General features: G+C 42.5%; 4 protein-coding genes across 4 annotated transcripts; 1 reads left to right on the top strand and 3 right to left on the bottom strand.

Moving 5' to 3' along the window:
* Positions 1-2,000: 2,000 nt before the first annotated feature.
* LOC133425048 (trace amine-associated receptor 13c-like) lies at positions 2,001-2,987 on the bottom strand. The gene has a single exon (XM_061715698.1). The coding sequence runs from the start codon at positions 2,985-2,987 to the stop codon at positions 2,001-2,003; it is 987 nt and encodes a 328-aa protein (XP_061571682.1).
* Positions 2,988-8,589: 5,602 nt separating this feature from the next.
* On the top strand, positions 8,590-20,378 carry n6amt1 (N-6 adenine-specific DNA methyltransferase 1). Its single transcript, XM_061715505.1, has 8 exons — positions 8,590-8,876; positions 8,978-9,064; positions 15,510-15,600; positions 15,672-15,755; positions 15,834-15,975; positions 16,680-16,795; positions 17,097-17,726; positions 19,567-20,378. Exons 1-6 carry the CDS (start codon positions 8,701-8,703, stop codon positions 16,781-16,783), a joined length of 684 nt encoding a protein of 227 aa, XP_061571489.1. The 5' UTR covers positions 8,590-8,700; the 3' UTR covers positions 16,784-16,795; positions 17,097-17,726; positions 19,567-20,378.
* On the bottom strand, positions 16,818-33,854 carry gart (phosphoribosylglycinamide formyltransferase). The gene is made up of 23 exons (XM_061715504.1): positions 33,796-33,854; positions 33,563-33,635; positions 31,744-31,893; positions 28,947-29,042; positions 28,693-28,867; positions 28,465-28,576; positions 27,554-27,622; positions 27,356-27,481; positions 24,475-24,562; positions 24,309-24,394; positions 24,063-24,231; positions 22,419-22,650; positions 22,120-22,214; positions 21,891-22,000; positions 21,613-21,811; positions 21,284-21,535; positions 19,854-20,006; positions 19,564-19,767; positions 17,814-17,972; positions 17,604-17,734; positions 17,399-17,540; positions 17,213-17,328; positions 16,818-17,144 (listed from the first exon to the last, which is right to left on the bottom strand). Exons 3-23 carry the CDS (start codon positions 31,886-31,888, stop codon positions 16,959-16,961), a joined length of 3,045 nt encoding a protein of 1,014 aa, XP_061571488.1. The 5' UTR covers positions 31,889-31,893; positions 33,563-33,635; positions 33,796-33,854; the 3' UTR covers positions 16,818-16,958.
* Positions 33,855-35,336: 1,482 nt separating this feature from the next.
* LOC133424957 (uncharacterized) lies at positions 35,337-42,899 on the bottom strand. The gene is made up of 4 exons (XM_061715559.1): positions 42,573-42,899; positions 37,228-37,494; positions 36,991-37,143; positions 35,337-35,960 (listed from the first exon to the last, which is right to left on the bottom strand). Exons 1-4 carry the CDS (start codon positions 42,829-42,831, stop codon positions 35,794-35,796), a joined length of 846 nt encoding a protein of 281 aa, XP_061571543.1. The 5' UTR covers positions 42,832-42,899; the 3' UTR covers positions 35,337-35,793.
* Between the last annotated feature and the right edge of the window lie 16,940 nt (positions 42,900-59,839).

The following is a 59,839-nucleotide window of genomic DNA, read 5'->3' as shown; positions in this document are numbered from 1 at the left end:
AGTGTCGATGCAAAACCTCATTTTAACTGTCCCCCCGCTGTGGAAACAGCCACCGCTTCGGAACAATGGCGGACGCTCTGGCTGGCGGAGTTAGTTGTGGGCGTGGTTTCAGCAGCGGAGGAGACCAAGGCGTAGTTTGCATTTTGCTTACGTAACGAAAATGCACAGATCTGAACGGCTCGTAAAAGTCACATGACACTGGAAGGATCCTACGGGCGGGGTGAACAGACCCTGCAGAATTTGGCTGCTATCCTCCTTCTCTGAGTTGGCAGGCTCAGGGGAGACCACTTTATATATGTTAAAGCAAGAGAAAACGTGTTTTTCATAATAAGTCCCCTTTAATTCCTAGATTATTCAATATAACAAAAAAACAGGGCAATACCAAGTAGCCCCTCACTGTCTGCATAGGATTTAAAAGTGTACGTTACAGCCAGGTGATGCTATTTATCAGCCCTTTATAAATTGATCATCAGGAGACACTATAAAACCGGATGTTTAAGCATCTGCTGCTCTGGAGCATTCACATTTGTGTTAATGCCAAGAGGGAAAGATATAAGTAGTGGTTTCAGAGAAGCAGCTATTGCTCCACATCAGCCTGAAAAAAAGTAACAATTTCCAATTTCAGTCCCAGGAGTGGACGTCCCAGTTAATATCCTGGCTCTACAAACCGACACTTGCCTTCCATGCAAGCGCTTCCTCCACGAGCTACTTCACATCCTGGTCAGACATAATCTTACACTGAACAATTACACTGAGTTTCTGGCCCTGAGACGTTTCCAGCCCCACCCTGGGGATCTGTGACACCTCTAGCATCGGTTATGGAGCCCTGCTGTCCCAGCTTCAGAGCAGCCTAACCCCCTTCAAATTATGACGGCTTATGTTGGATCTACACGCTACTGAATCAAAGGGCTACTTAGTACTGCCCACATAAGTTTTTATGTCATTGCTCCATTTTTCCAAAATAATGGCATGGTAAAAAAACAAAAAAAAGGCCAATTCTGATCAAAAGCTTTTTAAAATGTTTTTACTCTAATGAAAACCTAAACCTCTTAGGGCTATAATATAAATATAAGCATTTATTCATATTTTGTACTTTATTCTTTTTATTGGCAGTACTGGATCTTAACTGACCATGCACACACTGCTTCTTCATTTAAATATTTTTTTCAATTTTACTTTTAATTCCTCAATGCCAGTTAGGACCCTGAAAGGGTCCCAGATTATATCCATTCAAACTGCAGGTTGCTACTCATGAAAAAGGAAGAAGGCCACTGTTTTCCTTTGCAGCTCTTTCTTTTTTTTACCTTTAGGTGACCCTTTTAAAATTATCTCAAGGTATTTTCTGAGTTGTATTCTCTGGTAATACTATTTATTGAATATACTTTATATTTTGATATTTTTTACCTTTTACCTTGTTTTAACAAGGACACTGGATTTTACTGGAATATAAAGTATTTTGTAATATAAAGAGCAGGAAAACATAATTTATAGTCAGATTTAGTGTGTGTGTGGGCTTTATCGGTCAGTACAGCTTGTGTGATGTAACTTTTTATTTTTCTTGTACAGTTTCTTAAGTTATTATTTAAACAGCAGCTTTATGAACTATGATGGGGACGAAAGAGCAAAATGACAACATTCCACTTTCAAAAGACAGACCTTTGGTGTCTATAGTTGTTCTAGTTCATATAACAACATCCATGATTATAATTATTCATATATATATATATATATATATATATATATATATATATATATATATATATATATATATATATATATATATATATATGATGATTTGTAAATGATGTGCTGAAATGAATCAAAGTACAGAAAAAAAACTTTTTATGAAGTTCAAACTTTTTGATATAGACAAGAATGAAACAGACTTTTGCAGTTTAATTTTTTTTATGTTAATATTCTGCTGCCAGAGCAAAAAAAAGTTGAGCAAAGAAGCATTAATTAGAAACAGGAGTTAAAAAAAAGAATGATATCAAGCATGTCTACAGGATCTTCATCTCCTGGGAGTGAAGCTGCAGTATTCTGAGCGTGAAGATGAATCTGATAGCTTTTCTGAACCAGGGGTAAAACAGAGCATAAATGAGAGGGTTCACACAGGAGTTTGTCAGCATGATCCAAGATAACAAGGCGTAATAAGACAAACTAGTGGAGGTGTCCTCACCTGTGAGAGAGGGATAGTAATACGGGCAGAAGCACAGGAGAAACATGGCAATCACAACCCCGAGCGTCCTGGCTGCTTTAAACTCTAATCTTTTAGCAGTCTGAGCTGCAGTGACAGATGAGGATCTGATCTGCAGCCGGGCGACACGCACCTGAGACACGGCAACGGCAAAAACCTTGGTGTAAAGAACAACCATGACAGAACAGGGCCCGACAAACGAGAAGAAGAGGTCGACAGTTCCCGACATGTGACTGATGACCACCACGCACTCCCCGTGACAGGTCCTGTACCGGTTCGGCTGAGACAGGTGGTGCATCAGAATCAGCCCGTTGTAGAGAAAAGAGCAAGCCCAGCAAAAACAGATTAAAACGATAACTCTCTGCAGGTTGACCCTGCAGGAGTAAAGCATGGGGTCACAGATCGCCACGTAGCGGTCTATAGATATGAGCACCATGTGGCCCAAAGATGCAGAGAGAAGACAGTAGGAAATATAAGGAGTCAGAGCACACATGAGCCTCCCCAGCAGCCAGCACGTCTCCAGGTAGCGCAGCCCTTCGATGGGCATCACCAGCAGCCCCACCACCAGGTCGGACACAGCCAGGGACAGCAGCAGGGCGTTGGTCGGGGTGTGCAGCTGCCTGAAATGAGAGATGGAGATGATGACGAGCAGGTTGAGAGTCACAGTGAGCAGAGAGATGGAGGCTAGGAGGGTGTAGAAGAGAGCAGTCTGGGAGCGGGGCTGCAGCATCAGCCGCCTGCAGGAGGAGTTGAGGTTTGGGAAGCAGAGTGAGGAGCCCCAACTGTCCATCAGGGCGGGCGTGCTGTCATGAGAGGTGGTTGAACACCGCCAGCCGGGCCATTTATCCTCTTAGAAACCATTCACAACAGTGATGTAACTCCCCTGCTGCATCATCATCTTCCTCATCACCCCCCATGTCCTCCCCTTTTTCCCTTCTCAAGTAAATGTATATGGTTATCTGAAGTTACTAAAAATGTTTACTTTATTTTAGGCCGATTCGCTCTGAAAATGTGAATTCACTGAGAAAATGCTCATCAATTGTACTATTCCTTTACTAACTTTAGAAAGAAGTGACTTTATTATAGTTTACATGAAGCTGAAGATGATGGGTTCCCATTTATAACAGAATGCAGTGCTACACAGGAAAACAACAAGACAAAAACAATCTTCATTGTTCATCTTCAATCATCATCAGGTGTTGGTGGTAGCCTCGATTAAAAAAAGGAAAACAAAAACATTTTGATGTTTTATTAGCACGGGCCAGTTCAAAGCATCAGTCATCACCCATCGTCCAAGCTTTAGATAACAGTAATGTACATATTTGAGCAGGATACGTATTTTTCAGTTTACTGCTGTAAGCTCTCAGGTGCTGTACTCTGGTCGTAGAATAATAACCTGCTTCAGAGGTGATTTGAGTGTAATTTGAGTGCAGAATAGTTTAGCATGGTGTGATGAAGCTGTTCACTCAGCTCAGATGAAGCTCATCTTATAGAGTGTATAAAAAGAACTGGACAACATCCCTCGTGACATCTTGAGAGTGCTTTTGAAGCATGTTTTTGGTCTTTCTGCATGGTGCCGTATTGGCAGGAACAGATGCTGCCCCACCCCGGTTAATCCAAGGTCCAGTCCTGGAACCGACTGAAAACATCCATTTTAGCTCAGGCTAACATGTGATGGGTGAAGATACCTACTTAAGTCTGCTTTCTAAGCTTCACCCCCATAACCCTTCCAGGCCGATGCTAAACCAACCGCCGGGGTCTCTTACATCAGTTGACAGCACAATACGTGATGTAATACGTCGTAGACCTAAAAACATTATATTTGCTCCTTTCAAGCCCTGCAGTATCTTCACTTGTCCCGGGTCTTGAAGTCCTTGCCCCTCCCTGTAACCAGGTAGTCAAAAATCTGGGTGTGGCTTTAAGAGTTTAAAATTTGATAAACAGATACATTCTGTTGTCAGCTTGAGCTTCTGGCAGCTACGACTCCTGAGCCGTGGGGACCGTCCATGCTTTCAGTAGTTCCCAGCTCTGTTATTGTAATGCTGCATATTTTGGTATCAGTCAAATTTTACTGAGTCAATTGCAACTTGTTCAGAATGCTGCTGCTCCTTGCCTGCCGACCGGCCCTGTAATCTTTACGTTGTTCCCTCAGTTCAAGTTGAATCCTTTTAAAGCTTGAGTTATGGGTCTGCGTCAAAACAATGCTGAGCTTACGGCGTGTGGTACACGCCGACGCGTACCACACACCGTCACTGACGCCGTCACTGATGCCGTCACTGACGTGCACCTCCCGAAAATTGTAACTACGCCTCGAGGCGACGCAGACCAAACGCAGACCGAGAGGTCTGTGATTGGTTTCGCTTGGTAGCAACGCATTTCCGGTTTGACGCAGTAGTGAACGTTCAGCGCTCTTTTTTTCGTGTATGTGTGATTTTTTTTTTTTTGTTTTGGTTTTTTGCACAATAGTTGTCCTTATCTCTTTGATTCACTGTGACCGGAAAAAGTCGGATAAACCATTGAGGTACTCAAGCTGAAGTCTGAAGGGTTCACAACGGCGTCACGGCGACGGCGTGTGCACGGCGTCGTTTTGATACAGAACCATAATTCAGGCTTTAAGCTGTTGTTGTTTGTCTGCAGAGCTTTTATAAGGCTCTGCTCCCTCATGTGTGTGATGTTTTAAATGTCCAACAACCCAGCTGACGTTTACGTTCAGCAGGCCAAAGCTTGTTAGACGCTAACCCCATGAGTTAGGAACCCTCGCTGACCCGTCTCGGTTCAAACCCAAACTAAAGACCCACCCGTTCAGAACGGCATTTACACATAATAGCACTTTATACTCTTTTGTTTTTGGGGGAATATTTTTATTTGTGTATTCCGCAATTTGGCCCTGTTTTTCGGGATAATTTCTTTCGCCCTGTTTTAGGTATGATTTATTTGTTTTTCGAGGTAATTTTTTCTGCCCATATGCTGCTGAAGGCGATTCCGTCTCAGCTGCACACGTGCAGATCCAATATTTTCAGCAGTCTCCTTATCCTATCTTGGGCCACCACAAAGCCAAGCTGAATGCATTTCATATGCATTCAGATTGGCCTTGTATCCATGGATCATGCCATGTCTGTTCAACGGCTCCTGGAGAAACATTGGAAAAAACTGAAAATAATTACACCGAAAAACAGGGCGGAGAAAATTATCACAAAAAATAGAAAAAAATGTAATTTTTTCCAAGTGAATGCAATATGCTTTTGTACTGGTCAACCCTGGTTGTTTAAAAATGCAATTCAAATAAAGATTGATTGATAATATTTAAAATAAGAATGATTATCCTCTTATCCTCTTTAGTCACACCTCAAATTCACTAAAGTTGCTAAATAGATAAAGTTACAGTTAACTGTTTGACACCATAGGTAGACCATAGGCTCTTTAGGGGGTTTATAAATTTGTCATGTACCATAAATTAAAATCAAATTGAAATTACTTTTATAAATCTATATACTATAGTATATAACTGACTCCAGCCTACACTCGTCAGTCCGTGAATTATGTAATATTCAAGTCTCTGCACTAAAGTTTGCTTTGTTTCTTTAGTTTTGGAAAAAGACAGGCAGGTGATAACATTTAAAACCTTTATGTTTAAGCTGATGGAGATCCTTAGAAATGCCAACTTAAATGTTATCTTTTCCCAATATGAAGAGAAAAGAAAGAACGCTTTGATGGAAAAAGTACTAAGACCATGAAATCTTTTGAAAGTACACAAAAGCCTCCTCTGTGGCGTGTTTACCTGCTGTGTCACAGCCACGCTGCATCCTTGGGGTTTATTTTCTTAACACCTCTGATTGACCAGCCCCTCAGTGGTAGGGGGGGTTTGTTTTACAGAGCCGTGATGCAACAACTAACTTATTGTCTCCTTTAATGAGACACATCTGAAGATTTGAACCCTGATGGGTGCCCTGTTTGGCTGTTGGGTGAGAAGCTGTAATTTGATCTCAGAGGTATTGCTGTTTGTATTTATGTTGCATAGTTTTGTGTGTATGAAAGCACGGTAGATGTTACATCACCCAACATCCATATGGGACAATTACAAGTTTGACAAATATTACTAATCATGTTCATGAAAAACTGTTCAATGTTAGCTAGGATTTTCTGATGAAATCCTCTTTGATCCTCTTTTGAAAATGCAAATAGTCAAAGCTACATATTTGAAAATTTGTATTAACTGTTCCAAAATCATGTACGCTTTACCTCTTCAACTTTTAACGATGCACCAGAGGAAAAATAGTTAAACTTTCAAAAAGTAGTAGTGAAGCTGTCACAACTTAGTTTATGCTAAAAGCTATAGTTCTTTAGATTTTTGGGGGTTTTGTTTGTAATTTGGCTGAATGGTACTTTGGTACTAATGACGTCCTGGGATGGGGATACCCCCAACTGTTGCCCCAAAGAGACCTGGGATAAAGCACCAGCAGACCCGTGTGAGCGTGCTTAGAAAGAATCAGGATGATGGATGGATAGGTGGCCTTCCATCTATCCATCCATCCAAGACATCATTTGAGTGTGGTTGTCATGGTTACTGCATCTGGTAACAAAATGGGCCATAGAAGGAAACATGTAGCTGTTTTTAAATCAATGTTCATTTAAGATTGTCCTTTACTGTTGATTTTATGTCATCGTATATGTATGTTTAATTTAAAAGTCTTATATATGAAACGTATGTGTGCTGTCTTGACCAGGACTCCCTGGAAGAAGAGATCTTGTATCTCAATGGGACATTTCCTGGATAAATAAAGTCTAAATAAAAATAAAAATAGAAAAAGGTAGCTCCACATTGTTTTCCATAGTATAACACAACACAGTATTAACCCACTTGCAATTTATTGGTTTAATGTAGAGTTCAGAAGCCCGAAAACCAAACCAAGAGTTCACATTGATAGATAGATAGATAGATAGATGGATGGATGGATGGATGGATGGATGGATGGATGGATAGATAGATAGATAGATGACAACTAAAGAGGAAAAAAAAAAAAAAAAAATTAAACACGCCAGGAAGTTTACTTTTTTTGTATGAAACTTTATTTCAATTTCAGAAAATACAATAACATGAAAATAAATGGCAGACATTCAATAATATAAAACACAAACATACATAGGCATCATCATAGTCCAAAAAATATAAAATTGTTCTCTTCACAAAAAAACTACAATAAAGTGCAAGTAGTTTGTGACCTTAACAATTACACTAAATAATAATAGGAAGTAAGTATCAGTAAACATTTCTTTTATGACGTTGACAGTGGTATTACATTTCTTGTTATTAATCAATTGTATCGTCTCAAAATACATTTTGAAATCAACTTTAAAGGGAACTAAGGATGGACAGGATTTGGAGAATTTTGCCTTATGAATGTGAAACTTATAGCAACAAGAATCATTAAGTTGACCAATTGTTGAATTTTGTAATTTTGGTTTTCGTAATATAGTAAGATATCTTTAGCTTCTAATTTAATTACATTATTAGTTTGTATGTCAAAAAATTCTTCAAATTTTTTCCAGAAACTTAAAATACAAATCTTCTATCAATGTCTACAAATCTGGATATAAGTTGGTTGGTGGGGTAAATATGATGTAAAATTTTATATTGGACTTCTTTTAATTTGTTTGAGATTGCAAATTTATAGGGAAGGAGCCACGCTGTTTTCCATTGAATGTCCGAAAAATGGGAGTTCCAAACAAATTTCCCTCTTGGGGTTATTTTCCTTTTACTGTATAAGTAGTTTCTTATGTGTTTTTATTAATGCACTTATTATTTCTAATATCTATACCGTCAACCAGAAGGGAGAGATCCTTCTCTTGTACTTCTGGCTTCTCAAGTGACACTTCATCAATTGAAGAATTCCATTAGGAATAGCGTTTATTACCGATTGATATTCTTTATTTGTGATAGGAAAGGTTTTAGATTTAAGGAATTCCTCGTAATTTAGAATTTTACCTTCATCATTTTGTAGGTCTGCAAGGAAAATTATATTCCTGTCAATCCAGTTTTGTAAATATAATGATTTATTTTTCCTAGTTATGTATTCATTGTTCCAAATTATGCTTTTGTGAGGGGAGAAGTTATGGACAAAGCTTAATTTTGCTGCCGTGAGAGACTGTTGATGAAATTTTGATAATTTTTGCATTAATTGGATGGATCGTAATTACATTGTAGTAGAAATTGTATTCCTCCCATTTTCGTAAAGACATTCTGCGGTATAAAATACCAAAAGGACTGGAGCTTTCAGAAATTATTTTAACCATTTCAGTTTAAAAGTGTAATTCACATCTATAAAGTCTGTCAGGAAGTTTACTTTGAAAGGAACGGAAGTAGCTGAATGACGTCATCAAGGGTCGTGAGCGTCGTGAGCCTGCGAGTTTTCTTGTAGCGGCGCTTTTGATTGAACGAATTAAAACGTAACTTATTGATACTATATTAAAGTTCGCCTCCTTTATCGATACCAAGGACTGTCTGCATGGTAAGGAGTCGTGCGGACAGTGCCGGTGACCTGAACATGTGCAGCAGTTATCCCACGCCGCTCTACTCTCATGCGGGACGCGGGGACTTCCGGGACGTGTACGAGCCCGCGGAGGACTCGTTCCTGCTGCTGGACGCACTGGAGAAAGATGCAGAGACGCTGCAGCGCCTTGGGTCTGACACAACACCAATTTATCTGCTATTTCAATCATATTTCACATTTTTATAATGTAAAAAATAACCCTCCTAATTGAGCGGTCCCCCTCCCTTTACAGTCCGTGTGTGTGCTTGGAGGTGGGCAGTGGTTCCGGGGTCGTGTCTGCGTTTCTGGCATCAGTGGTCGGGCCGTCGGCTGTCTATTTGTGAGTGGAGATTCTTTTATTTATTTTGACGATACATCTCTGAAACGGCCTTGTTCAAATGGTACAAGACTGTGTTTCATGTCAGCTTTACAACAGACATTTAGACCCATAATGTCTAAATATAAATGCCCTTTCTTATGGCTGCAATTTTAATTTTATTTTCTGGATTTCTGTTTATTATTGTTATTTGATGTTTGTGATGTTTTTCTGAACACAACACAGTCACAAGCTTATTCGGGCTTCAACTTTATTTAATTGGCTCCACTATTACACTGTTGTGCGCATGCGCAAATCACCAAAACAACTTTGACATCCACTTTACTTTTAAAGTTTCGTGGACTTTTTTTTTTTTTTAACACATAGCTGAACATAATCACTGAATGAAAACGGTATGAACATTTTCTTGACTAAAGAGGAGTGGTACCGACCTCTTGGGAGAGGAGGCAGGGAATATTCTGCCTTGTGTGCCATGCATCTCCTAACTAACATAGTGACTTTTTGGCTTCAGCACTCTTCCACTTCTGGTCACAGCAGGACCTCCGGGATGAGCCGTGGAGTGGTTACTCACTGCCTGCTGAATGTTCGGTTCTGAGTCCATCATCTCCAAGTCTCCTGGCTCGGAAGGAGGTGTTGATGGTTCCGCCTGATGTTCCTTGTTTATCATCTTAATATTTCTGCAACTCCTTCTTGGTGTGTTGCCCTGAGGGGTCTGGACACTGAATGACCTTGGTGTTGCTTCCTCCTGCCGCACCACAGCTCGGGATCGCCCGATAATGCCCCTATCGGTTTTGATTGGAGTTCTCAAAATAATAGTTCAAAGCAGGCGTATCCGATGACGTTTACAATAAACCGCCGCCTGCGCGTGCGTTCACACGCGTCAGACCGAGGGGTCCTAAGGAGGCGTGGCAGTCTCTACAAAACATCAAGACTGAATATGGCCTCGCCGGTATGGGAGTTTTACAATGTTCGAATAGGACATCAAATTTGCAGTTTGCAAGCTGTGTGCTAAGGAGATACCCCGAAGAGGAATGTTACAAAATAATTTCAACACAACGAACCTGATAAGACATTTTAAAGTTACTCACACGAGGAGTATACGAGTTCTCAAAGTTGGCTGCCGCTAAGGCAGAGAAAGAAAAGGAATGCGCAGCAACGCCGCTAACTCAGCTGAACGTAACAGAGACCTATAAACGAGAGCAACAACAGCAAGAAAAATAAGAACTACATCATAAGGTAATGGATTCATAAGTCTTGATCATCAGCTGCTTTCTGTTGTAGAAGACATTGGGTTTAACGCGTCGTAAGCTTCTTGGATCCGCGGTACGTGCTGCCGAGTAGTAAATATTTCACTGATGAATGCCCGCCGGAGCTATACCAGACTATATACATTCACATCCAAGTCTTAACATTTAATTCCTTTTTCCACAGGAAAACTAAGATTTATAGTTTACTTTTATCAATTCTAAGAAAGTCTATTGTCTATTATTTGCTTTAAACCTCCATTTAATCTGTTTGCATAAACATGTGCCAATGATTTATAATCGTTACACAATAAAGTTATTGGTCTCCGGTTATCTAATAACAGTATATACTTGTTGGGTTTCAGAATAGAGAGTTAAGGTTTCATTGTGGGAGAAAGATTGTTCAGAATCAGGTTTATTTGGCCAAGTCAGGTCAAACAAGACATGGAGTTTGACTCTGGTTGATTTCGCTCACTGTACAGTAGATAGACAAATGACAGCTCTTATTAACATATATACAATTTTTTTTTAAGTGAAAGGTGCAGCAGTATGAGGTACACATGGTTATTGAATGGTGCATTGTTACAGCATATGAATATTGGTTATCATTATTGCACAGTGGTTGATTACTCTGAGACTGAGTGAGGAGAGTTCATCAGAGCAACAGCTTGGGGGAAGAAACTGTCTCTGAGTCTGGAGGTTTTATAGTACAGTTCTCTGTAAATCCGTCCAGAGGGAGGAGTTCAAACAGACTGTGTCCTGGGTGTGAGGATTGTTGGTTGTAATGCAATATTTCTAAAACATCTTTACCAAAAAATGTATAAAACTCTACGGTCAGACCATCTAATAGGGCTGATTTCCCATTTGACATCTGCTGCTTTATCTAGCTCTTCTATTTCACGTTTATACTCCATATCATTTTTGAAATCTCTGTTTTTCCAAATTAAAGACATAATATGACCTTTTCTCCCCCTCAATCCAGCGAGCTCTTGACCGAATGAATACTCCCTTTGACTTTTCCAAATACCTATCTAATTGAGATTGAAGACTGTTAAATTTAACATGTTGGTTTGTTGTTAAATCAGTTTTACAACACAATTTTAATGATTTCATTTGTAATATTTTGCTGTCTCTGACTTTTAATTTTTGAGGACACTTTACCCATCTCAATTGCCACCTGCCTAGTTCTATATTTAAACCTCCCATTTACTGACGTTTCTTGTACAAGAATTTCTCCAATAAGCTGTTTAATCTTACAACAAAAATAACGTCACAGAATTTCCAAATGTTGTGAATATAAACATTTTTCGACAAAGAGAGACGCATCAAGATAACACAATGATCCGTTAAAGGTAATGCTGAGATTTCACACTTGGAGACATGAACTACGGTAAATTATTTTCAAATTACTGGTCGTTATTAGCTGTGTCAAACCAAGTATACTGAGTGTTAATATTGTTTTTATTCTCAAGTGCAAACATGCAGGACTGCGGCTCTCGAGGACCAGGGTTCCCTACCCCTGCCTTAGCATGTGACTCTGTTGCACAAGATGTTATGGAGGTGCATGGTGTAAAGAAGACTTACGGTTCAATTCCTTCTAGAGTTCATCATCCTGTTGTCTTTAAGCAGCAACAAACCTGTCAATTTTAAAGTTCAACACTCAAAATGAAAAGTTAAATGTGCTATGACACGTGACTGAAGAGGTTGTTTGGTGGAGGGGAGGGATTGCTCATGGCTGTAAGTTGCCAATGAAAGAGTGGTGCTCTCTTCAACATGATCTTTTACAAGTTGAACATTTTGAAAGCTTGAAACAAAGGACAACAAATAAAAAGTTTTCAGTGCAGCCGAACTTGTGTCCTGGTGTAGCTCATCTTAGAACAAAGAGGCTTTCAGATGCACAGGTTATTGGACCAAAGCTCGTACCTGAACCACTTTTAAAATGATGTATTTCTACTGAGGACTGAAAACTGGCCAGGTATGTGGTGCATCATGGTAAAGTGCTGCACATTGTTAAAAAGACTGTGAGTTCAATTCCCGTCAGAGTTCTTCATCCCCTTGTCTTTAAGTAGCAAAAAATCCACTTTTAGATTCAACACTCAAAATGAAAAGTTAAATGTACTATCAGAGATATCTCCCCCCCAAGGTACTGGTGGTGTGGAGGGTTTGCTCACGGCTTTTAGGCGCCAATGAAAGGGTGGAGCATGCTGGTTCAAACCCTCAGTATCTGGAGGTAGAGGCATCAGACCTTAAACCTGGACCACTTTTAAAATGTTGTCCTTCTACTGAGGACTGAAAACTGTCCAGGAAGCCTGGGAAAGGAGGCAAGAATGTGGCGCATCATGGTAAAGTGCTGCACATTGTTAAAGAGACTGTGAGTTCAATTCCCACCAGAGTTATTCATCCCGTTGACTTTAAGTAGCAAAAAATACACTTTTCGAGTTCAACACTCAAAATGAAAAGTTAAATGTACTATCAGAGATGTCTTCCCCCAAGGATACTGGTGGTGTGGAGGGTTTGCTCACGGCTTTAAGGCTCCAATGAAAGGGTGGAGCATGCTGGTTCAAACCCTCCACATCCTCAGTATCTGGAGGAGTAGAGGCGTCAGGGAGGGCTAGGGTGATGAGGTAGGATGAGAAGGGATTGTGGGGTTAGGTACGAGGGCAGAAGGGCTACAGGAGATTGCTAGGAAGATCAGGAAGGATGAGGGCTAGGGGGGGAAGGTAGGATGATAAGTTGAGGGGGCAGGAGGGCTAGAGGGGGTCAGGTAGGAGGGCGGGGTGAGAGGGCAGGAGCGCTCGGCGGATCAGCTAAGAGGAAATGGCAGGAGCGCTCCGGGGATCAGGAGGAGAGGAGCCCTCTGGGGATCAGGTAAGATGAGAGATAGAGGGTGCCCCCCCTGCTAGGTAAGAGCACCTATTCCTTGATTTGTAAAACCATCAGTAGGGTGGCATTCCCTTCTCTGACCTCCTTTTACCTTATCTCTCCTGCCCTCTCATCCTACCTGATCCCCGGAGCGCTCCTGCCATTTCCTCTTAGCTGATCCACCGAGCGCTCCTGCCCTCTCACCCTGACCCCCTCTAGCCCTCCTGCCCCCTGAGCCCCCTAACCCTCCTGTGATCCCTTTAACCTTCCTCTTACCACCTAGGCCCGCTAACCTTCTCATCCTACCTGACCCCCCATAGCCTCCTCCCCTCTCCCCTGAACCCCCTAGTCCTCTTCTTCTCTCCCCTCATCCCCCTAGTCCTCCTCCCCTCTAACCCTCCCTGATGCCTCTACTCCTCCAGATACTGATGATGTGGAGGGTTTGAACCAGCATGCTCCACCCTTTCATTGGCACCTTAAAGCCGTGAGCAAACCCTCCACACCACCAGTATCCTTGGGGGGAGAGCCATCTCTCATAGTGCATTTAACTTTTCATTTTGAGTGTTAAACTTGAAAAGTGTATTTTTTGCTTCTTAAAGACAACGGGATGAAGAACTCTGGTGGGAATTGAACTCACAGTCTCTTTACCATGTGCAGCACTTTACCATGATGCGCCACATTCTTGCCTCCCTCCCAGGCTTCCTGGACAGTTTTCAGTCCTCAGTAGAAGGACATTATTTTAAAAGTGGTCCAGGTTTAAGGTCTGATGCCTCTACCCCTCCAGATACTGAGGGTTTGAACCAGCATGCTCCACACTTTCATTGGCACCTTAAAGCCGTGAGCAAACCCTCCACACCACCAGTACCTTGGAGGGACGACATCTCTCATAGTGCATTTAACTTTTCATTTTGAGTGTTGAATCTAAAAGTGGATTATGTCCTACTTTCAGCAGCTGCCGACAACAACCTCCCACCGCCTCAACATAAAAGTGACTGCTGGTTTTGCCAATACTAACTTTATTGTAAGCGCTTTTTTAAGAGAAATGTCAACAAAGTATTTCCTGACATTTTAAGTTGAACTATTTCTTGAAAAAAACACAAATCTCAATGAAAATAGACAGTATTTTCCTTCACTTAACATAAATATTTTTTGATATAGTCTAAAATAAAGAAAGTCTTCTCTGACCTGACATATTTACCTGTTGACACTGTAAAGGCAAAAATTACCATTTACAATCTATTATGTAATGATGTTGTAATGGCATGTTATGAGTAAACCAGTGGTTGTACCTCCACAGGAGTATTTGATGGGGTTGGAGTATTACACTTAAAGAAAATGTCCTTTTGTGATGAAAACTGATGCAGAATCTGAAGGTCATAGGCTGACCTCAGGTAGTCCCTTTTCTGCAGAGTAGGTGTCTCCTCTGGCTCTGCCTCAAAAGTGAAAAGGTCCATCTCACCTGGGCTGCCAGATGTGGTGGGCACGCCGGCAGGGCTCTGAGCTGCAGGAGCATTTGTGCAGCGCTCTGCTGTCAGAAGCTCTTTTAATCGCTCCCTCCTACCTGCATCTCTCAGCCATCGGAGTTTGAATTTTGGACAACTGGCAGCTACAAGAACGGCGTCTTTGTCGTCCAGCACACCGGCAAAACGAGTCTGGGTAGCCCAAAATATATAATCATATTTATGCCTTCAAGGCCTACTATTTATTATGTCATTGAATTACTTGCAAACCAGGCCTCATGTGTGATCAGTATTATTGATAAAATTTAGTTTGAGGTTATTTGCCAGCATTTGTATTTGTTTTAATCTTTTGCATTGGTAATGAATAGTCTGTTCCATGTTCATGAATATTGTGATGCAAGAAATGTTAAACAGCTTAATGATAGAACTTAAGCCAGACATACACTGTGCGATTGTCGGCTCGTTTTGAACCGATTTTCCAGTCGTGCAACTATTTTTTGTTAAAGTAGCATGAGGCTCCTTTTAAGAAATGAGACTCTCTAGCGCCACCCTTCACCACGACGGCCGTTGGGGGTACTGCAGCCAACAGCGAAGCCGGCACGGGAGAACGGGGAGAACGCTCATGCAGCATCATGTGACGTCACATCCGCAGGACAGCGCGGGAAATTCGGGACCGAATTGCAGCACATTTTGCAGCACACAGCCTGTTCAAGGCAACGGACAGATACACTAGAGGGCTCATTCTTTTGGGTTTGGAACGCTTCATCTGACATTATTACTAGAAAACTTAAAACGTATATGGATTTTTTTCATAAATCTTGCCACAGTAGCAGTAAAGGGTTATGGGCAACACGTTTAACAAGGTAATGTCTTGTGTTTCAGCTGCACTGACGTGAATCCTGCAGCAGCTCTCTGCACAGCAAAGACGGCGTCATGTAACAGCGTGGCGCTGCAGCCCGTCCTCACAGACCTGGTAAGAACCCAGTTACCCCTCTACTCATGATTTTAGACCAAGGCTGTTTACTCAGTGGCTCTTCTTTCAAGGTGGAGGGTCTTGTGCCTGGGCTGTGCGGGAAGGTGGATGTCCTCCTCTTCAACCCCCCCTATGTGGTCACACCGTCGGAAGAGGTAGCTCAGTCGTGTTCTGTGAAGTCCAGAGGTGTGAAATGCTGCACATGTTCTCAGTGGGTGGTTTTGCTCGTCCAGGTCTGCAGCAGAGGGATAGAAGCCGCCTGGGCCGGAGGGGAGCGAGGCAGAGAGGTGACGGACCGCTTTCTTCCCATGGTTCCACAGCTGCTGTCCAGTGAAGGCCTGTTTTACCTGATAACCATCGCTGAGAATGATCCAGGTGTGTAACCTCAGCTGTAATTTCCTAATTCCAGCTAGGGCTGGGCATATATCGAGATTTTAATATATATCGATATATTTTCAAACGCGATATGGTACGAGACAATATCGTTTATATCGATATAGCTTTTTTTTTTTATGATTTTGATATAGCTTATTTTGTGACAAATTGACTTGAATGTTTTATTTGAGATTTGCACAAATGTTTTGTTATTTGCACAACTGTCAACCTCAGTGGAAAAGTCTGCCTGTTACTGTCTACATTGTATTAATTGCACAGTGTATTTTAATTTAATTGTTATGCAGGAACATTTGTTTTATTTTATTCAAGAAGCATTTTTATTCTATATATGCAGGCAGTTTATTTTTATTTCATTTGTTTTATACATTTTGATATTGTGCAGACCTCTGTTAATAAAGGAACCTGTGTGACATTTGGCACGAGGCTTTGTATTAAAACTGACTGTTTTTTTAAGGGTTTGCCTCAGAAAAAAATGAAGCTAACAGAGATGCTAACAGAGATGCTATGCTATAATGCTTTGGGGGAAACCCCAATTATGTCACAGAAAAAATATCGATATATATCGAGTATCGCCATTCAGCTAGAAAATATTGAGATATGACTTTTGGCCCAGCCCTAATTCCAGCTGTAATTTCCACGAATGAGGAAGAAACCTTGCACGACTAACACTTCTTTTTCACCAGAGGAGATCATCCGGTTCCTGGGCCAGAGAGGACTGAAGGGCGAGTCCTTCGTGTCTACAAGAGCTGCAAATGAAAGGTTGTCAGTCCTGCGCTTCCACCGGTGAACCAGGATGGAGGTGAGTAAAACATCTTCAAGTATTTTGGTAGACAGGTTTATTGTTTAGATGCTAAATACATTATTAGATACTAGAAACACGTACAACTGGAATGTAGGAAGTTTAGTTCAGGGAAAACAGGTATTGGTACTCAAGTAACAGATGAGAGCAGCTCTCTGCAGCGCTAGGACTTCCAGGTGATGCGTCCAGCGTCCCCCAGGCTCACGGCTCCACTGGCCACCAGCTCCAGAGCAGCGGGGAAGGCTCGGTGTTCGGCCTCCCGGATTCTGTCTGACAGACTCTCCTCTGTGTCTCCGCCCAGCACAGGCACGGCCTCTTGGACAACGATGGCTCCTGCATCCACCTCCTCCTGATGGGACACACCAGTTAAATCAAGACTCCCCCACCACCACCCACACACCCTCAGCTCTGACTTACGGCTACGAAGTGGACGGTGCAGCCCGTGACCCTCACGCCCGCCTGCAGCGCCTGCTTCTGGGCGTTGACCCCCTTGAACGACGGCAGCAGTGACGGGTGGATGTTCAGTAGTTTACCTAGACAGACACGAAGATCAATTAAAATGGGACTCCTGCCGGTCTAATATGCAGTTAAACAGTTTCCTACCATTCCATTTCTTGACAAACGATCCCGTGAGGATCCTCATGAATCCAGCCAGGCAGACCAGGTCCACTCCAAACTCCTCCAGCACGTGGTCAATGGTGGAGTCGAACTCTGCACGGCTGCCGTACAGCTTGTGGTCCACCACCTGGTAGGAGACATGGATGAGGATTCCTCTCTACAGTTGGACCGTCTTCATTCCAGGACTTACCCGAGTCTGGATTCCTGCCAGCGACGCTCTCTTGAGGCCGAGAACCCCGGGTCTGTTGGAGATGACCACCACGATCTCTGCGGCGCTGGAGGGACGCTTGGCCTGCTCCATGAGGGCCTGCAGGTTGGTGCCTGTAGCGCACGGACAAATCACATTTATGTTCAGACTGCCACCTTAACAAAACAAACACTTTATTCAGTTGCAACGCACCTGTGCCAGAAATGAGGACTCCTACTCTTGTCCTCTTGGTTGGTGCCGTGTTGTTGCCTTGGCAACTGCCATTCTGCTCAACCCCGGACTCGTCGGTGGAGGACGGTCCCGTGTTGGTCAGGCTGTGGTTTAGATTGCGCACCAACACAGGTTCTGCTCCTGCAAGAACAGTTGGAGAGGCCTGTTAACTCGTACAGATACATCCTCCAGGTCATGGACATGTTTGGTCCCTAAACAGTTTGGAATAAGAATGGACTTAGTGTTGGTACTCCTGATAAATCTTTTCTTGTCAAAATAAACTGCTATTTTAAGCCTCCAACAAGACTCCAGTTAGTGATGGTGTGAATGAGGTGCCTACATGGGTGATGTCAAAGCTAAAAAAAACTGTACAGACATCTTTCAGTAACGTAAAAGGACTCCAACACAACTTGGCCATTAACTCTTTTTGCATCTGTAGTTAAAGTTAAAATATTTGAATGGAGTCAGTTGCACCACGTGTTAACAGAAGGTCTGGGGCCTCATTTATAAAGCTTGCGTGTGCACAAAACAGGGCTTGAAAGATGCGCACACCACCTTCTACGCAAAGGTTGGGATTTAAAAAGAAAAAACTAACGGGAAAATGTGCGCATCTTTACGCAAACTTTGATCCTAGTGCACATTTGGAAGGGAACTGGCGACACAGACGGTGAGGTGGTGAAATGAAGCCAGATTCATGTCATACTTTTAATGTCATCACATATCAGATTTATAATATGATGGTGTCCCTCTGTTTGAAGCACAGCGTCAGTCAGGACCCAGCCACTTCCAGCTGCGCCATGTGCTTGGATCGCTCTGGTGCTGCTGCCGCTGCAGCCGGTGTTGTGCCAAAAAGTGTTTGCCTGACAGAATCTGATTTCTCCCCTGAGAATGGGTCTTTTTACCTGCCAAAAATTGATTGAAGGCCAAATACAGTTAGTGAAATGTTGTTTCTGCCTTAATATGACTTGATCTCATTCTTGAGCTTCATAATCTGAAAATCTGACGTTTTATCGCTGTCGCTCAACGGGCTGCTGTGCGCACTCCAGCGGTCAGAAATCAGATTCTGGCAGGCAACTCACTTGCTTTATTTTTGTTATTTTGTGGTCACTACTGTGACCACCAAATGTCATTTTCCTGGCCTCCACCTCATCTCGATCTCAGTCTCCGTGAAATTTAGTGGCACGGTGGCTCGACACGTCTCATTCATCCTGACGCGCAGCAGAAACAGACTGCAGGAAGCCGCTGCGCATGCTCAGCAGGCTCATTCATATGCAAATACAGTCATGAACTACTTTGCATTGGCCATTTATGGTATGAAGTGGGCGTGTAGAGGGCGGGATATGAGGCGAATTCACCTGCACAACCTTCCAGCTGGACTGTGATTTATAGAGAGAACATTGCGTGCAGGTGTGCATGCACGTGGTTTTATAAAACCAGATTTTTTTGTGCGCACGTCATTTTCGGCTTTTGAGCACATGTACACTTTTAGTATGAATCCTACACACTCTTATAAATGAGGCCCCTGGTCTGTTAGAGGGTAAGGAGGAGGATTCAGACTTGTAGAAAAGTAACCAACTTCCATCTCAGAGGTCCGACATCAACAAAAGCTGCTGGATGTTTTCTCTCTAAACCTGAGGTATTTTCCTGTGAAGATCCCAGTAGAGCAGCAGTGTCTGCCTCCACCATGACACTATGTGAAGTACCGCTGAGTGCAAGTGTTTCCCTGTCTCACCAGGCTGCTTGTGCACCAGGGAACCCACGATCCAGGCCTCTTCCTGGGCCTGCAGCTGTCTCAGGACCCTCTGAGCGTCCGGGGGGGCCACCACCAGCACTGCTCCCAGGCCACAGTTGAAGGTGCGGGCCATCTCCTCCTCACTCAGACCCCCCTCCCTGTGGAGCCAGGAGAACACGGCAGGGATGCTCCAGCGGGAAGCATCTGAGGATAAACGACAACGTTTGTGAGAAACGCTGCGGACTGAAAACAACCCCAAGAAACTGAACATGTGTGTAGTTCCATCTCACCTAAATCCACGGCCAGCTGCGGCGGCAGCACCCGGGGGATGTTCTCCAGGAGCCCCCCACCCGTGATGTGAGCGTAGGCCTTGACAGCACCGCTGCGCAGGATCGGCAGCAGGAGACGACTGTAGATCTTTGTAGGAGTCAGCAACACCTCCCCTGCAGGAGAAGTTAGTGTTCAGATCGCTGATTTTATTTGTGTAGAATTAAAAAAACAAAAAACAAAACAGTTATCTGCCATGTCAGATTGGCATTATTCAACACTACCAGAGAAAGTTTGCATCATTTTACTAGTACAGGCCTGCAAAAAAGATCTTTCCAATCTTAAAACGGATCTTTCAAAGAAAATCATCCCTCATGGGGAAACAATCAAAACGGTGAGCAAGTGTTGACGGGTTAATCGGCTGCAAGAACAAAAAATAAATCTGGAATGGCAATTCAAAAGTTTAGTTGCTTAATTGTTCTTTGCAGTGACTTTTTTTTTTATTAAATCAAAAGAGCTTATCAACTAAGATGAGAGGAGATCTTGAAAGCAGGGATTTGAAGTATTAAACGATAGAAAAATGTAAAATCCACACGCCTCTTTCTTCCTTGTTTCATGATTACTTCCTTCAGCATACATACACATGTGCGCACAAATACTTACGTGTACATACTGAACCCTGATTTGACCCAACAAGCCGATTCTGTTTGTTTGAGCTTAAAGAACAGTCGGTGGTACTTTGTGGTGTGAGATGCTTTTGATGGCGATGTGATTTTAAGACTGGTGCTAACAAATGATCTGTGGTGTGAAAACACACACACAATGAAAAGATTGTTTGACATTGACAACATCATTGCGATCCTTTTTGATCTGAGACGACACGCGATACAGCAGATAAACTTCTGCCAGCGACGACAACTGCTGCTATTCTCACCACACAGATCAGACCCAATAACTCGGATGTTTCAGACAGCCGTAGTTGAAAAAAGCAAACTACAGATGTTGATAAACAGCTCTGCCCGGGTGGAGAAGTTCAGCTCCCCTGAACAGATTTTATATTGTGCCAAGATTGAAGGGAATAAGCTTCCACTACATTTAACCATGATAAACAATAAAGCTAGATTAAAAAATAAATTAAGAAAAAAACAGTACTTAGCAAGGAAGTCAGTTTTAGTTAGTTGGTTTATTCTGAAATTCTTGTTTAGATTTAGTTATGTTTTTGTTGTTTTATGTGTGCAATGTTGGACACCAGGAAGAATAGTCTTCACTGCAGTGAGGACTATTGGGGATCAGTAATAAAAAAAGAAAAAAGGGATGTGTTAAATATCCATAATAATCCAAATAAGTCTACATGTTGGATCAACACTGTACACTGATTCAGTTACCCCCAGAAATCACCAGGACGGCTCTGAAAATGACTTGTGGTGGTTTTTCCGACACTAATGAAGCTCACCGAGCGTCTGTCCCGGTTCTCCGCAGGGCGCCGGGGAGCCGTAGCCGAGGCCGGAGCGCTCCAGCACCTTCCGGACCAGGCTGAAGCCGTTGCTGTGAACGCCGGAGGAGGCCACTCCGATCAGCAGGTCTCCCTCTGCGATGTCGTCCAGGCGCGGCAGCAGGGCCGCCCGCTCCACGGCGCCCACGCAGAACCCGGCCAGGTCGTACTCCCCGGGACCGTAGACCCCCGGCATTTCTGCCGTCTCGCCACCTAGACGCAGACGGAGTGAGGTCAAGACTCTACAACAACATATCTAGAGAAAGATTAAAGCTAATAAACCCCCTCACCCAGCAGAGCGCAGCCGGCCATCTCGCAGGCCTTGGCGATGCCGCCGACCACCGCGGCCGCCACGGCCACGTCCAGCCGGCCGCAGGAGAAGTAGTCGAGGAAGAAGAGCGGCTCGGCGCCCTGAGCCAGCACGTCGTTCACACACATGGCCACCAGGTCCTGGCCCAGGCCCGTGTGCTGCCCGCACGCCTGGGCGATCTGACACAAGCCACAAACACACGTCTGATCCTGTCCAACCCCCAGACCACATCACCTCATCAACAGAGTTAACATCCACCTTCAGCTTGGTCCCGACTCCGTCCGTCCCCGACACCAGGATCGGGTCCACGAACCCCGCCGCCTTCACGTCAAACAGTCCAGCGAATCCTCCCAGTTCTGCATTACATCCTGACCACACAAGAGGTGAAACCCCGTTACGGCTTCATCCTCCTCTCCGGACCGCCGTCTGCAGACGGCACGTCCTCGCTCTTTTTGGTTCATTATTATTAAAAGGGTTGTGAAGTTACCGGAGCGGGAGGTGGACTTGGCCAGAGGCTTGATCAGATCCACCAGCTTGTTCCCGGCAGCAATGTCCACGCCGCTGTCCTTGTAGGTCAGACCTCTGTCGAGAGGAGAGCTGGTCAACTACTAACCGGTAGCTCGGGGAGGAACTAAAGGTAAAACTTGGCTAAACAATTCACAGATCTGCTTAAAAATAAAATAAAAAAAGCAAACACAAAGTTGGAGTGGAAGAAAAGTTTATTATTTGTGGTACAAAAACAGCAGGTATCAGGAGTGTGGTGGTGTTTCAGGCGCTCACACACACCTGTGTCGGCTCAGGTGGCCGATGGCTCGGTGGCCGATGTCGCGGCGATACACGGCCTCCGGGAAGACGACGGCCGCCACCCCCTGGTTGGCCGCCTGCAGCGCCGTCTCCAGTGACGAGCGCACCGCCGTCACGGTGAGGACGCGGCCGCCGCTGGAGACCAAGCTGCCGTCCTTCAGAGCTGTTCCTGCGTGGAACACCTGCAGCCCCGAGTCCTGCACCTGGGACAGGCCTGGGGGGAGAGGAGATACTGATGGGGGGGCTGGACTTGTATGGTTGTGGATGTAAAGTGTGTATCTACTAGGGGTGTAATGATACACTAATCTCACGATACGGTACGATACACGATATTGAGGTCACGATAAAGATACGATATTATAGCAGTATTTTTTTAACAACCTTGAATGAGGAACATATGACTGGAAAAAATTTTCTTTTATTTGAAAGACACATAATACAAAACAATACTGTGCGTTTGCCCTATTGTTACAGTTTGTAATGCTTATAACTGTTTAAGTTTTAAAGAGAAAGCCAGGCCAACCATTTTCCACAAACTGAACTAAAAGTAAATGTCAGGTTTGCATTATGCATCTTCAGTTTCATACAAGTACAAATATTTTGCCACAAACTGAATAGTTTCTCTCATGTATGATTTGACTTTTTTCTTTTCCAGAAATTTAACAACTAAAATTAAATAAATAAAAGTAAATAAATACATACAATTTTACATCATAAAAAAGACTGATTCATGCTCACCTTCCAAGTGTAAGAGGAGATTTATTTTTGTTAAGGTTATTTTGGTAATTCAGGGTTCATTATTTTATAAATATATTCTTTATATTCTGATGTAAATCAGGGACTATAATTACACTAGTCAGTTTACCTGTAGTGATTAGTCTGTTTTAGATTGGGCAGAGTGATACGCCACAGTACGGCACTAGGTGCTGTGTTGATGTTCTAAAATCCTACACTGTTGAGGGACATTAAAGTACACTGGAACTCAGCAGAAGTTGTCCCTGTGTTTATCCTACTAAAAAGGTTTAATTTGTGAGAAAAAACAACTGTCTCACTACTGATGTTTTAAAGCATCGATGGAGTCCAGAGAACCTAGAGACGGCGCGTCTTAAAGTGGATACGAGGGACCGTGAGCTCTGGTCACATGACCTCAGCCTCCGAGATGCAGCGTAGGACCTGACCATGTAGAGCTCTGAATGTATATACTTTAATGTGTGTGGAAATGTTTGTAATGAATAAGATTTTACACAGGTGGATATAAATTCACATCGTAAATAATATATATTAATGTTATAATAATTATAATGTTTAATTATGTGCAGATGAATACAGGGACTCAAGGTAAATAGTGTTTATATACAGTGACACATCTGCACATGGCAATAATCACGCAGGTATCTTTATATTTTTATGTAACTTCTAAATACTTCCAAAGTTTTGATATTTAATAACGACGGTCCATCTGAAAACATAATATTGACTTCAAGGGTTTCATGAGTTTTTTTTTTTTAGTCCTTTTCGAACACGTGAAGACTGCAAAAAATTAAGTCTCTAGCATTCACGGTTCATATGTTCAAGCATGTTTGTTACTTTACACTATCATATCAGGGAGGAGCGGCTCATCCGTACCTTTGATCTCCACCCCCTTCTTGTAGGCGCCGGGGTAGCCGGCGCTGGCCATCACCACGGTGACGGCAGAGCTGTCCTGCCTCCACACGGGGGCGCTGGAGGCCAGGCCGCCCTTCACCGTGCTCAGCATCACCTCGTACAGGTCGCTCTGCAGCAGCGGCAGCAGCACCTGGACAAGAGCCACACGTGTGAGAACTGAGAGTAACGGCATCACCGAGAACCTCCCACGCAGACGGCCCAGTTCACCTGACACTCGGGGTCTCCGAAGCGGCAGTTGAACTCCAGCACCTTGGGTCCCTGCTCGGTCAGCATCAGCCCTGCGTAGAGCACGCCTGCAAACCACCACACACACGTGAGACGCTGAGCAGCTGCACGTTCCTGCAGCCGCTCGGAGGAAGGAAGCAGCACTTGCCTACGTAAGGGGTTCCCTCCTCCTTCATCCCGTCCACCGTCCTCTGCAGCACCGTCTCTCTGATCTGCTGCAGCAGCTCCGGGCTCACCTGAGCAACCAAGGCAGCAAGCATGTTTAAACATCACTACAGGGCAGGAAAACATTTTATTTGTTGTTGATCTAATGCATGAAAATGGCCAATTCCTTCAGTTTCATTCATTTATTGAGAAATAGAATAGACTTTATTGTCATTGTGCTCAGGTTACAATGAGATTGGTTGGGATCTTCCCACCAAAGTGCAAAGGAAGCAAAAATACGAGGAATAAATACATATGAAAAGCACAGTATAAAAACATAAAAGCAATACAAACAATGTCTGGTACATTGCAACAAACTCCCACATCATTCAAAAAAATACACCTGTTCTGTTATGTTTTGTTGTGTATTATTTAGCAATCTAATGGCCCAGGGGTAGTAGGTATTTTTGAGTCTGTTCGTCCGCTGCTTCAGGACTCTGTACCTGAAGCAGCGTCTTCAAATATAATATAAATTGCTCTTCCAGGGAATTCCATCGTATTCTAAAAGCCATCCCACTTCCTTTAATACAGCTGATACAGAACACATTCATATACTCAAATGTTTCAGTCAAAATTCCAGAACTAAAACTTGATGAATTACACATTAGTGACCAGAAATGTAATAACAAGATTATTGGAAAAGCTCTAAAATGCTAATAATTTTTTGATTTTAACTCACCAGCCAAATAAAAAATTGGAACTGACAAAATAATGACTAATAAATTCTGTACATTTATCAAATGGCCAATAGTACCAAAAATAAAAGAGATGCAATTTAAGATTTTGAACAACGTATACCCAGCTGCTGAATTTCTGCGCAAAAGATTTAACTTTGTAGTAGAACCCTGTGGGTTTTGCCTAGAAGAGCCGGAAACGGTTGAGCATTTGTTCTACTCTTGCCCATTCTCAATAAAATTGTGGCAGGAACTTACAGCTGGTTAAACACTGGGATTGACAACAGATCTTTAGACTCCAACCAAATCTTAATTTATATGGATAATCTTCCAAGAAATATATCAAACATGGTCAACATAATTATTTTACTAGGTAAATATCACATACATAAATGCAAATGGATTAACAGCAAACCCTCCGTTGTACATCTGAAAAATGAATGTAAACTGTACTTAGTGTCTCTTAAACCAGGGGTTCTTAACCTTTCTGACCTTGGGGCCCAATTTTTTCAGTAGAGTGGCCCGGGGCCCGTTAAATATTAAAATTGTATAGCAGGGGTATTCGACTAAAACTTTAAGAGGTCCATTTAGAGAAGATTTATTTATATTTATATATATATATATATATACTGTATATATTATTTGTGTGTATATATTCAAGTAGCCTCATAGTTGTATCAACATCTGCATCTGACTGTTATATTAAAAAAAGTACATTTCAAAAATATTTGCCACTTAACATGTTTAACTTGAATTACACATATTTTTTTCTCTTAAAAATAAAATTTATTTTATTTTTCAAATGCTATCTTATTTTATTTCTCTACCAGCAGTTTGAATTTCCCATTTTCTTTGTTAATTGTCTCAACACATTTTTATAATAAATTAATATAAACACATCTTAGCAATTGAACAGTTTTCCAGTTTGTCTTTCTTCCCCTTATAATCTTATGCCTCCACTTTCTGTTGTTCAGTGAGAGAACTGAGCTCTAACTTCTCCTGCCAGGACTTTAAATCTGGTCTGGATGGTGTCAGGTTCTCATACACATGAGAAGGTGCTCATATTTAGTTTTAATTATGTCCATTGTGGAGAAAGCTGCCTCACAGCTGTATCTGGAGTCAAACATGGGTGTTTTAAGATTTTATTTATTTAAGATATTAAATTAATCAGTTGTCAGGACTCAGCGTGTCGGGCTTCATCCGAGCCTGATCAACTGCGACGGGCACGAGCCCGCAGCCCTCCGCGCTGCAGCCCAGTCACTTTCCGATGCTTTTGCAACAACAGTCCAGTCCAGCAGACACTTCAGCCCACACATCTTCAGCAGTAACGACGGAGCCCGCCGACCGAGCGGCAGCCGACCTCCGCGGCCGCGGGGACGCGTCGGCTCCCGCTCAGTCGGGCGGTTCCTCCGGCTCTCCGGCCCGCCTCTCCGGCCCACCTCCCCCGGGAGTCTCGTCTCCTTCTCGGCTGCGAGCCCCAGGTCTCCCCGTCCGCCCCAGGTGTCCCGCCCAGAGCCGCCGCCGGGCAATCACTGGCAAATCACGCCCCCCTTCCCCCTTCTCATGGTGGCTTCAATTACGTCCGCCTTAAGCCTGAATTATGGTTCTGCGTAAATCGACTCAGAGCCTATGCCGTAGAATCCCTGATCCTGGTGGATCTAAACGTACTCTGTGCAAAATAAATGATTTTTTCTGTAAATAAACACCATTTCTCTTACTATTACACGTACAGCTAGCTCAGTGTCTTGTTCTCCTCATTTGGTCGGGAGTTGCTATGCAGTCCCGCGGCCCTCGCGGCCCACACGTACAAAACTGAATTCTTTTTGCGGCCCACTAGATGGCGCTCGCGGCCCAACGTTGGGCCGCGGCCCTATGGTTAAGAATCACTGTCTTAAACTGATGTGTGAAAAAAACGATATTGCCAAAAGCTTATATGAAACGATGTCTTTGTTTCTTAATTTTTATTAATACACTTCCCATAGCTTGTCAGTAAGTGTATCTTTTATTTTATTTGCTCTCAACACCCCCAAATTTCATATGCCTTTTATTATATACCCTACAGAATTTTGTTCAATAAAGTTTGAAAAAAAAAAAAAAACGCATCCCTACGGGGGAGGTGGTAGTCATGGCGACCAGGAGGACGGTCAGTACCTGAGGGGTGGGAGCGTAGGCGCCCATGCCGCCGGTGTTGGGGCCCAGGTCTCCGTCCTGCAGCCGCTTGTGGTCCTGGGCTGGAGGCATCGGCGCCACCGAGGTGCCGTCGCTGAAGCACAGACACTAAGAGAGAAGAGAGCCAGAGCTTTGGTATGATGTGTCAAGCTGCAGCAGTGCTGCAGCAGAGCCACTCACCGACACCTCCTCTCCCTCCAGAAGCTCCTCCACCACCACCGTCTCCCCCGCAGCGCCAAACGCTCCGTCCTGCAACGCAGAGGAAACACCCAAATCACTTCTTCACTCTTTTCATGCCAGTTGTTCCATTAACCAACTGGGATATCCTGCAGCAGATTAAGGGAATATACGGCTATAATTCCTCCACAAACTCTTTTAGCCCTCATGTGCTGAAGAGGCGGGAACGCACCAGCAGAGACTCGGAAATGTATCATCTATACAGAGATGTTGCCTTCAGCACTCATCTTCCTTTTAAACTGCATCATTAAATCTATCAGCAGCTGCACCCTGTGGTGCCCAAACTTCATTTCACCATCATTTCTACGAATCTAATAAAGTCACGTGAAAACACACATGCTATTTATTTCTGTACATTAGTTGTATCAAGGTTAGAATATCTGAGGACAGTGAGCTCCGTACAGACGCTGCTGCTGCTACTCTTAAATTAAATACTTACCTGCTGTTCTCTACTGCCCTTACTTTTTAACAACTTGTGCTTTTTATTATTTTACCTATTTTCTTATCATTGTAGTTGTTATTTACTGTTTGATTGTGCCTTGCTGCTTTTAATGTTGATGTAAAGATAAGATAAAATAAGATAATCCTTTATTATTCCCTCAATGGGGAAACTCCTGTGTTAGCAGCAGTACACTTAATATCACACACACACATGCACGCATGCGTAAAGCACTTTGAATTACCTTGTGCTGAATTGTGCTAGTGCTATACAAATAAACTTGCTTTGCCTTACACAAGGCCCGTTCATATTGTTTCTTTTCCATAATAATAATAATAATAATAATAATAATAATAAATATTGCTGCTGGTCATTTCTAGTATCTTTTTTCCTGCAAAAATGTTCCTCGTCTCACCTTCATGATGTCCATCACGGCCTGACACGCCTCATCCTGATCTCGGGCAACAATCACTCCCTTCCCGGCCGCCAGGCCGCTGGCCTTCACCACCAGAGCTGGGAAGTCGGCCCTGGAGAGACCGACACAAACACAGAACTGAATCATCATCGTATCAGAACATCAGGGTTCCTCTGGAGCCCTGAACGCCTGCAGAGGGCATCATGTCAGTGTAACGGTGAAACTGACGTGCGGATGAAGCTGCAGGCCTCCTGCGGGTCGGTGAAGGAGCCGTAGCGAGCCGTGGGGATGCCGTGGCGCTCCATGAAGGCCTTGGAGAAACTCTTACTGGCCTCCAGCTGAGCTGCTTTGGCCGAAGGCCCGAAACACGGCACCCCGGCCAGCGCCAGGTCATCGATGATGCCTGGAGGACACGGAGGGGAAGTCAGCGCCTGACACTGACGGGAGGAGACGTGAGGAGGAGGAAGAGGAGGAGCTCTCACCTGCTGCCAGCGGAGCCTCGGGTCCCACCACCACCAGCCCCACCTGGTGGTCCTTACAGAACTGGACCAGGATGGCGTGGTTGCTCACCGAGACCTCTGCACGGACACAATCACAGCTTTACTGAAGGACAGTTGGAGGATACGAAGAGCTCCTTTTCTGTTCACACAGAAGGGGCTGAGGGGGCTACATTAACCTCAACAGGTTAGTTAATTAATATTTATTTCGGTCAATCACAAAAAAATCAACAAACAAGATAACAGGTTTTTCCCTGGTCAACATTGTGATTATTTTGACCGAAAAGGTCTGGGCTTGAAGCATAAAGCTTATCTTTCCCACCTTTTAACAGAATAGAATATACAAAAAGAACAAATGAAGTATCATAAGTCTACACAAAATAATAATAATAGTAGTAATAATAATAATAATAATAATAATAACAATAATGACGATGACGATAATAATAATAATAGCAATAATAATGATAATAATAATAATGATAGCTCTGAAAACAGAAAGTGAAATGATTTTAAGGAAACCGACAAAACCAATTTAAGTTGTCATTTCATCTCATGCATGCGTGCATTCTTCTTTGTTTGCTTATTGTGCTCCTATATACAATATGTGTCCATTACCTTTGCTTTGAATAATATCTTGTATGCTTTTATCGAGTTTGCTAGTTTAAGGTCGTTGTCTAATGAGTTCCACAGTTTTACTCCTAAAACGGATATACATCTGCCCTTTGTGTTTGTTCTTCAGGTCTGATCTCAGACGACCACCAACTCTTTCTGCATCTTGCTTGTTTCATACAAATTAATTCCAGCTTCATTTCCTGTACACACCACCACTGAAAAGTCATCTCAGCGTCCAATTAACAAAGCTGCAGCTTCTTATATCTGCACATCAGTTTATGAGCTGAAAAGCAGTAAAAGTGACAGACTAAGATGATGGAAACGGAGCTGCTGAGGGCAGGCGAGCGCGCAGATAGAGATGAAGGAAACCCTACTGGCTCAGAAATATAGTTGCATTTATTGTACAACATTTAGGAGCTTATATCTTGAAAAAATGTGGAGAAGTGAACCTACGACTTTGAGAAATCAGATTTCTGACGTTAATCCGGAGTTTAACCAGAGGAAACTGGCTGCGTCATGTTTAGCAAACGCTTCAAAATGGGTCCAAACATGAGTGACGTTCAGTCTGTTCATCTCTTGTTTTACAATTTATGTAAAAATTATTGAATTGAAACAAGTGCAAGAACGACAAGGAAACAGGGACTTTGATTCCAGTTCATTACAGATACTAAACCCATCTAACAGGTAAAAAGAAAAAAGCCAAATAAGAACCATTACAGATTATCCTGAATTATTCTTTCACCCCCTCCTACTTATTTCACATGATTTATTCATCTATTTATTATTGATCTATTCATTATTATGATCCTACAGATCCTACAGGCCATGACACGGTGGTTTTGGCAGAACCGCAGGTTTAGTCCTCTCGTATGTTGCTCTTGTTTTTCCCCTCTCTCCCCCGTGTCTTTATCTCCTCCATCTGCATCTAAATCTTCTTGGACATCGTATCCGTAGCTCCAGTCAGACACCACCCCCATCCCTGCCATCAGACCTCCAAACCTTTTATCAGTTTTATTCATCCTGATGTAACGACTTCACCCGCTAATAAAATCTAAATACTTCTGAAAACGTAGGCGCTGTGCTTGAAGTGTCTGTGAAACCTCTTAAATCTGTGCCCTGATTGCATCTTGATGGTTTTACTTCCATCCACGGCGGTGGCCGCCGAAGAGCGAGTCGACGCACCGGCGTCCTACGGCGCCGTTAAGTGGTGCTTACCCATCAGAGGAACTCCACTTCTGCAGCAGGGCTGTCTAAAGACGTTTTCATACATTAACTAAGAGATTTCCAGAGTGGACTGCATTCAAATCAGCGAGCGTGAAACCCGTGCACGGCCTGTACCGCTTCATATGGACATTATTGTATGAAGCACTTCCAGAACAGAGATATTAATGCGACAGATGCTTACTCTCAGGTCCAGACTTATGCAACCCGTCGAGCGTTAGATCTGCATCCTCCAAAATGTGTTACAACCAGGGCTAAATATGCAATACGGTACAGGGGGGTCAAACTATGGAATACATATTCCCATTTAGCACAAAAATGCTTCTCTGTACAAGGTTTTAAAGGATGTTTGAAACACCACTTAATTTTTGTTTTGTAAATGGAACTGCTCTGGCATAAGTAATGGATGTACAGACACATTTTATCGTCTTGTGTAATCTCCTTGAAATTATTTTTTGTTTGTGTTCATTTGGTTTGTTATTTAGTCGTTTATTTTTTGTTTGTTTCTCAATTATTAAATTGTACTCTTTATCGTTATTCATATATCCGATCATTTTTCTTTTGTGTAAATTCTTTGTAATTTTCATTTATTTCTATCATCTATACATTTCTAATTGCTCATTTGTATATTTTGTTTTTATAAGAATGATATTAAATTTAATGTTAACTATAGGTGGAGGCACCTGATAAGCTTCTTGAGTTTTCGCCTCTTCCTGCACTTTAATTTGTAAAGTTGTTACTTTTATTTGTGTAATTTTTAACTGAGCAAATAAATAAATCTAAATCTAAAATCTGAAAAATTAACCTTAAAAGGAAAAAAGCAACTGGAACGTTAACAAACCGCATATTTATGGGTTTTCTTACCTTGGTGCATTTAAACATCATATCTGAGGACACAAACGCTTCACAATGAGGATCAAACTGCACAGAAAGTGTTCATATTTACCAGAGTTACTGATCTTCCCACAGTTGGCTGTCCCTGCATTGCCGGGGGCGACCAGGACCTGCTGAATCCGTGGCGACTGAGCCAGCTTCCAGGCCAGCGCGTGCTCCCGCCCGCCGCCGCCGACAACCAGCACCCGCTCTGTCATGGTACCTGAAGGAGAAAACGGTCCCGTCAGCGTCAGCTCAACACAGATATCCCCCCACACAGCCGAGGACTAGCGCGTGACGCCAGCACGGAGTGGGATGCACGCACTGACCTACAGTGACAAAGGAGTCTGGCAGGCTGTGAAGACGCGCTGACCTTTACTCTGGGACCGGGTCTTATTTTATCTTGTGATGCCATACTAACAAGAACCCAATCAACTAGGACAAAAACACGGGTCAACAACTACGCTCATGCTCACAGAGTAAGGCTGAAGACAGAAGCTGCTCATCTGCATAAAACCAGAAAACAAAGTCATTACCAGCTCAATTCACATTAAATGACCCGCCGAGACTCTGGTCTGCTGTACATCTCTGGACTTTTCATATAACGCGTTTACTACATCCGTTTCTATTCCCCTAGACCAGGGGTCGGCAACCCGCGGCTCTAGAGCCGCATGCGGCTCTTTAGCGCCGCCCTAGTGGGTCCCTGGAGCTTTTTAAAAAATGTTTGACCTTTTTTTTCCTTTTTTTCTACTTTTTTTTCTTTTCCTTTTTTTCCTATTTTTTTCCCTTTCCTTTTTTCTCAACATTTCAACTTTTTTCTCAACATTTCAAATTATTTCTCAAGATTGTACTTCAACATTAATCTCAACATTTCGACTTTCTTCTCGAAATTTCAACTTTTTTGTCTACATTTCGACTTTTTTCCTCGACATTTCGACTTTTTTCTTAAAGTGCATAATGAAAAAAAAATTCTTCCCCCAGTTATAACTAATATAGATACATGCAGCATGTGTTGCCTTCATTCTAAGGCTTATACATACAAGACTTCATTTTTTGCGGCTCCAGACATATTTGTTTTTTGTGTTTTTGGTCCGATACGGCTCTTTCAACATTTTGGGTCGCCGACCGCTGGTCTAAACGGTTCCTCCTATTCACTATTCAGAAGTGTGAAGCCTCAGAGTATCCCCACTTCAGAGGTAAATTATTTTCTGCTCATAATTTAATTATGTTATACATTTGGAGAACTTTTTACCCTCATAATAAGTTAATAAGTGCAACATTCACCCTTTAGACTAACATCTGGATCAATGTAACCACACAGATAAAAAACTGATTTAACATGCTTTTTTGAGTTTTTCTGCATCATTTTACTGATTTTAACGTGCAGAGTGACCACACAGACTGATGTTCTCTGCAAACTCAAACAAACCAGGGCCAGAGTTCAGACCCGAGCCCTTAACTTTAACTCGGGGAGGTTGTGCAACTGCAGGCGGTAAGGTTTGTGAGGATAAACCGTCTCAGATGGCTGGAGAGGTCAGGGGGGACAAGATACACAACAAAGAGGTGACTGTTGCACAATTAACCAAATCAGTGGCTTTGATTGAAATCAGTCCCATCATGTGACTCACGTGCTGCAGAGCATGCAGGGCCTGCATGAAACACCACTGAAAAGAACCTACATTTAACATGAAATCCCAAGATGTCTGTTTTAAACTGCTTATTATAATCCATTTTAATACATCCACTTTTTCTGAGATTTAATATCAAAGACCCCCAAAGCATCTCCCTGGTAAACATCAAATGTTTTCCTGTTTAAACAAACAAAGCATCTTTGTAATCGCATAAATAATCCCTGTTTTTATGACACATTGCTCGTGCGTGTGCACACTCACCTGAGTGAAGGTGTGAAGGTGTGAAGCAGGAAATAGCCGGATCCCGGAGCAGGACAGTCAGATGGAGCTGCAGCTGCAGAGAGTTATTATGAGTTATTATCACGAAACGCGCGGAAACCAATAACACGTGGAGCCGGGGAGACACAGAAAAGCAATATCAAGCTAAACGAGGACGAAAGCGGCTCAAAGTTACTCACAAGCACAACAACGAACACAAATGTCGTGTTTCTTACCTCACACGTGAGACGCACTGACTGGGATAACTTTTCTTGGATGCCCCAACTTCCTCGGGGAGTGACAGCAGAGAGCAGAGAGCATCATGGGAGTTGTAGTTCACTCGCTACGTCATTAGGCTGAGCGCCGTCGGTTAAAAAGATGACAGGAAAAATGTCTTTACAACACATTGTAAAATAGATTTGATTTATTTAGAATACCATATCAAGTAATATAATGAAATAATAATAAAAAAGGCTTTCTGTGCTTGATAGAAAGTTTATACTTTCTATCAAGCACAGAATATAAATCTACCAAATCAAGAAGAATTCAACATTGAACGTTTCATTTACCTCAGAAGTAGTAACTTGGTTCATCTCTGCCACAATGTCTCCATTCCAGTTGTAAAATTGTTAAATTGTAACTCTTACAGCACTTTATTTATCACATATACACCAGAATATCAACATGTCCACTGAAAAATAGCAAACAGTTTTATATATCACCTACATAATGAATAAAGGAAGAACCATTAAAGTAAAATGAGCTCAGTGTTAACTTTTAGACGAGAGTATCTGCTATGATGGATTTTTCAGTAAGCCTAATTGAGGTTTCTCCAGATTTCCAAGTGATAAATTAAACTTCTGGGGACCTTCCCGTTGCAACTTCCGACTTGGAGACCTTCAAACTCAACTTCTGAGGAAAAACTGGAACCCGCACAGTTAGTGGTCAGTCTGGGTCTGAAACTATATCGTTGAGTGAGCCCTTTAGATCTGCAGGGTACTGTGACATCACAGACCCAGCCACCTAATATTTTCCCCCACACTGGAACCCGTTGCTGTTCCTGTACTTTTGAAGTAAACAAAGACATAGCAGCTTTATAATTAGGGTTGGTGGGGAAGCAGGCCGGTGGATCGGTGGGAGCAACTTGGTTTTATGTTTCAGCACTTTGTGCTGCATTTTATTGCACAGAAAGTCCTTTATAAATAGTTTGATTGATTGGCCTTTTCAATATAATGCTACTCCACAAAAGAGAGTGGTGTCAAGTGGATTTGTCCCCCTCCAAAAAAGCAGGCTGGTATGAATCATGCTGTAAAACAAAAGTTGAAACGAAATCCTGTGTCTCCTTTAAATTCAGTAGCACTTGTAGGAGAAACTAACTGGGAAAAACAAACAACCCCATCTGGACCCCCCGCCAGACTGCTATGAATACTTTACAGAAGCCACCACCCATGAGGATATTGAAATATTGAAAACATCTGCTTAGATCTTCCTAATACACAACAAATTGGGGCACAAACTGCTACTTATGCTGATACTATAAGAAAACAAAAAATAGTTGTGTAAGGATTTCCTTGTGTTCATAATAAAGGCTGCTTATGCTGAAAAATAAAATGACACTATTATCAATTTATCTATTTGAACTTTTTTTTTTCCATTTAAACCAACACTAACTTTAGAAACATTTAACAAATATTGCAGTCATTGCACAAACATTATTTATTATAAGTCAGACATCAGAGGATCGACAAACTCTGCTTGAGAAAGTCAAGCTGTTGAGTTGAGAAAGTCAGTTTTTCTAACCGTTCCTGAACGCAGCAACTCCATCACCTCTAAAATGACTTTTGAAATGATCACAGATGATAAAACTGCTGATATATTTTGCACACAAATTCATAAAAGCTCTGAAATATAAGCTGGAGTTGCTTTTGGACAGGAAATAAAAAAAATCAAAAAAAAATCAATACATTCTCAGTGAATTTTAAAGGTAACAGAGATTTGGCCAAATAGGGAGTGATGAGATTAGATTTGTTCCCACTTTTGGTCAATTGTCTGAACCGTGCCAAGTAGCAGAAGAGGGAGAACTTCCTTTTAGTAAGTTTTGACAAACTGCTGGCTCATGTGCACGACTTCAGTCCATTTCATCAGGAGCTTTTTTGAAACTTGAATTTTCTGCACAGTCACGGGTCAGTACGAGTTGAACCTTCAAACTTTAGATATCAACCCTTTCCTGTCGGTCATAACAAAGCAAGCTCAGGAGCATTGAGTAGTTCTTGTCCCAGCTCCGACTCTCGCAGGGCAAAGACGGTGATGCCTGAAAGGTAAGCTGCAGGGATCACCACGTGCGTCATCTTGGGTCTGTCTTGTTCATGCTCTTCTTCCAGGACCATCCTCCTCACCTGACCTGGACACAAAAGGGATAAAACCTTTCTTTTTAGCAAAGCATTTTACCACTAAACAATGCTGTTGTTTTTTCCCTAGTTGCTGTTTTTAATTGTTTTATTCTCTTTTTACCCATGTCTTGACTTTTTATCCCTTTTACCTCTTATCTTGATTTTATATTTCTGTTTCGTTTTTAATTATCAAACTGTAGCACTTTGGGATTCTCAGGAATGTAAAGTGCATTATAAATAAAATGTATTATTAGGGCCCGAGCACTGACAGTGCGAAGGCCCTATTTTATCTGTAGGAATTGTTCTCGTTCTTCTTTTTTTTCTTTTTTCCAACGAAACAAGGGCCTTTTTGCCCCCCTAAACGTGCCCCAAAAGTCACCAAATCTTTCACGCAAGCCAGGCCTGGTGAAAACTTTGATATTTAATGGTTTGCATTAATGGGCATGGCCTAATGGCTCAACAGCGCCCCCCTAGAAAACTTTGTGCATCAAGCCCCACAATACGGTTTGACGTACATGCACAAAAATCGGTACACACTTGTATCCTGTCGCAACTTAAAGAAAAGTCTCTTGGCGCCATGGCCGAAACCGAACAGGAAGTCGGCCATTTTGAATTAATCGTGTAATTTTGGCGCAATTTATGCCATTTCTTCGGCAGTTAATACGGCCTGAACCGTAACGTGCACCCAGGTGTGTTATACATCAAAATGTGCGTCTCCATCCTGTGACGATGGGCATTACTTTTCTCAGTCAAAAGTGTTACCGTGGCAACGACAGACGACAAAAAGCGCGCCCCCCCCCTTCATCTAATTGCACCATATTTGATAGATCCTTTTTTCTGCCATAACTTTTGAATGGTTTGACATAAAGAGTCATGGGTGGTGTCATCGGACTTAGTTTTGAGTCCTTGACTTTTATTGGTGAACATTGCATGTGCGAGGGCCCGTTCATCGCTGCTTGCAGCTTAAATTATTTATTATCATTACGTGTGTTAACAGTGCATGAAAAGTGTGAAGGAAGTAGAGTGGAGTGTCTGCTTCACCCTCCACATCCAGGTCCTGCCACCGCTGGTCAAACTGGCTCCCCGAGAGTTCAGACAACGAGCAGCCGGGCGTCAGTCGCTGCAGCACGTCCTCCCGGCGAATCAGCAGCACCGATTCACTGCAGAGCCGCTGGTGCACCTCCCTCTCACGAACTACAAACACAAAACACACCCCAACAATGTAAGGGTCGTCACACGACACACGTCAACAGCTGTTGGTCTCCTCCATTTACTCACCTACTTCTAACGGATTGGTCATAAAAACAGTGTTAGGGGCAACTCCGAAAATGAGCTGATGGTGCCAGGCGTCGGGCACCTCCTCGCCCTCTGGCACAGCCAGCTGCATGTTCATGGTCGCCACGGGGACGGCACCTTTCCCAATCCAGCGTGCGAGCCAGGGGACCAGTCTGACCCGGCGGCGAGGGTGAAGGTGGAAGAATCGACCAATCACCTTCTGGTCACTGGCCTCCTGAGCTCCTCGGATGAGCTGAGCGTGAGTCGCACCTACGGGGATGTGGAAACCCAGCCTGATGAATACAAGAGCATCCCGTCTCCATTTGCTACTTCATGATGACAGACTGACTAAATAGCTGGGGGAATAGTTGGGGGGGAAAAAAAACTGCAGAACCGAAAAAGTCAATTACCACGTCTCTTCTGAGACACATAAAACTCTTAGTCTAATTCAAGAGGGTACTTTGGATGTGCCTGGTTGGCGGCGTAGCCAGCTGTCACACTGGCAGGAAATAGCACTTAATGGGTTGGAGACATTACAAAGCTTCATTCAGAGTTTAAGTTATGGTCTCAACAAGCATCTGAGACAGCTAAAATACGACAACCTGTGAAGCAAAATGAATACATACATCCACATGAAGCCACATCTCCTGCATTAATGTGTCATTACCTCAAATGTCAGATACCGGGGAAGGAAGGCACGCGCTCACGCCAGCTGTTTATGGGCGGGGAGCTCAGAAAGGGCTTTTTAACCGAAGTTCAGGGAGTTTTCCAACCATGTGGGGACTTGTGGGAGGTTGTGTTTGGGTCGGGGGGGCACTGTTTGCTATTCATTTCAAAACTCCAATATGATGGAGGTAAACTCCTTTAAGAGGATCTATGGCATTAATCTGTTGATTTTCAAGAAAAAAACTTGAAGGCTTTGTGAAAATAAAGTTAAAATTCTAGTTGAGCTTGCATCAATAAACCTCGATATCGGACAAACATTTCACTGAGGCCAGGGGAGGTGGAATGATGGAATATCACGAAAGAAAAAACCGACAGCAGTGGTGAAAACAAAGTTACATTTTCAAAAGAAATTAAAACATTTAGTCATCATAAATGTGCAATTCATCACTATATACACTCAAATATTCAAGAAAGGGAAGACCAAAGTTCTGACTTTAAACTGGCAACTGTGATGAGAAAACTCAAGGTCAGAAAATATAAACCTGCAAAAGTTCTGACCTATAATCTAGTAAACTGACAAAGGATAACTCAAATCCTTGCTTTATAAACTCAGTTCTTTGTGATGAAAATCTGAGTTTCTGAAATTATAAACTACTAAATTTCTGAGAGAAAAAATATTATCAGAAGTATCTATGACTTTATAAACTCTTTATAAACTAAATTGAAAAAGGTTCTATGAAATAAAGCTCAAATTCTGACAGTTTAAACCTTAAAATTTACATAAACCGTCCAATGGTCCATACTTGAAATATCATTTACGCACCTCACAGTGACATGTTTTTATTCAGCTGGCTACAAATCAAAACTAATCTATTTGTCCCCCACAAGTGTATGTTAATTACAGACTGTAAAAGCTGCTGGCAACCCGGTGGGATGTCCCCCATATGTTTCCTAGAGAGGTTTTGAAGCCTCTTCCTCCAGGCCGAACATCTAACCTCTAGGTTGAACCCAGAAGTAACAACTGCAGTTCATCCACTGACCACTAGGAGATGTCTCCAAGCACCAGCCCATCTCTAGTCTCCCATGGTGAAATGTCCAGCTATGCAGCAGAAACAAACATACCTGGACATAAGGTGGATGTGTTCCAGCAGGCTTCCCTGCTCCTGTTCATCCGGCCATTTACAGCAGTTACAGACGTAAATGTGCATGAGAAACAGACCTGCACTTTTTATTACATCAATCAAGTTAGCAGAGGCCAACCCCTGCAGAAGCGGTGAAGCTCCCAGCAAACATCTTTGAAAAGTTATATGCATATGCAAGTTGTTTCAGTGCCAAAATCTTAAATGAGTGCAGCATTTAGTCGATGCTGGATGAGTATAAACTGCTGACTTTGTGGCTAAGCTTTGTAACATGATAATGACTGCTGAGAGGGGGATGACAGCCGGTTAATTGTCAATCAAAACTGGACGCTCCTAATAATACATAAATGTATAGCTTTATAAAACTTAACCTGATGTAGGACAGGACTTGTTTATAAATAAATAACAACCCTCACTCCAGGCTATCTTTTTTTTCCCTGCTGTAAAATAGACTTGTAGTTCTCAAGACTGGTCTTGGTCTTAAGACCACTTTTTTGTGGTCTTGGTCTTGTCACGGCCTCGACAGTCTTTGGTCTTGGTTTTGTCTCTGTCTCAGGTCTCTCAGTCTCACTTTGTCTCGGTCTCGGATAACTGAGATGCCGTTTCACACCAAGGTGACAGAATCTTGTGATCACCAGTTCTTCCTCTTGTTAATGTACAGTTTTATAAACTATTTGTACTTTGCATTTGATTTAATGTTTTGGTGCATCTGCATGTGTGTCTGTATTTAATTACAATTTTGTGTTTATAACGGCCTTGTTTGAATAAATATATGGCATCATGGGCTTTTGAATAATACTTGCATTGATTGATTAAGTATTAGGTTAATTTCAGTGATGCTGATATACAGTGTAATTTGGCTACTATAATGGTAAATAATGCAATTTCAAGTTGATAATTGTGTGTATCATTAATATTTAAGATTTACGTTTCATCTCCAAATTAAGTACAATTTAAATCAGTAATATTTACTATTCATTAGACTTTTCTGAGGTGGATTTTGTTAGATGACTTTGGGATTAGTTAGTAGTCGAGTCAATCCTCAAAAGCACTGGAGTCAATCCTCCAATAGTGTAGAAATAGTGGTAGTGCAGTCGCCACACAGATCTGATCTCAGCTGATTGATGAAAACATTTATAGTGAGTTCAACATCATCATCCACTTCTCTGTGTTATTGAGCTGCAGTTGAAACAAGCTCATATGGAAACTAAGCAGCTGAACCAGGATGATGCTGATGTTCTACAATCACACAAGATGATGAAATACCTAGGTTTTGTTTTGGTCTTGAGCTGAACTAACTTGTCTACTGTCAGAGGTGTCAAGTAACGAAGTACAAATACTTTGTTACCTTACTTAAGTAGAAATTTTGGTTATCTATACTTCACTGGAGTAATTCTTTTTCAGATGACTTTTTACTTTTACTCCTTACATTTTCACACAATTATCTGTACTTTTTACTCCTTACATTTTAAAAACAGCCTCGTTACTCTATTTCATTTGGGCCTTTAATAAAAACTATCCAGTTAAATTGCTCCATCCGGATAGAGTGAATTTGGTTGTGGTTGTTTCAGATGTTCTTGTCCAGTTTTGTTCTTACATCCGTTCCCTCAGATTCCTGCAACTAAACTTGGATGTACATTCCAATAAAGGTTAGGATAAATGATAACATGCCTCTGAAGTTTGACTTTTTGCACCATTACAATACTTATAGGCAACTAGTCATCATATCTATTGCTCTCTGAAACACATGTTAATGCTCAATAGTACACATATATGGTTCACTGGCGTCTTTGCATTAGGGGCCGGTGGGGCACGGCCCCACCAGAGTGCGCTGATGCGCAGGGGAAGATTATGTGTCATTAAACATAAGTTCATAATAAATTTGTCTCCAATGAAATGTCCGCAGTTTTCATTTGATGCAACTTAATTTCATCTGATGACACTTTTTGTAGTGTAACTGTGTGTAAATAGTTCGCCCTGCCTGATCCAGCCCCTCCTCTGTTTCCGCTCGGTGGGGCACAGCGGAGCTGGCCCCTCTGCCTGTAATGTTGTTACTGGTGAACTGCTGCGCGCGCCTGCGCGTGTACAGCGCACACATTAGCTTCGACAGTGGGGCCGCGAGCTCAGGGCCCCAGAGCGCCTCTCATTGGCTGCTCTGAACTGAAGCAGACATGTTAACGGCGTCGGCCGGCGGTCAAACAGCTCACTCTGTGATTGGCTGTTCCCAGAATTTCCCAGAATGCTTTTCGCCGTCATTTGCGGATTGAATAAAAAAAAAAAAAATATTTTACTTTCATAATATTCACTCAGTGAATGTACAGAATCACTCGCTTGTCTTTTTCAAACCGCGCCAGAATAAAGGCTGGTTTATGGTTCCGCGTTACACCAACGCAGAGCCTACGGCGTAGGTTACGTAACCTACGGCGTAGGTTACGCGGCGACGCACCGTACGCCGGCTACGTACTTTGATTGATAGGTGACGTTTCATTCTTTCAAAATGAATGAAGTTGACTATTTGGTGAGTGTGCGATTTAGCACTTTATCAATTGAGCAGAAGTTGGAAATAAAACGTTTGGGACCACATCGACCGGATGATTTAACCATTTGTCAAGCCGGAAAAGACAAAACGAGGACATTTAATAAGGAATGGTTCAAAAGGAAACTCTGGTTAACCGGGAGCGTCAACGGTGAGTCTAACAGATTTTTATAGTGGAACTGAACATGTACTTATATTCTTTGAATTATAGTGGACTTTGTGTAATGCGCAACTGGCGATACTTGTGTGGGTGTGGGTGTGGGGGGGACACCACCTCACGTGGGCTCCCCGACGCTGATGGAGCTGTTTACCTGTCTGTGGTGCTGAAATGGCTGTTTGGCTGTGGTATACTCTGTGTGGTGGCTTTGTATATTAATTGCTGTGTATTGTATGTGCGCCGTACACGCCATGCTCGTGCACGGTCGTGCTTGTGCATTGTGTTCTTATTGTTGTCACGTTGCTGTTTCGATCTTGAGTATTTGATATGAGCTCTTGAACACTGCCATTTGGTAGCGCTATTGATATGATAATATATGTCGTTAGATTGGCACTGTTTGTGTGATGATGGCATTATTCAGCTGCAATTTTGTGGTCAAAGGTGCTGTGGTCCCTTCTCTCACTTGATACTGATTGCATAAGATTTTCCAGCATGGCCCCACCAAAATTTACAGACCAAAATCGCCACATATATTTGCATTATACAAAGATGCATTCATTTTCAATGGCTTTTGACCTTAATGGCTTTTTTCCCCCTTACATTACTTTTACTTTTATACTTTAAGTAGTTTTGAAACTAGTACTTTTATACTTTTACTCTAGTAAAAAACTTGAGTTGATACTTCAACTTCTACAGGAGTATTTTTAAACTCTAGTATCTATACTTCTACCTGAGTAATGAATGAGAATACTTTTGACACCTCTGTCTACTGGAAAGTCGGACACGTGGCCTCAGCGCGGCGCAGGCGTTACCATGGGAACGGCCCGGGTCACGTGACGGGGGCGTGTACCTGCGCTGCTGCGGGACAGCAGGTATTCCGGCAGCGGAGCCTCGTTCCTCCTCAGCCGGGTCTGCACGCAGCGGTCCGCGTCCTCCGGGGCCGCGGCGAGGCCGAGGCCGCGCAGCGCGTCCACCACGGCCGTGGCGCCGCAGGCGGACGCGCCGATCTGCAGCGTCTGCTTCTCCACGGCCTCCTGGACGGACCACAGCATGGCCGCGGAGCCCGCTCCGTCCTCCTCCTCCTGGGGCCGAGCAGACTCCGGCTCCATCCGAGAGACGCACCTGGACGACTTTACAAGGAAGAAAACTCCATTAGACGGAAAAGGAAACAAACAGCAACAGTGCGCATGCTCACACCACACGTTTGCTGCTTTTATCTGGCAGCAAAGAGACGCAACGAGACAGCAGACGCCCCCTGCTGGTGGAAGTTAGCTATTGCATCCAGCTGCAGCTTCCCCCATTTTTTCAATACGTGATTTATTTAACTTATAAAAAATTTACAACTATAGCAATTAATGCATAATGTGCGTGTTTACTTTGAGGGCCTAAATAAAGGAAGATTAAAGAAAAGAAATACAAATACAGGCAGTACAATAGTAACAATTCTTGATAACACTTGACTTGAAAAGATGTTGGTTGAATTACGTATGTATGCCATCTCTAAAGCACTGTCGTTCACTTTATAAATGTAATTCTAGGCTGGAGATGCTACAATCTGCACTTTGAAGTCTTAAGAATTAGAATAGGTTCTGTCATCTTCTGAAGCAAAATCTCTTCAATTTAACATTTGGACAGTAATTCAGTGTCCAGTTTCAGGTTTAAAAAAAATATGAACATATGGACTTTTGAAATTGATCCGACAGTAAATAATGCAGATTTCAGACACTCCTAATGTTTTTAAATCAACTACATCTCCAGATTTATACAAAGGTCAAAGGTGAGTGGATGTGTTCCTGAAGAGTCATAAACCTCCTGCCAGATCAAACTGACAGGAACAGGGCGGTATCTGCCAGAGATCAACTTTGTTTTAATTTTCCAGCTTCCAGAGTTGCATCCTGACCTGCAGTCCCACCCTCTGATCCCCTGCTGTCTACCTATTTATATAGTCATCTCTGTAGTACACAAACTATCCATGTATCAGTCATAAATACATAGAACTATTAGTTCTCTGGCTCACATAATTACTAGTAATATATCTTGTCTTTTGTACCTTTGCCTCTCCTCCTCTCTCTTTCCTTCATTTTTCTTTCCTCTCTCCCTCTTCCCTCTTATAATCCAGGTCCTGCTCAAGGTTTCTTCCCTCTTAAAGGGGAGTTTTTACCTGCCATTGTTCAAGTAATAATTGCTCGAGGGTCATGTTCTGGGTTTCTGTAAAGCGCCTAGAGACAACTTGTATTTTAATAGACCATATATAAATAAAATTGAACTGAACTGAATAATAGATATACGACTCTTGTATAATGTAGTAAATGTTGTGATTTCTTCTGCATACAAACCTTGAGGCCACAAGAGGCTGCAGTTCCCGGTCTGGCCAGCAGATGTCAGTGTTGCTGCATGTGACTGCAGCAGGGAGGACCGGGGTCCACAAGTATTTGGAGGTTAGTTTGTGATTTTGCCTCCATTCATCACAACAATTAACCTGGAATAAAACAAAATGTGATAAAAGTTTAGACTTTTAGTTTCATGATGCTACACAATAAGATGGCATTTGCCGGTCAGGAGTTGCAGTTGTGTCTAGCTAAAAGACTTCCCTTTTCAGGCAAACACACCATGACATCATTGTAAAAACCAATAATAATTTAACACTTGGATGAAAGCGCTTTGCCCTCAGCCACTGGCACAAGTCTGGAATCCATGGACATCACTAAATTCTGAGTTTCCTCCCTGGAGATGCTTTGTCAGACCTTCACTGCAGCCACCTTCAGTTGCAACTTGTTTGTGGACTTTCTTGTCTTCAGTTTGGCCTTTTTTTAACCTCCAAAAAGTCTTAATTGATTTTAGAGAATGTTTGGCATCTTTATCTATCTGCACTGTGAAGCAGCATCCTTTCAGTTCTGTGAAAGTTTCTTGACTTCTGTTGTGAAAGCTTTTTTTCTTCTTCAAAAAGGAAAGGATTCTGGTCCTTATAGCCACCGAGACACACGGTCAGGCTCAATATAAAGTACTTGGGGAAGAATCAGTTTGTATTTACAGTGTACGGGAAAAGTAAAATGAACTGTCATCACCTGCAGCCATTAAAAAATAAAAAAAGATCATTTAAGTAGTAATTTTCGCATTAAATGACCCCAACAAGCAGTCATGCTGGCTCAGCCTCTTTGAAAAGAGGCTTCCTTTGATTCCTTTTCTTTCTACTCATTATACAGTATCGCTTGCACAGGGACCAGAGCTCGGACATCTGCAGCTTTCAGCTCCACAGAAAAACACCAAGATCCCAAACTTTCCACTCATTTGTGGAGCTGGAACGCTGTGTCCGTTATACCAATCCAGGGGATGAGAGGATGAGCAAAGAAGTCTCATTTATCCCATTTCATGAATCCACACAAAATGGGGTTAAATGTCTCATTTATATTAAGATGTCCAGAAGGTCTGTATTTGTTCAAAGATAAATTAGGTAGCTCACATCACCACGAGGATCGTGACTTTACTTCTGATTATGGAGACACAAAACTATAAATTTAAACCTCGTGTTAGCTAAAGCACTGGTCCCTCTGACATATCGAAGTCCTATTTAGAGGCTTCTCAGTAAAAGCTGGTCCTTTTCTGTCCAAAATGTGTCTACGACATCGTCAGAAAACATTTTCACGCCACTGAAAAGTGAAACAATGTCGATAGCAGAGGTGGAAAAAGTACTGAAAAATTGTAATTGAGTAAAAGTATCTTTACTTTGCTTAAATCCTACTCAAAGTAAAAGTAAAAGTACTCATCTTAAAATTTACTCGAGTAAAAGTACAAAAGTACTTCATTTAAAATGTAATTTGAGTTATTTAATGCAAAAAAAGGATGAGTCACGAATCAAATCCAGCACAAGTTGTTTTAATTAACTTTGAGGCATATTAAAGTACACATCCACACTTGTTCGAGTACATTTTTTGTGCATTTGAACGCAAATAAGTCTTCCAAGTTTGGCCAAGGGTTTTTGTGGTTTTTGTGGCTGGTTTCCGCCCGCATTTAATTTTTTCACCATAAATTTTGTACTCAGTGACGTGAGGGGGTTCAAATGTAGCGAAGTAAAATACTTGGGTCAAAATGTACTCGAGTATAAGTAAAAATGACATATTTCAAAAACTACTTAGAAAATTACAAATTACTCATAAAAAGTACTCAATTACAGTAACGTAAGTAAATGTAATTTGTTACTTTCCACCCCTGGTCGATAGATGGTCTGAGTTAGCAACGGTAACTAAGGAACGGGGTTTACTGATGGGTTAGTTACCAGCAGAAATCACGTGATCTGTTTGATCCCATCTGCTGGAAGAGAAAAGAGGCCTAAAGAAAAGAACCAAAATAAGCGTCGCCTATAGTAACTTCGTGCATGCTGCTGCAGGACGTGGAATCATGACCTCCAGCATCCTGGTTGGCATTCGCCTCACCTCCCACTTTCTCCTGCCTTCCCCCCTCCGTTCGGCGACGGCCGCTGGCGGAGCGTGATTAAAACTGACCGGGCTCCCGGAGCGTGATCCCTCAGCCGATACGAGGCGAAGCCAGGAGAAGAGATGAGGAGGGAGGAGGAGAACCTTCACGTGTCTGGGATGAAAGATAGAAAGCAGAGCGGCTGTCTTCTCACTGCCAGCCTTTACCTCAGCATCACCTTTTGCCATTTGCAGACGCGGAGAAGCTGAATAATAGGCCTTTTCCTTCAGTTTTCTTACTCTGAAATCATTACAAGGTTCAGCTATTAGTTATGAGGCTTGTCAACAAATACACGGATCAATATTTGTCTGAAGAGGGTTATGAATAATATGAATAATGTGGAAGGAGCTGCAGGATCAGCAGCTTCTCCTGAAAGCATCCGCCTCTTCCAGTGTCCGGTGACAAATGCACAAACAATCATTTGAAGCAGGTTTCACTTGTTAAATAAACACACACAGACCACATCAAAGCACCAGACATTTAGAACTGCAGTTACACACAACTACTTACATACCAAGAAAACACAGTGAGGCGCAGCAGAAGACTGAATTAACTGTTTCGCTTAAGTGGTCTGCAAAATATGGTCATTTCCTCCAAAGAAACCACATTGTTTGTGGACTGGATGTCTTCTTTGCTGCTCCGCTCCTTTTATCCCCCCTCTCTCTCGCTTCTGAAGTCTTAAATTAATTTATTATACATGCACGGTACCAAAGCCCACACTTGCTGACCTCCAGCCTCCCTCCTCCTCCTCCCGACATCACAACATACTACGTTTGCTGCATCTCAGAGTTTGGAAACACAAAGATTCAACTCTCCACAAAGGAAAGGAGGGGGGGGCTGATGGGTAGTAACGAGTTACATTTACTCCGTTACATTTACTACTAGTTTTGGGAGATTTTGTACTTTTACGAGTAGTTTTGAATCACTATACTTTATACTTTTACTTGAGTAGATTTGTGAAGAAGAAACTGTTACTCTTACTCCGCTACATTAGGCTACGTTGAGCTGTTACTTTTCTTTTATCCCTTTTATCCACGTACACGTCAATCTCTTGACATCACTGGGTGATTCTTTGGGAAAAATGTTTGTTTTTGCATGTTTTGTCACATTTACACAGACTCAAACACACACAGAGTTTCTATGAGTTCATGTTTGTTCTAGTTCTGCCTGGTTTAAAAAAGAAAAGTACAAAGGCTTGACATTTTGTGCTACTTGTGCTTAATTTATTTTTTTATTCTGTTATTATTTTATTTATTTTATTTATTAAAGTACTTGAATCTACTTTAAGATTATTTACATTTAAGCTATGTTTTATTAATTTTAATTTATTGTATTATTTTATTGATTTAATTTGCCTGAAGATGATTATTTGGTACTTTTGTCTGTTTGAATGGTCGTGTTAAAAAAATTAATCGGACGTTACTCAACAGTTACTCAGTACTGGAGTAGTTTTTTCACCAAGTACTTTTTTACTTTTACTCAAGTAATTATTTGGATGACTACTTTTTACTTCTACTTGAGTCATATTATTCTGAAGTAACAGTACTTTTACTTGAGTACAATTTTTGGCTCCTCTACCCACCTCTGGTGAGATCCCAACTCTGACCCCTTAAACCTGCTGCTGCAACATTTCTGAAGACATGGAGGAAAAGGGGGACTGTTGGGATATTTTGACTCATACATATTTTTAGCACCCTGGGCCCCCCTACTGTATATCTGTGCAGGTTAAGTTGCTGTTACTCCACTGTCTAAGGTTTTCTTTTGTTCAGTCTCATTTTATCTTCCATCTTTACGTTTCAAGCACTTTAGTTACCTCTGCCATCACGTCCGCTGCAGCTCCGTGAGCCATTTTCATTGGTGTTGACCGCGACTGAGCGCTGCAAATCCTTGAAACTGTTTTTGTAAAACCTCAGGCACAGACGACGGTTGTAACTAGACGAGACTTTGTAAAAGTAAGCAAATAATCCATCCATCCATTATTCATACCGCCTCATTCCAACCCAGGGTCACAGGGATCTGCTGGAGCATATCCCAGCAGGGTTAGACCCAGGACAGGTCTGAAACTATTATTTTAATGCAAAGATAAGTCCTTTGCTCTGCTCCTGCAGGAAGCCTGGATCTCCAACGTTCACAACATCCACTTTTCTATTTCCTGGGCTATCTTCTGTTGTCATGTTCTGGGGAACAGCTGGAGTCCCCGCCACATTGTCCCGCCATTCTTACACATTTCATTTTGCTGTTATCTGTCCAAACCAAGTAAGAATCAATGTTACTGACATTTCTTTTTATGCACCTTGAAGGTTAATAGTTCATAAAGACACAACAATCAGAGCAACAGCGTTTTGGTTAATCCCCCTGATCCTGCTGTGAAGCAGATGCGCTGGAGAAAAATCCTCAACCTGTCAGCTGTTTACAGGCCCCTGGTCGTCCCCTCAGAATAAAACAGGAGGCAGAGTCTATTTACACATTATCTCCATGACCTCTGGGTGCACACGGGCTCCGCGGGGATCCGGGGGATTAACCGCAGCCTCCGAGGGAAACTGCATCATTATAAACAGTAGCAACGCTTTGAAAATACCCATAACGCCACATTAGCATTGAAATGAGGTAGCACTTTGTGGGTAGGTAGTTGTGGGTCGCGGGGACGAGCGCTGCACACTGCCGCGGGCCTGCAGCACAGGCGCGCCAGCTACGCTGGCGTCACCCGTGTTAACATGCCGGCTCTAACAGCCCTCAGGTACCACAGCCCCCGGGACACGGGTGTCATCTGGGAGAGCTTTACCTCAACAACCTTCTTTATGTTGTAAAAGTAGAAACGTGTGGGTAAGCCGCAGGGTCTAAGGATCTTACACCCCCCCCCCAGACCCGGATTAACTCAGTGTGCTGCCCCAGGGTGACCACATTTGAAGTGCCCCTCTCCTCCCACATTTTACGGTAAAAAAAGGGAACTTAAATGGTTATAAAGACCATAGATTTACATGAACGTATGCTGAAGTACATGCTCAACACTCTAATACAAATACATGTAAGACAAGCAACCAACTAAGAGTCACACAGATAGACACGAGTCTACAAACGCCGTACTGATGCTCCAATCAGAATGCAACTCACATACCAATGTAACACCACATGTTAACTATCATCATTTCCATCTGGCCTGTCTGAGGATTACATGCAAAACTATTACACCATATGGCTAAACAATCAACAGGCCTACTGAATGAGCTGATGTGAAGGTAGGGGACAGCACACTCACTCAAATGCAATTATTAGGGCCCGAGCACTGACGGTGCGAAGGCCCTATTGTATCTGTAGGAATTTTTTTTTTCTTCCCGTTTTTCTTCCGACGAAATGAGGGCCTTTTTTCCCTACATGCCCCAAAAGTCACCAAATTTTGCACACAAGCCAGGTCTGGCGAAAAATTTGATATTGAATGGTTTACATTAATGGGCGTGGCCTAATGGCTCAACAGTGCCCCCTAGAAAACTTTGTGCCTCAAGCCCCACAATATGGTTTGACGTACATGCACGAAAATCGGCACACACCTGTATCATGTTGCAACTTAAAGAAAAGTCTCTTGGCGCCATGGCCGAAACGAAGTCGGCCATTTTGAATTAATTGTGTAATTTTGGCGCAATTTATGCCATTCCTTCGGCAGTTAATGCGTCCCGAACCATAACGTGCACCCAGGTGTGTTATACATCAAAATGTGCGTCTCCATCCTGCGACGACGCGCATTACTTTTCTCAGTCAAAAGCATTACAGTGGCGACGATAGACGACAAAAAGCGTGCCCCCCCTTCATCTGATTGGTCCATATTTGATAGTTCCTACTTTCTGCCATAACTTTTGAATAGTTTGATATAGAGAGTCGTGGCTGGTGTCATCCGCTAAATGTCCAGGCCTGAAGAATCTACATGCAAGTCATACAAGCTTCCACTGCAGCCTGAACGTGGGCCCGTTCATCGCTGCTCGCAGCTTTAATTTTTATTTTATTTATTATTATTGTCATATATTTTTATTATATCGGTGGTTACTGCTGTACCTTTTTGCTCCTCTTGCAGCAAATATATATAGAAAATAACAAAATATTACATATATGGTCCAGTTAGTCATTTGGTGCCCCCTCATTGGCTGGGGCTCCTTCCCCCCCAGCTGGCTGTTCAACACTGGAGGCCCTTACACACAGAAAACCTGCAAGAGTGCATCCACTTCCAAAAGGTGCAGCACATAAATAATGAGAGGACATTTAGTCTGGGGGAAAATAACGCCTTTAGTCTTCCACGTTGCACGCTTTTCTCCGCGGCTCGGCCGCACATCCCGGCTCACCTGTGATTACAGCCACACAGGCGACTCTCGTCACAAACCTGTCATGGTTTATTCACAAGCAGGTTCTCTGTACAAAACGCAGCGTCGCACAGGTTGTTCTCTCAGAGACAAATAAAAGGCTTCCTTCCTGCGACTGCTCCTTTATTCGGGAACTCATTATTGCGCTTTCAGCCAGATGGAGCATCTGGAGTCGTCATGCTGCGTGAGAAATGTAATCACTCAAGGCAATAGAAACCTTCACATACTGTATTTATGTCTGCTGGAGAACATTCATTCACACGGAATCCAATTAATCCAACCGGTTCAGCGGAATATTGTCGGGTTGTTTTTGGCCGATGCCGTAATGAGCTGATGGTCCTGGTGTCCGGTCAGCTTGTGGCTCCGCAACAGCCTGATTTATGGTCCCGCGTTACACCGACGCAGAGCCTACGCCGTAGGCTCTGCGTCGGTGTAACGTGGAACCATAAATCAGGCTTAAAGGAGCTTGAGGCAAGAATAAGAAATGAGACTCATTAGCGCCACGACGGCCGCCGGGGTTCCTGCAGCCAACAGCGAAGCGCGTGTGTAATCTCATGTGATTTTCAAATCAAGCTCTAAATATGACTTACAATGTTATCTTACCTGGTCAGTAGGAAATGAGCCATGTCAGCATCTGTTTTCAGTCCCAACTCAAGTTGAAGCTGCCTCCATGACTCAAACGCGTATCCAATGTTTACTCGTGTGCCGCCGAGAACACGCATGCAGCGTCATTTGACGTCACATCCGCAGGACAGCGCGGGAAATTCGGGCCCAGAATTGCAGCACATTTTGCAGCACACAGCCTGTTCAAGGCAACGGAGAGATACGCTAGAGGGCTCATTCTTTTTGGTTTGGAACGCTTCATCTGACATTATTACTAGAAAACTTAAAACGTATACACATTTTTTTCATAAATCTTGCCTCATGCTCCTTTAAGTCTGCGAGGACTAGTAGTGGAGACATGGACATGTCTCAGCCGCGCGTCACACACGCTCGGAGAACCAAAGTGTGTTGTTGTTGAGCTGCGTGAGGTTGCAGGATCAGAGCAGCGTGGCCTGACGACTGAGAAACAAATGCTGTACACCCGCAGCTACCCGCAACAAACTGTCCTTGCCAGATAAAGCTCCATCAGCCGTCTGGAGCCGGTCCCCCCCATACCTGTCAAGTTTGGGATTTAAAAATACATTTTCCAACAGCCCAACCGAGGTCCAGTATCTTACAATTTTAGACAAGTTTACAAGAAATGTAAAAAATACCTGTCAACCACCTACAAACTACAATTATGTGCTCAGAATCTGATAGGCCGACCTTTGTTGACTGAAATGCTGTGGACATTCCTATAATAGAGCCGTAATGAAAAGACAAAAGTGAAACAAAGCACATTTATTTATTTTTGATATTTTGACTTTTGACTCTAGCCAATTGAGAGTTGTGCTGTGTGTGTGTGTGTGTGTGTGTGTGTGTGTGTGGGTGGAGGTTGTCATTGCATCACCTGCACACCTGTGGGCATAGGAGGTAATTGGCAATCAGAGGTTAGGTAAGGGAGACACAGGTGATCAGGTGCAGGGGAATTAGGAGCTGGGAAGCCACACAGTTTTTCAACCGTGCACAATGAGTGTGTGGGTCCGCATGGTTTGTTTTATCACCAGCAGCTTAATGCGTTGTCTTTTTTGATAATATGTAAGCTTGCACTTAATATTTTATTCAGCACCCGGTTTTTGGTAGGTGTTGTTTTTTGAAGCTTTGCACATGCAAAATAAAGTGTTGAACGCAGCTCCCTGTCGGACCACTTCTTTCTGAACCAGCATGAGTTGGAAATGGCTTCAAATTCCCTCACATGGCATTTTTTGTTGTTAGATTGCCATAACATACTCATTGATGGTTTTCAAGTGAAACACTGACTTTTTTTTTTTACATGCATGTTTGTGTGCCTCCAGCTGGTGCTGCTGACTGACATTGGTCCTTCCCCGTGAGATACACTAAAAATGCAGTTACAAATCTTTCAGAATGCGTAACTGAGCCCCATCCTGCTCCTCTTTAGGAAAGTAAATTTGGTTTCCCATTTTTAGAGATATGTGCACGAAGTCTTTGCTTTTTGTGCACAAATGTCTTCTCTCTGGTTCCATCCATCCATCTCTGATTTGATGTTACCTCGTGAGAACGGCCGCCCAGGCTACAGCAAAGAGCAGTTCTCGCGAGGCCAGTGACAATTCAGTTTGGAGAGGCACAGGAATGCTTTTTAAAAATGATTATATTATAAAACGTGAAATTTACAGGAAAATACTAATATGGGAGAACGACGTGAAAGAGGGGTAAAAAAAAGCTTTTAATATATATCGATATGGTACGAGACAATATCGTTTATATCGATATAGCTTTTTTTTTTTTTATTTATTTTTTTTATGATTTTGATATAGCTTATTTTGTGACAAATTGACTTGAATGTTTTATTTGAGATTTGCAAAAATGTTTTGTTATTTGCACAACTGTCAACCTCAGTGGAAAAGTCTGCCTGTTACTGTCTACATTGTATTAATTGCACAGTGTATTTTAATTTAATTGTTATGCAGGAAAGGGATATTTGTTTTATTTTATTCAAGAAGCATTTTTATTCTATATATGCAGGCAGTTTATTTTTATTTCATTTGTTTTATACATTTTGATATTGTGCAGACCTCTGTTAATAAAGGAACCTGTGTGACATTTGGCACGAGGCTTTGTATTAAAACTGACTGTTTTTTTAAGGGTTTGCCTCAGAAAAAAATGAAGCTAACAGAGATGCTATGCTATAATGCTTTGGGGGAAACCCCAATTATGGCACAGAAAAAATATCGATATATCGATATATCGAGTATCGCCATTCAGCTAGAAAATATCGAGATATGACTTTTGGTCCATATCGCCCAGCTCTACCCCCCGGTGCGTTGTAGCGTAAAGGTGACGAGGCCACGCTGACATTCACGTGGCTGCGTGGGTCGAGGGCTCTGATGTGACAGATGTGACTGAGAAGGGGTCGTTAGCGCCGGGCATGAGCACGGACAGCCGGCCGCTGGCTGACGGCCCCCGCTGTGGAGGCTGTCAGCGTGGCAGCGTGTCTCTGCCACGGAGCCGGAGTCACGATGACAACCTCTCATTTGGGGCTGATGCAGGTATTTACATATGAAAACCTTACCAGGTCAAATCTACATTTACTACTTTGCTGCTCTCATGCACGGCTTGTCTAGATGTACACTATTATGTAACCTCTTTATTAAACCTCTGCGTTTAGTCTAACAAACTAAATAATCTGATCAAACTAGCTTTGAAGAAAATAAAGCTAAACTGAAACTATATTATATTATCAAGGCTTTAGCTCTTGGACAAATGGCCTCATATTTTACTCCAGAACACTTTAACCCAGATACAACCCCAAATTATTACCCCCCACCACTGTGCTTGATAGTGGGTTTAAGTGCCACAGCTGAAATGCCGTCTTTAGTTTTCAACAAAAATAGCCAAACAAGTCCTCTCTGATGTCACCAGTCCCCAGGACAATTGTTCCAGCGGTCTTGTGGGTTTGTTCAGTCAGGTTTTGCTAATGTGCTTTCTCCTGCAACTCCTGCAGACAAACTATATTTGTTCAGCCTTATTCTAATTGTGCTGTCATGAATTTTAGTATTTAACAATTTCCTTTATCAGGCCCGCAGAGTCAGAGATGTAACGGGCAGTTTTACATTCATCTTGGGTAATGCAATGTCCACTCCTGCAGTGATCGGCGATCGCCTCAAATCCTTTCTATTTCTGAAAAGTATTTATTACTGCAGAACATAGAATCCATATTGTTAGGAAATGGTGGTATACCCTTTCAAAACTGCAGCAAAAACTGCTTCTGTAAGACCACCGCTTATGTCTTTCCCTCTTGGCACTGTGTTACGACACACCTGAATGCAGTTGATGATTGATTCAGCCAGTAAAACGTATGCTCTTCAATTCTGTGGTAGCAGAAAGGGGGTACTTAGTATTGCCCATGCTGTTTTTATTTAAAAACACACTATGATACTACAATATATATATATATATATATATATATATATATATATATTAGAGTTGGGAAAAAAAATTGATATTGCAATAAATTGTTGCGCTCTCTGTCGCAATAAATAATTGATAAACTGACGGCAAATATCAATATTTTTTTTACAACACACATAATGGATTTACGCGGTTGTCACTGCACTATTGTTCATGCACTTTAATTTGTCCAGCTGTACAGTGTTTACATTTACAAGACTAGGAGGCAGTGAGGTACTAATGCAAATACAAATGCACTTTCTTTGTACATTGTATGAAGTTTTGGCATTGAATAAATGCATAACTACAGACGTTTTCCTTTTTATGGGTATTTTTTATATATCTATATATTTTACATATATCGTGGATGAAATTTCTTACAATATATCGAATATGATAGATATCGTGTATCGTGATATTATCATTATCGTGGGCCACATATCGCCACAGTATTGAATCGTGAGTTACCCGTATCGCCCCACCCCTTATATATATTATATATATATATATATATATATATATATATATATATATATATATATATATATATATATATATAAATAAATAAAACATAAAAACTATAGGACTCAAAGAACTACAAACCTTTTACACAACCCACAAATAGCAGATCAGAAAACACACAAAAGGAGATTTTGGGGGCAATGAAACGTTCATTCTGGGACTTGTTTCTAACGTTGTAAGTGCCCTTTGTGAACCACCTCATGTATTCTGAAGAAAGTGGATATTGGTGGAGGTAAAGCTTTTAAATTGCAGATATCCTAAAAGACAATGGCGCACAGAGGATTTGTTTGTTAGATCCTCTTTGGTTGACATTCACCCTTTTGGTAAACATGAGGCGGTACCTTAGATCTATTTCTCATCATGTTGCCCCCTCAGACTTCCTTCAGGAGGGCTCATTGTTTTGAAGAGGTTGGGCCTTAGAGGAAACGTATATGACTGTTTATGAGAGTGTGTTTGGCAGAGAGAGAGAGTGAGGAGGAGGAGGAAGAGGAGAGCGTGTTTTTCAGGGCCCCATCTCCTGATCTAGAACCAATTTCTATGCAAATGTTACGACTTGATTCGGACGCCGCTGCCATTGTTCGGCGTGTGCAGGCAGGGTCGGCTTAACGTGTTGTAACCCTCAGCAGCCGAGCCGCTGAGTAAACCAACGCGTACGCTCATATTTCCCCAACTGACAAAGTGGCTGTGTGATGCATTTTAGTGCAGCAGCATGCGACTGCGGGGCAATACTTTACGTGACCGTGACAAACGGCTACAGCGGAAAATCACACCTCACAGGTGGAAGGGGCCGGCGACCTAATCGCGAGACTGCGGGGAAATGTTCCTCTTAGCCAATGGGGCAGAAACCTGGGCGCTCACATTTCCTGGCCTCTACATCAAACCCAGAAGCATCATTCAGGTAACGGATATCACCATCTGCTCGCTTACAGCGGCCGGGTGGTGTGCTCCATCAAGTGCTACAGTGGACAAAACACAAAGACAAGCGCCGCGCTGCTGCTAATGGCTGCTGACCGGGGAAGCTCGCCATTACTGGGGTCACTAGGAAATAAAATGCAATTCCAAGAGACGTTGAGTTGCTGAAAAATCTACATACAAACAGAATGATCTGATAGACCCATGTTTTATTCACAACAGAACATTTAAACATCAAATCTTCAAAATGTCTTCTATAGGAAAAAAAGGGAATTTGGAATTTGAGAGCAGCAGAAAAACTGAAAGCTGGTTTAGCATCGTCTTGCTGAAACATGCAAAGGCTTCAAAGGCTGAAAAAGATGCTACTCTAAATTCTGCATTTACTTTTCAGCACTGATGTTCCTGTGCAGAGGTGGAAGCTCCCTACTATACCAGCGCTGATGTACCAGAGAGTACGAGGGGACATCAAACCTGCAGAGATGCAGGGTTTTGAACCCTGGTGAGGTGGACATCCTCTTTAGTCCAGAAAACACGGTGTCCGTGGTTCCCAAAAATAGTGTTATATATTGATATATCCAAACACAGGATAGTTTTTTCACTGTGCTCTCACACAATGAGGTCTGGAATTGCTCTCAACCTTATTTAATGACTTTGATTAAAGGAGCTTGAGGCAAGAATAAGAAATGAGACTCTTTAGCGCCACGACGACCGTCGGGGGTACTGCAGCCAACAGCGAAGCCGGCACGGGAGAACGGGGAGATGTGACGTCACATCAGCAGGACAGCGCGGGAAATTCGGGCCCGGAATTGCAGCACATTTTGCAGCGCATTTTGCAGCACACAGTCTGTTCAAGGCAACGGAGAGATACACTAGAGCAGTGGTTCCCAACCTTTTTTCCTTGGAGCCCCCCCTACTTGTGTCTAAGACCAGCCGGGCCTCCCGACCCGTACGTACTAGCAGCAAAATAGTCTTTAATTGAAAAAATTAACATGAATTATGTTTTTTTGATACATTTCTCTTTGATTTACTCTGTATACATATGACTTTCTTTTTCTCCAATGTCACCAATGTATAAAATACGCACAAAAGGACATTAAAGGACATACAAATATTTCTGAAAAATGTCTCTTTTAATATGAGATCAACATTTGTTTAAATTTTTCCTGTAACAACCTGTCGGAGTAGATTAAATGCTGAGTAATGATATAATAATAAGGAATTAAATAATTTCCTGTGTTTGTCACCAGTGTATAAAAAACAAAAAATATTCAAGACATTCATAAATTATTCCTAACAATGTCTTATGAATGACTCATTCGCAAATATAATTTTTACAACTGCATAATTTCAAAGCAGACAAAGTTTCGCGCTCCCCCCAGAGATCTCTGGCGCCCCCCCAGGGGGGGCCCGGACCCCAGGTTGGGAGACACTGATCTAGAGGGCTAATTCTTTTTGGTTTGGAACGCTTCATCTGACATTATTACTAGAAAACTTAAAACGTCTACGCATTTCTTTCATAAATCCTGCCTCAAGCTCCTTTAAATAAAGGATCTTAATGACTCCTCACAGATCCAATACTGATTTTCATATTCATCCCCTGCACATGGAGATTTCTCCAGATTCTTGGGATCTTTTGATGTTGATGATGTTCAGTACTGTAGATGATATATTCAAAATCTTCACAGTTTTATGCTGATGAAGATTATTCTTAAACTTTTTTACAATTTCTAGATGCAGTTTTTTCCACATATTGATGAACCCGTTCCCATAGTTACTTCTAGGAGATGCTGCCTCTCTAAGATGCTCTTTTTATGCAGTTATATCAGGTCCTGTTTCCAGTTATCCTGATTTGTGGTAACAGAATGAACGATGGAAGTAGAACAAACAACACTATATATGAGCTGAGATGGACAGATTTGCTCAGAGATTTCTATGTTCATCTACTCACCGTCCTCCCAACACCCACCCACTCACTTATAGAGGGAACACAGCATTGCAACGGCCCTCATTTAACGTCAGTTTTTCCAAGACTTCACACATCAAAGATAGTGTGAGCGATCTCGCCTTCAGCGCTTGCAGCCGTCTACCCTGTGGTTTCTAGTTTAAAACTCTCTGCGTCCTTTGTGGAGGAAGATGTATTACACTCTGAATAAAGTATTCCTTATCAATGTGCAAACATGCACCGAAGGAGGGTTTTGTACGTGTGCCATCAAGGCGAGGGCTGAGCCACTTCCTCCAGCTAATTACCTGCTTCAGCGGCCCCACTGACACATGTTGCCGTGCATCTGCGCTGCTCACCGTCCCTCTCTGGGGCCCACGGCAGCCTCTGAAACACTTCCAAGCGTCCCTCAAACATCGGCCAGAAGGAAACGCACCTTTTTGGACGACTGAATCACTCACACTTTCATCAGGACAGGAGGATAGACTTCATTTATGACTGAAAACTTCATCCACTACATGCTGTAGGTATTTAAAACAATCTGGGCTTGAATGATGATGATTGTGCAAATAAACCAATTAAAACTTGTTTTCAAGTTCTCTCCGGTATTTACATGGGTGCATTTCCTGAGAAACGATCATGTTGAGGCGAATGTTTGTGAAAGCAGCAGCAGTCTTGTTAAAAATGAGTCATGCCTGTATCTCTGCGTAGCTGCTCCACTAACCAAGGCAACGATATGGCAATCAGTCCGCAGACATCTTTTGTCTGAACATGAGCACTCGAGTATCCACGTGAATATCTGTGAGCGAAAACATCACAACCAAGTCCCTAAGGTAGATTTAAAAACTCAAAAGTGAGAAAAATATTTTATTATTATTAGGTAATTTATTCGCCGACGGAAGAGCTAACGGTTTTGGCCCGCGTACCAAGTGTGGCAAATCATGTGAGTGTTTGGGATTAGCAGTTCATTTGAAGGTGAAATTAGTCATCTTTTCTCATAAGGGTGTCAGTTTCTTTCCTTTCTCTCTTTGTTTGGATGTAACTAATCAGCAGCAATTGTTACCTCCTCCAGGATTAAGGACAAGCTGTTAAAGAAGAACTGGACAATCCCCTGTGATGTCATCCCTCGGTTTTCAGAGAAGTGCTACAAAGTGTTAGAAATAGTTGGACCGAGCAGACCATAGTCCAGTCAGTCACCACAAATGAGTTTTTTTTTTAGCTTTTGATTTGAGCCATCACAATTATTCTGGTAAAAATGTGTCCAATCATCCTCATTTCAAGTGTAGCTACTGAAATGACATCAGAAAGCAGAGCTGAAACAACTCGTGGAGTTTTCTGGACCTCCCATTGCTCAGCCTGCTGGTCACCTGCAGGTCCCTCTGGACTCTGGACTTCAGTCTATGGTAGGACTAAAAAAACAAAAAAATAAACCAACCATCTTGTACATCTCTTCATCATTCAAGACTTCAGATGAGTCGTCCAACGGCCACATTCAAATCCATAATGGACATTAGAAACATGCACCACTTCAGAAAGACGGTGCTGATGGTTATTGCTGTAAATCTAATTAATTTGATTTGAAGTCTTGGCTCCAACACCTCCTGATTTTCAGACTTGAGCTTGTAGTGCATAACTGGACCGAACCTGAGGAGCTGACTGCTTGGACCAGCCTGCAGGTGAAGATCCCAAACAAATGAACCCTTTCAATCCAGTACTAGTTAGTTAGTTTCATCTCTTCATGAGCTTACATCTCGTTCAAGATAGCAATAATGGGTCTGAAGTTGTGTTGCGATGGGACATCAGATCTACGAGCTGATGTGTAGCACGAGATGTGAAGTTATGCCTTCCTAATTCAAACTAAAACTGCAAGAACAGTGT

This window comes from Cololabis saira, chromosome 24, assembly GCF_033807715.1.
Source record: "Cololabis saira isolate AMF1-May2022 chromosome 24, fColSai1.1, whole genome shotgun sequence".
In the NCBI taxonomy this organism is placed as follows: Eukaryota; Metazoa; Chordata; class Actinopteri; order Beloniformes; family Belonidae; genus Cololabis; species Cololabis saira.
The sequence above is the reverse complement of the archived record's forward strand: the minus strand, read 5'-3'. Positions and strand labels throughout refer to the sequence as shown.

Coding starts and splice junctions, on each gene's coding strand:
- LOC133425048 (XM_061715698.1), bottom strand. CDS start 2,987: ATGGACAGTTGGGGCTCCTCACTCTGCTTCCCAAACCTCAACTCCTCC.
- n6amt1 (XM_061715505.1), top strand. CDS start 8,701: ATGGTAAGGAGTCGTGCGGACAGTGCCGGTGACCTGAACATGTGCAGC. Junction 15,601..15,671: donor AGCCCGTCCTCACAGACCTG/GTAAGAACCCAG, acceptor TCTTCTTTCAAG/GTGGAGGGTCTTGTGCCTGG. Junction 15,756..15,833: donor TGGTCACACCGTCGGAAGAG/GTAGCTCAGTCG, acceptor TTGCTCGTCCAG/GTCTGCAGCAGAGGGATAGA.
- gart (XM_061715504.1), bottom strand. CDS start 31,888: ATGACAGAGCGGGTGCTGGTTGTCGGCGGCGGCGGGCGGGAGCACGCG. Junction 27,482..27,553: donor TGGAGGGAGAGGAGGTGTCG/GTGAGTGGCTCT, acceptor CTTCTCTCTTAG/TGTCTGTGCTTCAGCGACGG. Junction 22,001..22,119: donor CAAGTCCACCTCCCGCTCCG/GTAACTTCACAA, acceptor TTGTGTGGTCAG/GATGTAATGCAGAACTGGGA.
- LOC133424957 (XM_061715559.1), bottom strand. CDS start 42,831: ATGGAGCCGGAGTCTGCTCGGCCCCAGGAGGAGGAGGACGGAGCGGGC. Junction 37,495..42,572: donor GCTGTCCCGCAGCAGCGCAG/GTACACGCCCCC, acceptor ACATCCCCGTAG/GTGCGACTCACGCTCAGCTC. Junction 35,961..36,990: donor GCAGGACCTGGATGTGGAGG/GTGAAGCAGACA, acceptor TTTTGTGTCCAG/GTCAGGTGAGGAGGATGGTC.